At 50.9% G+C, this 71,368-nt stretch overlaps 1 protein-coding gene and 1 pseudogene across 5 annotated transcripts; both read right to left on the reverse strand.

Annotated features, from left to right (window-relative positions):
• Nucleotides 1-6,332: 6,332 nt before the first annotated feature.
• Nucleotides 6,333-46,166, reverse strand: LOC144168744 (cullin-2-like). Of its 5 annotated transcripts, none has more exons than XM_077697700.1 (16): nucleotides 45,982-46,166; nucleotides 40,531-40,663; nucleotides 39,742-39,844; nucleotides 39,583-39,674; nucleotides 39,032-39,122; nucleotides 38,660-38,872; nucleotides 35,829-36,155; nucleotides 29,603-29,659; nucleotides 28,070-28,132; nucleotides 23,207-23,335; nucleotides 22,067-22,153; nucleotides 16,292-16,438; nucleotides 16,147-16,224; nucleotides 10,662-11,078; nucleotides 9,347-9,466; nucleotides 6,333-6,917 (listed from the first exon to the last, which is right to left on the reverse strand). In XM_077697700.1, exons 2-16 carry the CDS (start codon nucleotides 40,647-40,649, stop codon nucleotides 6,786-6,788), a joined length of 2,175 nt encoding a protein of 724 aa, XP_077553826.1. In that variant the 5' UTR covers nucleotides 40,650-40,663; nucleotides 45,982-46,166; the 3' UTR covers nucleotides 6,333-6,785. The 5 variants fall into 5 exon arrangements, with proteins under 5 accessions (XP_077553826.1, XP_077553823.1, XP_077553825.1 ...); XM_077697697.1 differs by adding an exon at nucleotides 42,218-42,303 and having other exon boundaries at nucleotides 38,660-39,122; nucleotides 45,982-46,165; XM_077697699.1 differs by having other exon boundaries at nucleotides 9,347-9,463; nucleotides 38,660-39,122.
• On the reverse strand, nucleotides 30,366-35,047 carry LOC144170875 (uncharacterized; annotated as a pseudogene).
• Nucleotides 46,167-71,368: the final 25,202 nt, after the last annotated feature.

Consider the following 71,368-nt stretch of genomic DNA (forward strand, 5'->3'; position numbering starts at 1 on the left):
AGGAAGTTCAAGAGCATTCTTTCGTGTTTGTTGTGATGGTATACACGGTCACTTTTACCAATACAGTCCACGCTCGTTACAACGCACCCTCTTAATCCGAAAAAAAAAATTCCCCCGCATTTCCCCGAAGGGAAGTATGAGGAAGTGCGAAGCACGGGGTGATGCTATGAGGGGGAGTTTGTTGAAGTTTGGTGGCATTTTTCCCGTTAGTTACATTAACACCCCCTCGTGATCACGTTCGGCTTAACATGCCTCGTTTGTCCCTCTGCGGAAATCTTGGTGAATTAACGTGTATGTTCGAGAGATGTTCGAGAGGGAATGTAATCACGCACACACACACGCACGACGAATACGCGCGCGCGACTACAGGAGCCGAGCGAGGGAGCACGCGCGAGCCGACCCACGGAGGTCTGGCCGTTTATTGCACGGTATGTCCGTCCTCGAGGCCAATATGGCCGGCGACACCGCCGCGTTTAGGTAGTTGCTACCATCGCGACCCACAGCTCTTACATACGCACCCAGCTAACGCCATGGACGATGCAAATGATGCCGAGAAAAGTACGCTGTAAATTCGTTATGAAATACTTGTGACGGGACATGTGCATGCAAGCACAGCACAAGCACCTTGTAACAGCGACAGAACGCGTCACTCACTTATGATCTCACCGCGCGAACTGATCGCATTGCCTGATAAATGAATGACGCGAGAACGGTGATCAGATTGCTTCGCCGCGCATGCTTAAAAGTATTGTTATCGTCTGCAGTTTGGCTTAATCAGTGCCTATTTCCCCTACGATGTTTTTATAGTCATGCCCGGATTTGATTAATGATCACTGCCGTAGCCTGTACTCTGCACGGCTGATGTTTACTTTTCGCGACTTGTCCGCAATGTATGAACGGTATGAACGCGAGTTTTTAACGCCTTCGAGCGGGTTCGGACAAGGCTATATTTAGTTTTAATTAGGTGCTCGGTGTAGTTGCAGCGTGTTTTGCAGCGTGTAATTGCAGCGTGTTTTGTATGTTTACAGTGAGCCGGCCTTTCTCAAGCATCAATTTCGAAACTCACGACTGCTCACAGAAGGCGAGGCTGCGTACGAGGCGAAACACGTCGTTAATTATTTCGGGTAATGGGGATATTTAGAATAGGAGAACCGAGTGGTGGGGGCCCTCACAAAGTTAGTGGAACCCAAACGCAACACCCGCGTGCGCGACGGGAGGGCCTTCGCCAACAGCTCGCAACCGGCTTCGGATGCGCGTAATCGGATGTTGGGAACTTTAGGCTTGGCGTCGCAGTAGATATTTCATCGCCGTTAGAGTTGCGAGTGACAGTCCCTAACAGAACGTTTCACCGCGCTGGGAACTCTGTAAGCGCGGTGATTTCCGTTGAAGCGATCGACGATCAAGATACCTGCGCGGCCCCGGTCGGTTCTTGCGCGTAAGCATAGCCATCCTTCGGCCGATTGCCGCGCCATGCGTGAACGGGCCGGCGCTGCCGGGACCGACCTCAGCGGCCGGTCGGCGTAAATCGCGGCAGATATTTGAGCACAGCTTTGAAAACCGCAGCTGATGACACTACCTATCAGAATTTTTCATCACACTAACATCCACTTTCACCAATCTGGAACTTCTTTTCCACGACTTGTGTGATTTTAAAAAGCGGCGACAAGTTGTTGCTGCCGCGACCTGCGTCGGTTCGAGCCACACCGTCGGCTGTGCGGGCAGGCACGGCGGGTTCGTGTGCTTCTGCGAGCAGTTAACGGTTCACGATTTTCTGCTGTATACATTTCTTGCAAACAAGGGAAATCTAGAAACTTCACTCGGCGATCGTCTAGAACAAGCCGCTGCTTGTATACGCTTCGGTCGCATGCGTAATACACCACCGCGCTCATGGTGTTTGCGGATAATCTACCACAGTTGATACGGTTATACAGTCACCATTAGGTCGAACTGCGCTTTACGCATTCAGAATTAACTTCAAACGAAGGAAATTAACACGAAAATACTTTTAGAACGCGCTTCCTAAGTGAAGTGTCACGCGCTGCAAGCCAACTACGCAGCAAGATAGGAACGGTGATCCTACAAGTGACGTCAAAACGATCGCAGCGCCGGCCTCTCGAGTGGTGGGCCTCGCGGCCAATATTCGCCCCGAGCGCGAACACAGTCGGCCCCTGGCGGCGGCGGGACGAACTGCTCCTAGTGTGGATGGCGCTCTCGCGTCGTCTGCTTTTTCACGTTGCGTGCGGCGCAAGACGCGTGCTGCACACGACAAAACAATCAATATGTGTGCTCGTTTGGCAGTAAGCAACGACAAAATTTATCTGTGCTTGCGCATTTCCTCTAGGAACGCAATAATCAGCGGCCGTTGCGGGTTAATGCGCTGGTTTAATTCCACGAAACATCTTCGCCCTGCATGGTCACCGCTTGAGTGTTCGCTTCCACACATTGCACTTTTATCATTGTTGAGTGCAGTCGTCTGCCGTTTCGGGAACGTCGAAGGGTGCTTTTTGAAGGTGGCGTGGTGATTATTTAAAGGATGAAAGTTTGCGCTATCGCCCATACATTACCGGACACGTATTTTACACCCGCAAGCGCCTGTGTGATCGTGTCCTTCCCGTACCTTTTCTAAAATAAATACCATTTTTGGACAGTCGTTGTTTATACTGAGGAAGAGGAAACATTAATTCAACTGTATCGAGTTGCTAATTTTACGTATTATTTAAAATACGTTTCTATGGATGCGGAAGAGTATTTAGGGGGGATTTTTCGGTAAAATTAAGCAGTTGTGAGTTTGCGTCTGTCATGTGGCATTTTGTGAGTCATTTTCATATATATCATTTTCAAATCCGACATGAATCACCTTGTCCAGAAACGTGTCTCACTCAGCATAACCAAATGCCTAATATTTTCACGTCTTAACCTCTTAAAGTGGACCTAAGTTTAAAGAAAGAGGAGAAAACGCGTTATATAATGGACGTTGTTGCCCACATATGTGAGGGGTGTGCCATGACTCGCTGTTTTTTTTTTTTTTTTTTTTTCCCACAATGCAATCCAATTTCGAAAAAGGCGAGCCACAATTCCTGGACAATCCCGGACCGAAGGGGGTTTAATCAGTTTTGAAAATATGTACTGCTTTTTCACCGCTACAGAACACGGCGCCTAGTGTAGTTTCGATTGTATGTAATACTTATAACCATAGTTTGGCTTTTCGCGTTACATGCGTTCTCTTCTCGCTGCTCTTGCAACGTCAGCAGGACCCCCCCCCTCCCCCCTTTCCCGAAAAAAAAAAAACTAAATGCACAGAATTTCATTTTTTTAACCAATCCTCAAGAATTAAATGCCACGACAAGGCGATATTCAGTTTACAAAACAAAGTAGTTACCGGGAACCCGTTGCGCTGATTCGCAACGAGAAATAAAAAGGAAATGTTTTACTACATCTGCAACAGCGCAACTTCATTTATTGCCATCTTTAGGGTTCGTAAGCGACCTTATACGCAAGAATGCAAACACATCTCGCGGTTGCAGGCACCTGTTAGATTTTAAAAGGAATGCAAATGGTCAACAGAGCAGCCGTAACAGAAAATTTGTGCTCGCTGTGAGGTCCCAGAAGCTTGGTCTGCACACTGTAAGCAGCTGCTTGTCACTTAGCGAAAACCTAGCTAAACATGAGATGTTGATTGTACTGCGTGCGCTGACAATTCAATTCGCAAGTTCACTTGCGACAAAAGCCGTAAATAATTGATCCGACACCGTTATTCATCAAACCTTGCTTCAGAGTCGTTAAAATTTCATTTAAAAGACCCGTAAGAGCGGGTACATTTATGTCTCTGCACTAATCAAAATTCAGTTATTTTATGCTGCCTTTTGAACACACAAAAAATATCGTAAGCTCTTAGAAAGAATTTCGGGGCAGTTAAGTAGTGTTATTATTTTAGGGCATTCTACAAATGCAAGAATGCGTCATGCTACCAGTGAAAGCGGTTAAGATTTGCCGTTGTAAACTGAACTTCAGAGATCGAGGCTTCCTCATTTGTTTCTATTTATGCTCTTATTGAAGGCTCAAAGCCATAGTCTGGAAAGATCGAGCTTGCTACGAGCCACAGCGTACAAGCTCATTGTCACAATTACGGCCATTCTGAGATTCCCGATGAGTCGTTGCTTTTTTTGGCGTAGTAATAAAAATTGACTGCCGCTTCCATGCTATACATTGAACGTTGAGGAACCGAACTACAGCATACCACTCTTGTTTGCACCTTTCGTGAGCACATACGGCGGGAAAAAGGCACGAAGCGCGCCCACGGTGTGCATTCTTACGGGCCGCTCAGCGGAGCATCCACACTAGCAGCGCGACGCTGTCGCCACCTACATGTCGAGCTCGCGGCGAATAGGGGAGTGTGCCGCGCCGAGCCAGGCGACTGAGAGAGAGTAGGCGCGGGGCGAGCGCGACGAGCGAAGGGGAGAGGGCAGCGAACGCGCGCAACGTCACGGCGCGCGGAAGGGGAGGGAGGCGCGAGCGCGTGACGTCACGGCGAGAGCGCGCGCCATCACATGGTGTAGTGACGTCACTGCGCCGTTGCTATGGGCGCCTTCCCTCCGCTACCGCGCCGTTGCTAAGGAGAGGAGGGCGCGATAACACCTGCGGGCGACGGACGGCGGTGGAAGGAGTAGGTCCGACTAAGAAGTGCTTCGCACTTAAAACGTCCGCTGTAGCCGAAGTATGCAGTATCCGACCTGGGGGGGGAGGTTTACGAGCGCAAAAGTGCGAACTTTGACCAGTACTGCACATACATGCTACAGACACTGTTCTTTCAACGTGCACCTAGCTCTGTAGGCGTTCACGCGGGTGAATCGCCTAAAAACCCTGTTTCCGGAGCTTAGCACCGGCACTTCGAAAAGGCCTAGCACATGCGGTCGAGTGCGTAAAGACGCACGCTAAGCTGAGCAAAGAAAGAAAGAATATAACAAGGAGCAGTTACTAACCCGCTATAAAATCAGTCGTGGCCAGCAGAATCAGCTAGGCTTTTAAAACCCTTCGTGACGAAGCACCGTTCGCCAAGCAAATCAGATCAAATCAATCAATCAAATCAATCAAGCAAATCAATCAAATCTTGACGCTCCCTCAATAAAGCTTCCGCATTTCTTATATAATTGTAGTCCGAGCATTAAAACAGCTGCCTCGATATAATCTTATGGACAGCTCTAAATGTCTACAGTTCTACCAGTTGTACTGTGCACAACCACCGGCAGATTGCACACAATGTCTGGGAGCCAACCTCCTACTTAAGGTATTTCTTACCTTACTGAACCCGAGTTCTTTATCACATAAAAAAACCTGTGAAGATGAAAGGCTGACTCGACTCCGAGTGCGTCACTTTCCGTATTCGAAAGCGCTGTTGCTCAATCTCAAGGAGCCGCGTTTAACGGCAGCGGCCTTGTTCTTGAAGGTCGAACGGAGCGTCTGCTTAGATAGGCCTGTACTTTTGGTGATGTTGGTCTGTTTATCGCCGTGTACGACAGCGTTAATCGTACGTAGTTTAACCATCAGTGAAATCAGCTAGCCTGCCGCTCATGCCGCCGGTCGCAAAAAAAAAAAAAAAAGCAACAACAACAAAGGCCAGCCGCACTGGCTTGGCTTGGCTGCGCCAACCATAGAGTTTCTATGGCGCCAACGGCATGGGTGCCGACAGTGTTGACAGACACAAGTTTCTTTGCCAAAATAAACAAAGAAAAGCATATCGGGTGCCGGCACCGCGAAGTCCGTAAGCATTCAGTCAAAACAATTTTCGCCTAAAATTTAGTCTGTTGTACCACGGAAGTCCGTAAGCATTCAGTCAAAACAATTTTCGCCTAAAATTTAGTCTGTTGTAGCCGATAGTCCGCTATAGCCGAGTCCGTTATTAGCAGAGTGGACGCCACTTAAAATTCACGAGGACCAAACAAACCAACAGAAATGGTCCGTTGTTGCCGGATATGCTGTAACGAGCATAGACTGTAAAACCTTCAGTTGATGGCGCTGTGTCTGCATCCCTTCTTGACATTGCTGTTGCTCTGCACTGTGCATAAGGAATCTCCGGTGGTGTGTGTGGACACGCAACGGCAGCCATTGTCCAAAACTGGCTCTCGCAGCAGACTGCCACTTGTTTGCCAGATGCTTTGCACGCAATTTCCGCCCACGAGCTGCGTCTTTTGCCAAGTGTTGGTCGGCCCGACTAAGTGCCTGCATGGGCCTGCAGAGAGCGTCCGTGCAAGGTTGCCTTCCTGCACTGCCTCCGGTACTTGCACATGCACAAACCATGCCTCTGCAAACTGCACCAGCTGACAAAGCTGCTGCCCTGAATGACAAACGACTTTATTGTTGCACAATGACGCATTAAACAATTCACTTTTATGGAGCATTAAAATTAGTTAGCACGCAACAAAAATTCCACATCAAACGGGCCAGCTGGCGAACCTGCTTCACGTGTTGATGGCTGCCATGTCCCATCCAATTTTAGTTCAGTGCGGTTCTCAAGCAAACGTTCCCCAGTTTGCAACGCCAAGGTGGCTGCCCGGGCAGGTATGGCGATGCCCACATGCAATGCTGCCTTGCTGTGGGTCGTGACCGATGCGGTCACTGCACACATCCTCCCTAGCCCAGGTGTGTGGGAGCCGTGCAGCAGAGGAGCAGCCGCACAAGCAAGCCACTGGCCGGCTCTCTCTGTGAGCCCCCAGCACAGCACGCTGCCGCACCGCTTGCACGTGGGGCAGCGTTTATTGGGCCTCTCTGTACAGGTGACGTAGCCCCGTTCAGGCGACGTAGCAGTACTCGTCGGTGGAGTTGGGCGTCCGCTCCAGGTACTGCTTGTCGATGAGCGCCTCGATGCACTTCTTGATCATGGCCACGCTGGGCACAAAGCGGCTCTTGGCCTGGCTGATCACCTGCAAGGGCCGGCCCATCACAATTGGCAACGGCACTTTACTCTGCACAGGGCTGCTGCAAACCTCGGGCAGGAGGAGGAGGAATGCACTTGCCAAGAATAAAAGCTATAAACAAGATGCAAAAGCAGTGTTTCTCATACCCTGTGAATACAGGAGGTATACTCGACTGGCAGAGCTAATTAGAAGGATGGGGTGGAGTGCATTGGGCAGACATTGTCCCTGGAGAAGAAAGTGCATGACAGCTGCATATTACCGGTACTCACCTACAGGGCAGAAAGTTGGAGGACTTGGCGAGCAATGGAACGGAAGATGATAGGTGTAACATTAAGGGACAAGAAGAGAGCGGAGCGGGTCAGGAACACATTTGGTCTCTTTTTTTTTGCCTGCTCAAAGCAGCTTTGAGCAGCTCCAAGCAGCTCCGTATTTTATTTGCCCATAGAACATCTATGGCAGGAGCAGCTTTGGGCTGCTTGGAACTGCTCAGAGCTGCTCGGAGCAGGCAAAAAAAAAGAGACCTATTGGTAGAAATTAAGGAGAAATGGACGTGGGCAGGGCATGTAATGCGAAGGCAAGATAGGGTAACAGTGGATCCCTAGAGAAGGTAAGCGTTGCAGGGGGCGTTTGCAGGAATTAATTGGTCGCAGTTGGCACAGGACCGGGGTAATTGGGGATTAGAGGGACACTGAAGTGATATGTAAACATTGCGGGATTACTAGCGCAAATTGTAGTCCGGAGTCCCCAGGCCATGTTTCGACCACTCTGGGCGCGTTTACGCGATTTTATTTAGTAGAAAAATAAATTCGAAAATGCTGTCCTCCTCTCTTTACGCTCGCCCATTTTTTGTGGCGTTTTCGTGTGACGTCGGGAGGAGCCGAGGTCGCAATTGGCTGCGCTACTGCGCGGCTGGCCGGCCTTCAGGCAGAGTCAGTCGGCCCAGCGTTTCATCCGCCGGCCGCAGACGGGTCGTCGCAATTCGTTCGCTCAGTTGAAACGAAGCCAGGACACGTTTGTGAATGGAAGAATGTGCCTTTCTTTACTTGGTTAGTTTGTACACTGCATCTAGCTCCAAGTCAAGGTCGCTTCACACAAGCGCTGCATAAGCGCACATGCGACGCTTCGCTGACTGGTACGCCAGTAGGAAAATATAAGGCCTCTTGAAGGCAAGAGAAGAGTCAGCGAAGTCAATATAGGTACTAAGGAAATAAAATCAACTGATATTTTTACCGTACAGCGTAAAACTAGGGTGCAGGAAGCACATTTTTGCGCTGGGCGAACAAGCACAGCGGTCAGCAGCACGACTACGCATCTGCGAACGCTTTTCCGTCTAAGAAATGCGATTACTAGACGTGATATACTGTGGAAACTTGGGGGATGCTTACTGCACGAGCGCAACACAACAAATAGTCACCTAAGCTGCTTGAAATGCTAAAACTAAATAAAAGTGTAAACTGGTTATACAATATATACCTTATATTTCCAAGGTCAGCAGAACCCGCCCCGTGGCCGAGTGGTCTAGAGCGCTGGGTGTGTCATTGCAAGTATTTTGCAAGTCGCGAGTTCGAATCTCCGCGGATGCTTGCTTTTTTTTTTTATAAGTTAACTTTTTCGTTTTTTGCCGATGTTTTCTATACTGCGTTCGCCTTTTTTTGGGCCGCAACGTTCATGGCTACACGAACTAGTTCACAGAACGCGCGCAGGCTGGCACTGGCGCACTAGCGAGTTCTCGTTGGCGTGCTGTTGCCATAAGCACCGACTGCTTGTGGGCAGTGGGCACAGGCCAGAATCAACAGACCCTTGGCCTGGTGCGAACACCCTTTTTACGATACAGGCATGGGTGAGGCAAGCTCCAAATATGGGGGAAAAGCGCATGGCATTTGAGCGTCTGCAGGGACGCGGAGGGCGTTCATGCACTGAGTAGGCGTCGGCTAGTGAATGCTATGATTCCAAGCCGTCCTGGGAGGCTTATCTTACGCATTTTACAGCCGACAACATGGCAGAAGCGCGGTACGATGATTACTGAGATATTGAGAATGCCCATCCAACAACACCATCGGTTGTGTTTTACAGAACCGAAACCGAAACTTGTTTGATTGCTAACCTTGGGCATCGTCCAATCACGGTGCTCCGTCCTCCCAACGTCACAGCTTTAGTTGGTGCGGCCGCCGCAAACCGCGCATAGTAGTTTTTCTTCTTTCGCGCTGTGTAAAATAATTACCGATTTGTGAACCGGATAAACGATGAAAAGTGGGCTAATTTGAGCCAGTCTACGCAGTGCAAGCAAAAACGGGAGCTTGACAAATTCACTTCAGTGTCCCTTTAATGGGAGATAGGCTGGTGATGATGATGAGGAGGCCCTCCGATCACTGGCTTGTACCAAGCATGCCAGGACCTCACTGCAAGCACCATTAAGAGGGAGGGACCGCACGTGCCTCCTGGATGAGGGTGTTGTGGCGCAGGAGCTTGCGGGCCTTCATGATGCGCACCACGGCCGCCTGCAGGTACAGCTTGCGGTCCTCGTCCACCGAGCTGTGCGTCTGCTCCAGCTCCTGCTGCGAGAGAAGAAGTGGTGGCCATCAGGGGCCCACTCAAGAGGCTGTACCAACCCTCTTTAATGCACCCAAAAAAGGCCCCGTTAGAATAGCAGCGACACCACTTCAAATGCAAACTTCACTCACACGAGTTGGTGACGTATTATGGGGCCATAAAATACAACTCAAATTAAACACGGATGCCCACACAATGAGCTTAGATTCAGTGCACATTTTCCATAGTCGCAACAATGGTGTGGAAGCAAACACGTGAACAGTGTGTTGCCGAAGCTGCTCAGACTTTGGGCCCACTGGGCTGGTCTGACACTCGGCAAGTGGCCCAAGCGACACTGCCACTCACGTGACCTTTTCTTTTCTGTCAAGCATGCCCACTGTTGCACGAAACCGTTACCACTAATTGTAGCAAAAATGAGGCACATCTGGTCAAACACAAGGCCCTTGAGTGGGCCATGTAGGAAGGCAGACAGCAAGCAATGCAACAACATTCCACCACTTACGGCAGCCTCATTCAGCGTATGAACTTTTCTTTTAGGTGCCTGCCCTAAATACGTCACTGCCGACATCACAGTGCAGTGGGAGAAATGAAATCTCGGCACAACTTCTCAGTGAATAAAGCGTCGTTGGTTGCAGGAAAAGTGCTGGAGGCAGTACAAAATGCCAAGTCTTCCGAATAGCGCAAAGTTGCATTTTGTCTTCCTGGCCCCTTTAACCCTGGCAGGGTCAGTGATGCACATGCTCTATCATTTCCCTCGCTTGGCATGTGCTGCCACATTGCGGAAATACGTGCTTTTCTTCTTGGTCTTCTTTCCTTTTTTTATACTTCACTACAACGGTGCGCCAGCTACCACTTGCACATCCGGTCACGTGCGGGCACACAGCAGATAGTTTCAGTTTTGTGCTCCAGGTGCTTCCCACTTCTTGTGCCCGCAAAAGTGACGCGCTTTTTAATGGCCGCATAATAATGTTTTTATAGAATTTTTCTTCCGTCACTCACGAATAAACCTGTGTACATAACAACGCAAACGTTTTTCTGTCACTTCATGGTCACCCTAAAAAAATTACAATTTTTCCTCGAAATACATTCAGTGAAAGAATTTAAACCCGCAATAACAAAATCAACCCGGGGTGGCATTTGTGGAACAGTTTGACCCTCGCCGTGAACAGCCGGCCGATGGCGGGACCTGCGGGTGGGTACCTGTGCGGCCTCCTTCTGGAGGACGGCGGAGATCTTGAACTTGGTGCGCTTGTTGGAGTAGGCCTTGTTCAGGTGCAGCACCGTGTCGGGGCCGAGGGGCCCGTGCTGGCCCTCCCCCGGGCCCTGCTCCTGGCCCTGCTCCTGGCCCTGGGGCGGCAGCAGGAGGAGGAGGCGGGCATCCAGCAGGCCCTGCAGCTGCCTGTGCAGCTGGTCGGGGGCCAGCCGGGTGGCCTCGGCCAGGTCGCGCACGCACAGGGCGTCGGCCCCCTCGAAGGGCAGCAGCAGCGCCATCTGGTAGGTGCCCAGGCTCACCAGGTACGAGCGCCGCAGGTAGCACAGCCGCACCTCCGCCTGGCACAGGTGCTGCAGCCAGCTCAGCTTGCGCCCGCTGAACTTGCTCTGGTAGAAGTGCTCAAACTGCACGCACGGCGGGCCAATGCTCAGTGACGCTGGCACAGAAGCCCATGCATCTCGCAGTGTTCTTGGAAAGCGTTAACGGAATTCCATGCAAGTCCGGTTGGCATTTCATCTACCCATTTCAGGCTAACAGCGCCCAAGAAGGGCTCAAATGCAGTTTTTTCGGGCTCAAAGCACCTAAATTCCTGCCACAGCGCACGTGCATGGCCGTCACCGTATTTGTTTACACGATAACAGACCGTGCAACAAGCAACCGTGGAGGCAGCTTCGCAGCGACACCACCAGGGGGCAACACGTGGCGACTTACAGCACGTTTTCGATTTGGGCAACACTAGCCAGCTACAACCGATTGCCACACACACAACGAGTGCACGTGGATTCGTTGTGTGTGCGGCACTCAGTAGCCCTGCTCTCAATCAAAAGCGGAAGTTTTTATCGCTACAAGATAAGGCAGCCATCACTGCCCAAGTCAGTGGCCCACGTGGAAGGGAGCATAGCCCTGACCCGCCTGCAGCTTGCTAGACTGCCTTGAAAAACTGCGCACGTGCGCAAAACAAAACCACGACGGCTGTGGCCTTTCTGGACGTAAACAAAGTGGTGTGCACAGCACTGGAACAACAAGCTGCCACTGCCTGGCAAAGTCTGTCAACAGAACAAGCTGGACTTCGCCTCCAGGGAGAAAAACGTGCAGAGAAGGCAAACCTGCAGGATGTTCTTGATGCGTTCGACACGATTCGGCCATTCTTAGGCACGCACAACTAGCAATGGAGCACTTCTTGTAGTGTGAGAGCTGAGCTGTGAAGTTTCTGCAAGGTAAGGCTCGCAAAGTCATGTAACCGGCTTTCGGAAATAAATTTTCGCTTTGCAGGCGAGTTTCTTGGCATTCTCGTGGCAACAAAACTCTCGCAAATGCAAACTTTTTCGCTTTCTCCAGCAGATTCGTCATTGCAGGGTTCAACTGTATTCTACCCTTTTGCAACATGGCGTGTAGCATGGTACCCGCGACTTATAAGAGCCCTTTTGCGAGTTACAATTGTCGCCATCCCCACTCGAGTGGTTAATTCAAGAACACCTGCTGGACACGCCAAAGGCTCGGCGTGTGAAGTAGCTGTTCTCGGTTTCACGTTTTCTACCTAGTTAAAGTGTTTATTAAAGCAAAACTGAAGCGGTTACCTGAATATATAAGGGGTACAGATTCCAATACGTTTTCTGCTGTAGCAATGGTTAGGAAACGGTTTATGACAGCGGGTTTATGATTAGGGCAAGACCTAATCTCATTAGATCGAGTTGCTTATTTTCATTTTCATTTCATTCCATTTATTTAAACAAAGCATGTCTCGGGAGGAGAGGCAAAAGGCAGATTAACTCTGCCTGATGGCGACCATCAACCCCCCCCGGACATGTAACATTGCAACACTGCACAGCAACCGTCTCTTAAGTGAATGGCTTTCAAATGGCTTTAAAGTGAAATTTTGGTTTCAAATTTCGCAAATGGCCTCTAGTGAAGGGTCACACGTGGGACTGTGGGATAAAAATGTTGCTACGCGTCCTGGAGCGGGCATGGCACACGTGCCTGCCCTCCACATGTGGGTGGGCACCAGTACGGGCACGCCACACGCAGGGCCACTGCCGTTTTTGCCAGCACTCATGGAGCACGTCCTCGACTCTTGGTGCTCGAGGGGCATCAACCCGCCTGCTCCGCTGGTAGCCCAGCCGCTATCCCCACTGCCAGCTACGCCACAACAGCTGGAGAGGGAGGCAATAAAACTGGCGAGGACCCGGCACTCAGCTTGCTAGGCCACATGTCTGAGAGAACGAAAAAAACGGTCAAGTTGATGACGATGGTGCACATGCCAGTGCAAACTTGTTCACAGTGCACCTGGCAGGAAAATCAACACAGCATCTGTCGCTGGGGGTGCTATTGAGGAATCGGCCAGGGGGGCACTTACGGTGCTAGGATATGATCCCTGTGCATTTCAGTGCCTGGCATCCAGTTCCTTCCAGAAAGTAGTTGTGACAACACAACAGCGACATCAAGGGCGCTGCATGGGAAAAAAAGCTGCTTCTCCAACCTGGGGCACCCAAATGGCCATTCCACGCACTCGAAGTAGTGTTTGTTGTTCTAGGCTGTGGGACAGGAGAGGAAAAGCCACATTCTGCTTCTTCCCCGCACTCATTCCACCAAGGCGCGGGTTGCCAGAAGCATGCGGACAAGACAGACACCGATTGAACAGTACAAAACCACAAACTCACCACACTCCAAAGACCCATGCTTCTGTGCACATCACATTACTATGCACATTTCCTCTTTTCTTTGATGGATGGTGACAGTGAAGGAGGCCAATTGGGGTGATCATTGCTGCAAGTGCAGTCCAACATTTCAAAGCAGCATTGCCCTGCACGGCTTCCATGCACAAACAGATGGAGGCCCACCAAATGAACAGTGAGGCGGAGAGATGTGCAAGCCCTCTTCACTGGCACCCTTGGAAACAGAACTTGGTTAAAGGAGCCATGAAGAGAAAACACAAGTTTGGTTCATTCAAAAGATTGTCTCGTTAGAATCATACTGACACCACTTTTAACGTAAACTTCGTTCAAATAAGCTACATAATTAGGAAAAACGGGAATGGTCATGCGACCCACCAGCTCATTTCCCGCAACAGAAACTATGATGTCACATGAGCTAAGCTCTGCGATTGGCGGAGGCTGGCAGAAGCAGACGCAAATTAGGTAGAGCTTACAAACTAGACGAACGAGCGATTTGCACTTAAATTTAGGGCACATTCTTTACAAAGCAATAAGAATGATGGGACAAACAGTGGAAGTTACGAAAGCACATGTAAACATAGAAGTACTGATGCGTTCTGCTGTTCGTACTGGGCACAGCATGCGTGGTTTAGCTGCACAGCACTACGGGGCTTGGGGTTGTCTCAGACGACACTGGCCGATTGACGCAAGCAACGGTGTCTTACGTGACCCCATTTGTCGAGCGAGCACTGTTTCAGGGAACGAATATTTTCTCCCAGAACAAAAACAAGCCAGGTTTAAATGCGGGTAAAAACAAACCAAACGCTTGCCACGGTATGGTGGTGCCATCTAGGTTACGGAACGTAAAGAAACGCGGGAACGAACCAACACCGCTGTACAGGGTGGAGACAACCTTTGAACGGTCCCGTGCCGCCGCAATTGGGCCAACGGGCTCAACGCGTTATTCTTTTCGTTTCCCACGAGACCTAGCAACGCGAAACAGACAATATGATTCAAACTTCTTCAGTAAACCGCGTTGCGGCGATAATTTTAGCGCGGTTTTGACACAATGACTTGCTTCGGCGGCGAGCGAGCAACCGAAAATGGCGGTGCCAGCGTATACGTGTCTCTACCCTGTACGGCGGATGCGTGAATGAAGGTACTCTAGGCTGCAGAGCGGTCGGTTCCTGTGATGTCATTTGGGACCACGAAAACGCACGATTGAGCGGGAAAATCAAAATTTTAACCTGAATTGTTTAATTTCTCAGTGAATAAAGCACCGTTTGTATCCGGACAAGCGCTGGGGGCACTATAAAACACGAAATCTTTCGAATAAAACCAACTTGCATTTTCTCTTCATGGCTCCTTTAACTAAGCAAGAATTGTACATAGTAATGTGATGTACACTGAATTCCATTCAGTTCAATTTCCACATTGCCCTAGAGAGATTCCTGTGATTCCTGGGCAAAAAGCTGCTCATGACAGCTTGACTGAGGCCTAGAAGCATGGGTCCAAGTAGGCGTGGCAAGTTCAGGGTTCAATGTTTTGTAATTTCAGTTGATGTCTTGTACAGATTCTCTAGCGTCTCGGAAACATGGTTCAGGTACCCAGCGTTCGTACGGGCTTCAAAAGCGAAAATTCAAGGGTTTTCAAGGACTTTCAAGGACCAGAAAAAACATTTTCAAGGTCCCCATCTTATGTTTTATCTGTGATTATTTAAAACTTTTTCAACAAAATGCAAAATTTTGATATTACCTAATACCTAAGAATATTAATGCACATTTAGATAGGCGCTATGGGTTCATAAATGCACCCCCAGCTTTATTTTTTTTCCTTAGTTTATATTTAGAGGTTTTTCTTTTTTCTTGGTGTTTTGCTGAGGCTGCTTGATTTCAAAACTTCGTTAATGTTGCCTGCATCTCCTGCTTTGTCAGCAAAAGTATCAGCTGAAATTAACTCAGCAAGTGTTGCTGCAAGGCAGGATGAACTATGTACACGTCCACCATTTGCACGCAAAAGCAAATGCAGATGGAGCGTACGAGGCACAGCAAACATGCAATGAAAGGCTGTCCACAGACTAGATGGAACATGCAAGATAGAGAACAGAAGCCGGCTTTCACGAGATTGTATCGTGACATGAATTCTATTCAGGAGTGCTGCTCCGAATGTTGCCTCGTAATAATGAGAATCCAGAACTCGTAATTTCACGCAATACACTGAAACTTGATTGTTACAATGCTTCTTTACATTTGTAACACCTAAAATTCACGACAAACACTTTAAATCCTTGTGAAAAGATAGGGCCATTGGTTCTCTCCAGAAAAATCAAGGGTTTTCAAGGACCCTTTAAAAATTCCAGGATTTTCCAGGCCTTGAAATTTACACTTCTAAATTCAAGGGTTTTCAAGGTTTTCAAGGACCTATGCGAACCTTGGGTACCCTAGTGCCACCAACTTGCCCAACTTCCCGCACTCTGCGGGACACACTCACTGGCCACCCACTCAAAAATGACAAGGAAAAAAGGTCTCAAAACTTGCTCCAGGCAGCAAAGCCTGGCTTTGAATGTGAGAAAGACTTTCATTTTTTCCTTCAGGATGACTGGGTCACGCAGGAATGGTAAGCACCAGCAGGGCCGAGAGCCGAGTCAACTGTTTTTTCTGGGCAGAGGATAGTGGTTGCTGCTGTTGCCTGGTCCAGTTACATTTCCACAGTCACGTGTGCAGGCCTTCCATAGCCACTGCAAGCGGCCAACCCTCGTTGCCTCCGGCTCAGCCTATGGGACCAGCAGTGCACGCTCCCCCGCAGCCCCACAGGGACCCACCTTTTGGACGCTCCGCTCCAGCTCCAGGGGGATGGCAAAGGGCGACACCGCACTCTGACCCAGGGGCCACGCTCCCGCCTGCACCGGAGGGAAGGGGAAGGGGTGGCTCAGGGCGGGGCAGCCGCCACCAGGAGGGCCTCCTCACCTGGAGGACGTATATGGAGAAGTTGATGCCCAGCTCGATGTTCTCCGCCTTGAGGTAGCTGCTGAACTTGTTGTTCAGGTCGGCACTCACACTCATGTCCGTGAACATCCGGTGCAGCTTGCTCGTGAACTCGTAGCCGCACGCTTGCTGCACACACCCCCATCACGCTACGGGAGCAAGTCCTTCCCCGCCACGGCACACGCTACTGGGACGGAGCTCCCAGCTCTGCGTGTCACTCCAGCCACAACTTGAACGAGCAGGCAGCGTGCCTGCCTCGGAACCCCACCCAGCAGGCCTTCCACCGAGGCCTGCTCTCTGTCGACACCCGCCCATTCCTCACACTGACCTGCCTGCTTCCAGGAGTGAGACGACCCCATTTGCAGAATGCCGGAAGGACTATGGGCAGTGCGTTTAATCAACACCGCCTGTATAAACATTGCCTAACAGCCACTCTCCTGCTGCTCTTTCCCGCTCCGTAGCCTTCCTGCGTGCTTTCATGTCCGACAGCCAGCGCCGCTTCTCGGAAACTATGCAAAGTAGTTGACCGTTTGGCTAGCGTTCCCCAGGCGGCGCTCCTACACCTTGTTATTTATCACCATGCCTGTCTGTCTTGGTCTGTCGCTCATAAAACCGCCTGTGCCACAGCAGACGCAAAACCACTTGTGCTGCCGCAGGCTGACGCCAGCTTTGCGCGTTTACCTACTTGGATCACGAGCCCCGAAATTTCCCGAGTGGCGCATTCCCCCCTCTGCCCCCTCCTTATGTCGGCCTTGTTTTGTTCACGCTGTTCGCACTCCGCATCGGTATGCCGTTTTAAAATTGACGACTGTACTGTACAAGCGCCTGGACAGCGTGGCTGGCCCCTCAGCTGCGTATCATTTTGTCTGAAATTTACAAGCACGTGATAGCTTTTTTTAAATTAATGGTATAGAAGTGAGCGCTCGTGCTGGCAGTTTTTTCTTCACTAAATCCTCCAGAGAGAAAAATATCAGCAAAATAATGGCTGCACGATCTGAAAATATAGTTTTTCTGTTTGCTATTTGTCTAGCCGAAAATTAATATGTTCTTCATATTAATTTTCATCAGCCTCCATCAGTCATCTTTTGAAAAATGCAGCACGTATGAAGTGAACGAAATGCTGAACAAGATCCCCAGTTCGCCCCAGAACTAGCGCCTCGTCGCGGCTAAGATGTGAGCGAAACGGCTCTTGAATCCCAACAGGCAGACTGACAGACACACGCCGTAGAAGCGCTGGTGACTCGCGCCACATAGCGGATGAGTGCCTGAACTGCCGTTCTCATTGGAAAGTGGGCAACACGTTAGGCAACATTTGTACAGGCGGCATTGCTTTAATCCTCTCCTATACTTAAAGGAGCCAGGAGAACAAAATGCAAGCTTGTTTTATTTGAAAGATTTCGTGTTTTATAGTGCTCCTAGCGCTTCTCCGGCAGCAAATGATTCCGTATTCACTGACAAATTAACCAATGTAGGTTAAAATTTCGATTCTTCCGCCAAATCGTGTGTTTTCGGGACGTCAGCAATGAAGTCATAAGCGCGCATACACAAACGAGCTTGCACTGCGTGATTCGGCTGCAGCGCTGCTTGCCGTCAGTCTTCCCAGATGGCGCTACTATACGCATGCACGGACCATTGCCTGCCGTTGCTCTGTTTTTTGACCGTATTGGCACCTGGCTTGTTTTTGTTACGGTAGAAAGTAATTGTTATATGAAACATGGAATATCCTCGACAAACAGGGTCACGCAAGACAACGTCACTCACGCCGATTGGCCAGTGCGTGTAAGACAACTTGAAAGCGGCGGACTGCTGTGCAGCTAAAACAAGCATAGTGCGCGCAGTACCAACAAGAGTACGCATGGGTACTTCAATGTTTACGCGTGCTTTCGTAACTTCCACCGTTTATCCCCCATTCTTACTGCTACAGAAAGAACGTGCCCTTTTAGGCGCAAATAGGTCGTTCGGCAAGCTTATAAGCTCTGGCTAATTTGCATTAGCTTTCGCCAGCCTCCGCCAATCGCAGAGCATTCTAGTGTGACATCATAAGTTCTGCTGCAGGAAACGAGCTGGTGGGTCGCGTGGCCGTTCCCTTTTTCCCTAGTTATATAGGTTATTTGAGCGAAGTGTGCGTTAAAAGTGGTGTCAGTATGATTCTAAGGAGGCAATCTTTCGAATAAACCAAACTTGTGAGTTGTCTTCATGGCTCCTTCAAGATCCAAATTAGGAGGACAGTAATTATCACCCGATTCCGCTCCCAATGTCCTCAATAAGTTCTCTCACAAGATCAGCCTCAGCAACAGCAGACGTTCATTTATTTCGAGTGAAGTAACAAAAGCCTCCGTGCAACCTCCAATGCAAGAAGCTACAGAACAAACGAGCAATGACTTCTTTAGGCAAACGAGTCTTGCAAGTTTTGAAAATGGCAAGGAAGTCCTGCATGTTTGATAGAAACTCTTGATACAAACTTTTGTTTTTACTCTACATTAATGATTTTATGAATTGCCTCTCTTCATCCAGTCGTATATTATTTGGTGATGACACTCCGATGGTAGCATTATGTCTTTAAGTGAAAAACTAAATTCTGACCTGTCACAACCGGCTCGGTGGAGCAGTAACAACATGTTACAAATTCACACGTCTAAGACAACACTTGTTGTCTTCCCTTCACTGCAAAAACCTTTACCTTCTATTCTCCCCCTTACAATTGCGCTCGATAACATCCCTGCAGGCGAGCGACTGCTCTAGATTCCTAGGCGTTCAACTCGACAGTAACAGAGTCCTTCAATGCCTTTCTGGTCATGAAACTTCGCCGTCAGGCTATGGGAGAGCTTCGTTCGCTGCCGTGCCGCGGCGCTGGTGTCGATCGGAGGGCAGCCGGGGGCGTGGTCAGAGCGCGTTTGGCAGGGAACGGACCACGGAGTAAGATAAAACAGACCCTCGCCGCCTTATCAGCAGTGAGCTTTCGCTTTACGTGTCGTGGGCCGCTCAAATGTACTTATCATTTTGCGAGTGGCGAAAAAATTTGGTGCGAATGGGCATGCTGCTACTGCGTTCCTGCCTGCCGGTCTGGCTACAGAGCAGCAGCGGCCACCCGATGCCCTCCGATCTGCGGTAGCGCCACTCGCGGCAGCCTTTGTCCCCGTACGAAACTTGGCCGGGAGTTTCATTACCAAAGAAGCATTGAAGGACTGAAATATCACCTTGAAATATCACCGAAATATCACCTTGAAATATCACCGACACATTGTGTACATTAGGAAAAAAACGATGTTAGGCATAAGAATACTGATTACATCTCACCTTTATTTCAATCCCTCAACACTGATGTCACGGTATTTTTCTTTTGTTCATTCACACATTCCTTACTGCATTATTTCATAGAGTAACACATACACCACTCATCTTACTTCAGTTTAAACAATTAAAAGCCAAGCAATAAGAATTGCCACGTGAAGCCCATTTCTCACTAACGCTACGTCACTACTTCACGAAAACAAAATATTAACTGTTACCAAACTTGTTAAATATAACCTTGGTATTTATATGTATACGATAACAAACAATCAACTTTCGCACTTAACTTCGATTCTTTCAAATAGCAATGTCACGAGGTTTGTGCTAAACAATAATTTTCTTTTGCCAAAAGTTCGCACAAATTACGGCACGTAATTCGTTCATTTTTCTGGAATTTCTTTTTAGAATAGTTTACCTTTTCACTTTATAGCGTCCCATTCCCTGAATGTAATTAAAACGAAGTTAAAAAATCAGATGTCAACTCGCTTTTATTGTTTATTGTGAGTTGCTCTGTGAGATCCCTTGTTTTTGTTATGACAGCGTGTTTTTCTTTATTTTCAATTGTTTCTGTGAGATTAATAGCGTACATTCCCACTTAATTTGACTCAATTACAATTTACTGAAGTTGTTTCTCTGCTATATACGTAAAAACTATTCCCTGAGAAAAACTGTGAAAGAGGTCCCCTTTCTGAAAGAGGACCTCTTTCTGTAATCTTGCACATGTTACGTGTATTTTGTACAAATAAACCTTTTATGATTCAGGTTGAGATTTCGAAACTCGAAAATGCTTGGCAAAATTGAAAATTTGGCCAAATCCCAAATTGCTCCCATAACTTGAAGTAGGCAGAGAAAAAATTGCTCATAAAAATGGAGAAATTTGCTAAAATTGGGTATCGTTAAGACCAGGTTGTCAGCACACACCGCGGTGAGGGCATATGAGAGCTCCCCATGCTCAGTGCAAGCAGACAATTTGCGCGTGCTTCACCCGTCCTCCGAGGGGTGGCGCTGCACGCTGGGGGCCATTGTTTGCATGCAGTTCTCTGTGGTAAACCACAAAACCGGAGCCTTTCAGACTTCCTCAGTGGAAACTTCCCCCGCACATTTCGTCTCACTCGACGGCACCGTTGTATGGTGCAGAGAAAACTTTTATACCAAGAAAACAAGAAAAATGTATACACACTTTCTTGCAGCACGAATCGTTCTGTGAAAAAAGTGCTGCCCGACCAGCGACGAGTGGTGTCAGGAGAAGCGCTCGTTTCCTGCTCCCAAAGACGAGCGTCTCAAGCCTCCAGCTCTGGCGACATGCCGTGCCCAGGCGGGGCTGCCTGCCACCAGCAGCCGACAGAGCTGGCTGCGAGAGACATTGCGAGCCTCGCTGGCGCATGACGCCGTGTCCACATCCGGCCTCTCCAGGAAATCGACACGACTCGGAAGCGGCCAGAGTCCTTGTCTGACCGAGCATCGATGGAATGGGCTCTGGGTGACTGTTCCATGCCAGTGTCTCATTTTGCTCAAATTGTCGAGTGCAAGTTCTCTTGCCTACGACTGTGAAGTGGCTCTTTCAACTTTGCTCCAGGAGTTACCTAGAAATTATTGGCAGCTTGAACCACGCTGTGTCGAAAGAGGTGTGCAGCTATTTCGGGATGCGACACACCACATCACGATTGCCCTTTACCATTCTGCTGCACAGTTTACAATCAAGCTGGTCTGCCTCTTTTATGGGAGGTGCTCCTTGCTCCCAGTCGGTGCAATTAGAATCTGGCACGTTACATAAGTACGCCACAAGTTCATTACTAAGCGCCGCTCAAGAATTGATGCACCGTGAGGTAGCACTCCTCGGCAAGAGAAGTGCTTCTAGCAATTTCACACCTACATTGCTTCAATAAGGGCTGGAATGTGGAGGTGACCAATCGCAATTTCAATTAGCGAGCATATGCTCTGGCCTTCCGAAGTCAATCAGTGCCAGAGGAGTTATCTTAATTTTATTTACAGTGAGCAAAGTAAACACCTGCGAGAGGTGCCGTCCACAAGTGTTGGGGTGTCGTTTTATAAGCCACAGGCTCTTGATTTCTCTCTGCAACAGCGTGAGCCCGCTACCTTACCACCAAGACAAACAACAGCCTGTTACAGAGTGACCAGAAAATGCAGGCACCACTCGAAACGGGCCCCGGCCGCTGCAAGCACTGCATCGGCTCCCCAAGTCGCCCAGGCCACTGGAGATGAGCACTGACAATGCTTCGTGGCGAACCGATGGCCCCCATGCGTGTGCGCCGTCTGTGGGAAACTGCTAGAAGCGCACGGTGAACTGGCACGGGCACTGTTGCGCCACCTCTCCCATTCCTCCACCGTGGTACGCACAGGTCTGTTTCAACAATGCCTCCTCTGCGCCCGTCTGAAGCCGGGGCCACGCCAGCCAATCCCTCACAGTGGTGGCTTGGTGGGAACGGCCGGAGGAGGAGGGCTCACCTTGAGCTTGTTGATCATGGCCTCCTCGACGTCCATGGACATGGACTGGCTGTGGATGAGCCGCTTGGCCAGCATCTTGGCGTAGAACTGCAAGGGGCCACGCTCCGTCACCAGGTGGAGGAGGAGCGCACTTTTCCTTGGCCAGTTTATATGAGAACAGTCAAGCCCCAATACGGCAGTTCACTATGCTGGGGGCTGCTTCATGCGCCAAAGCTACGCTTACCATGTACTTGTACAAGAATAACAAAAACACCACCAGTACGAGAATCACCAGGCACAAGATAATAAAGTAAAGTGCCATGCACGAGAACAACAGAGCTGTCTTCGTGGACTTTATCTTATCTGAAAGTAAATTGTGACCTCCCTGCCTGGAACGGCCTCACAGTGCCTGCCTTGCTCTGCCCTCGGCGTCCCTGCCACTGCCTCGGTCCCCTGGCGAGTTCCCAAACGTCCTGCAACACAGAAACGGGCGCCCCCCCCTTCCCCGGTAGTGGCGATGCAAGAGTGAGCCCCTCCTTTTCCTGACAGACCCGATCTCAACAGCCCATCATCATTAGCCACTGCTCACCAGAACGCCCTTGGTGAAAACAAAACTCCGGATGTGCGAAAAAATGTGCTAATGACGGCTAGAATTGCACTGCACGAGCCATCCGCAGGGCCAGTAAAAACAGGCGTCAAGGTTAACCTCGGCCCACTCACCCAGCGGGGCTGACAAGCGCTTTGTCTCCGAGCACTTCAAACACACCATGCCACCCTCCCCCCCCCCCCCCCACACAGCGCAAGCACTACCAAAAACGGAGACAAATGTCAAGGCGCAAGGGCCGCCGGTGGCCCACAGAAACCGATAACGGGCCCTCACATGATACGCAGAAACAACTATTTGGCCCACCTCAACTACCCTTTAGAAAAATAAAAGGCTCGTTAAAAAGTGCTTCCTAACTGCTACTGAACTGGTCATTCCCACCTACCAAGTCATCGTCATTTTTGGCAACGGCTCCTGGGAAAAGTTGCACCTCCATTAAGCGCGTCCTTAAAGCCTCGCAAAAAGCAAACACGACCCACAAACGGCCATGAGCCCGTCTGAACTGCCCCGTTCTCCTGCAGCTGGTGTCAGGAGGGAGAGGGAGCAGGGATGCAGACCTTCTGGAAGACATCCTTGTCGTCGATGTACTTGAAGACGGTGATGGACTGGGTGAGCTTGTCCTCCACCTCCGACTCGGAGATGCCCTTGGCGCTCTTCTTGAGCAGCGCGTCACAGTACTTGGCCAGCTGCGGCCAGGGGCAGAAAAGGGCGAGGCACTCATTCGCACCCGTGCGGCTCGCAAGTGGGCCACACTTGTTGTCAGGCAACACCATGCGCAATCATGCATCACACAAAACAACGTGCCCAACAAAACACTTTACGAGTGCACCAAGAGGAATCTCGTGGAAGCTCAGTGCCTGGTGCCGAATCGCGGACGACACAGGGGGAAAAAAAAAGACACCTGCAGCAAAAAAGCACGCTAATTGTTACATTAACTGTGCTGTTTGAGTAGTGTACGAAATCAAAGTGCCATGCAGCTCAACCTACACACGCCAAACAGGTCGCTGTATCAACAATGATTTCCTAAGAGAACATGCATACTGCTTAACTCTTTCCTAACGGTGCCAGAGGCCATCGGACACTGAGTTCCAATGATTTCAAATGTCCCGTGAAAGCTAAAAACAGCGCCTTGCGGACAGCTAACGCTATCTTGCGTATTTATTAACAGCTCCATTTTCGATTTTGTTATCTTTTGTTGACATTTTGCGTGCGCAGACGGCACCGACAGTGAAATTTGAAACTGCGATAGCAGCGAGTTATGCGAGAATGGCATCCACTTCACGGCGCGCACCAGCAAAAGCGGACAGCTGTGGCAGACACTTGGGCAGCTGTTGCTGCTGATTTTAGTGCACAACACTTTGGCCAAGGGCACGGGCAAGGCAATGGTGCTGTGTGTAACCGAGCGTGTGACGACAGAAAGTGTGGCGAAAAGGTTCGGGGGAGGGCAGTGCGCTGTGTGTGCACGAGACGCTGGTCTGTGCAACGCTTGGAGCAGGCGGGAGGGAGAGGCGTCCCCTGCCTAAGCCTCAGTTCGCGGTCCCTTCCCAAGACACACTATGCACCGCCCACGCAGAGGCTCACCATCGCTGCCGTCGAGAGAACCCAGAAGCAATAATGCGCGTTTGATTCCTCAAACTCAGTTTAGCTGTGCCTAAATTTTGCATTACAGAGTATTGTAATCGCCAGACACATTTTTTGTTACCCCAGCAGCAGTGATGACTTCAGCAACAATGTGGATTCATCAGATTTTAGCTGTAATGAAGGCGCTCCCATTCAAAGGCCTGAGACTTCGACAGGTGCTGCCAGGTTAGGTTTGTTTTTGATCACGAGGATGGTTTTTGACTTCGCGCAGTATTTATAAACGAAACGTGCTTCCTATCTGACGACATCGGTTTTATTTTGATGTGTAGGGTCTGGACAACGTGCGGTGAGAATATTTAGCCAAACACAGCGCGCCATATCGCATTATCACCTTCAAGATAGCCTAGCATTTGTGTCAGATTACTGCTGCGGAGCGACGCGCGAGCTCACCAGGAGCGCTGAATTTTTTTTCGTGTTATTTTAGAGTCGCCGACTTACTCCCAAGTGGCTTCGAGGAGTGGCACAGCCGTTGGGCCGCTAGATTGACAGGCCCGCAAAGATCCAGAACTCGGTGTACAGAGTTGATGTATAACGTAGCATGTCAAGGGAGCCACAAAGATCCCTCCTATAAACCCAACCAAATCGCAACCTACCTCTCAAGTCACCCTATGCTTATCATCACTCAAAAACAGTGTCTTTATTTAGTATTTTTTTCACATCAGTCGCTGCCGCAGGGTCTATTGCAAGTGCGGTCTTACAAACGGCCAGCACGGCTTGAACCTCCGTTGAGTTTGTGTTTCAGAGGACCATGGCGGCGTCTTCAGCGTCTACGAACAGATGCCACAAGACGGTGTGATAAGAACGCCAGCGGGTTTTTTTTTTTACCCCACCTTGTGTTCCCGATGCCGAAGGCATCTTGCTTATCAGTGCAACGTACTGGTCGGCTTCACACAGCTTGCTTGTGGAGAAGAGGGAAGAGCGGTGGCTTATCTGCACAATGTTCTAGAGCATGAACCGCATGGTCGATTTCTTTTTGCGAAAACGTGCAGTGCATGCCGCAGGCGTGGCGACACCGGCACTGTGCAGCACTGGCTGTGAAGTGGTGCAGGCCGCTCCAGCGACTGCTTTTAACCGCTCGCTAAATAGCTGCACAAGGCGCAAGCGAAGATGCTCACGCAAGAAAAGGGCTGATAATCTGGGCGAAAAATGAAACATAAACTGCCACCCACTTTGCTTGTGAAAGCGCCCATCAAAAAATACCGCGGTGGTAAGCTTGAACATTTCTGGCGGGGCCATCCGGCTGCTTGGAGCACTTCGAATCTCCCGCCAATAGGTGCGCGTCTCCCCATTGGTGCAAGTCGTCAGGCTCCTCCCACTGCCACGCGAAGAAGCCACTGCTAACGCGGAATCGTCGACATGAGCGTGAAAAAAAACGCGCGTGCAACACCGACATGCACAAATCGTTCGCGAAAACGGGCCATGCGGTTCACGCTTAATAGAAACAACTTGCCACACGCGGATGGGAAGGGGGTCGCTATCTTCCGAGGTGCATCAAGCAAGGACAGTTGTGTTTATCACATATGCATGAACCACAGGGTGCCTATTTTTTGTGTGTTTGTCGAAGTTAGAGGAGAGCAAGGGGTGGGCGCTGCGGCAAATGGCCAATTTTATCCTTTCTTGTTTCTCTTGCTACCCTAAAATGATGCCCGCACTGCGCTGGTCGATGAGCAGACCGGCCGAAAAACTGCACTATGAACAGTATAGTGCTTTGGCCTTTAGGGCATTTTAGGCGGTATGCTTATGCATCGAGTTCTATGGAAGGCAAACCGGTAGTCACAAAAACCCGCATTATATTCGGCCCAGCACTGTAAGTGGTTACGTTATAAATGGTCTACACTGTATTGAATCATAGCTTAAGAACTAGGAAATGTCTTAGAATTCCTAAAATAATATTTAGGCTCAGTACAATCGCCTATATACATGTGTGCGTACTTTTTTGTGCATTTTTTTTTTTTTGTTTCTTTCACCAGTACAGTTGAACCCGGATATACCGAACACGGACATATCGAATTATTGCCTGTATCGAACATTCCCTCGAAAATCTAGAGCCTACTCGAGACGGGTGCGTTACGTGAGAGAAGAGAATATGAGATGGACGTGATTGCCAGACCAGGCGAGATGAAGGCTCGCGCTTGAGCGAAGCATAGCCGGGCAGCCGCACTTGCGCGATATTTTAACTAATCACAGTGTGAAAGACGGGACAGACAGAAGAAGAAGGACAGGCGCTGACTCTCAGTTGAGAGTCAGCACCTGTCCTGTGGTTATTCTTCTGTCGTCTGTCCCGTCTTTCGCGCAGTGATTAGTTATGAACACCTACCAACTCGCCCAACTTGCAACTGTCCTACGACATTTCCAGCAGCACCTGTTGCTGCTTCAGTTGCGGCCGACATGACGGGCTCTTGGTGTCCAGGTGAAAAGCACTGCTTGTCACGTTCCCCTGGCACAGCCATGGCTGGGCGACGCCGTGGCCAGCCTGAGAGCCAGCTGCTCACGCTCGGAGTCTAGACCGAACCGGTGCCTCACTCCTACTTGGTGAGGCGGTGTCTCAATGCACGAGAGAGCTTTCTTTACAGATTTCTCAGGAAGTAACACATCGTTCCTCGCTGAACAAAAGCCGAGAGAGCTACAAAATGCGATCTTTCAGTTGAAACAACATTTCATTCAGCCTTTACCATCTGGGGCCTCGCTGTGACCTGCTTAACCCTTTCCGGCTCATGGACATACATGTACGTCCTCTGCAAACACCTTCAAAATGGTCAATAACGTATACGAACGTCATCGCTTGTACGTTTAAAAAGCACGCCTTTTTCGCCAACTTCTCTTGCTTGGCATGTGCTACCACACTGCGGAAATACGTCACATTATTTTCTTGCACCGATGGCTCTTCTTTTTATTTTTTTATGATTTACTTCAGCGGTGCACCGGCTGTCGTTTGCGCATCCGGTAACAAGGGCGCGCACTGGGTATCGCCCACCAGGCGCCTCTCGCTTCTTGCGCCAGACCAAGGGCGCCTGCGAAACTGATGAGGCTCTTTTGTCTCTTTTTTTTTGTATTTTTTAGGAGCGGTGCGCCGTCTATTACTCAAGCATCTGGCCGCGCGCGCGGGCGCAGCGCCTGGTTTTGGTATCGTCCTCCGGGCGCTTCCCGCTTTTTGCGCCTGCAAAACTGATGTCTATCTGATTTCGATTCACTCAAAAGGTACAGGCTTGTTAATCTCTCATTTTATTTAGAATTTTTCTTGTGTTACTCATGAATAAACCACATATATGTAACAACACAAATGATTTTTTGTCACTTTATGGTCACCCTAAAATAATTGCGATATTTTTTTCTCGAAATAGATTCATCCGAAGAATTTAAATCAGCAATAACAAAAATCGACCCTGGGGGGGTCGCATTCGGCAAAAAAATTCGGCCCTCAAAGGGTTAAAAAGCAGCAGTTTAGTCATCATTTTAAGGCAATACCAGGATCAATGCCCATAAGGAATATTTCAAACGTTAGCCATCCACCAAAAAGGTGACGAATACTTGGATTTACTGGAAAAGGAGCTCACGTCTCTCCATACACTAAAGCTTGCTCTGTTCTTATGCGTCACCTGGCAGGCGTGTCTGAAACCCTCGCGTTGGTAACAAAGCTTCCAGGCGGAAGTGAGCACTGCATACAGTCCCGCCCCTTCCACCCGAGCAAAAACGCGTCCGCAGTCCATCGTGGCAGAGCGCAGCTGCTCCCAGAGCCTGCCCCATTTGCGCTGCCTGCTTGTGGCCGGCTGCTTCCTTACCAGCTCGGGAGACCTGCAGGGCTGCTTGGCGGTTCCCCGGTTGTTGATGATGGTGGCACACGCCTGCAACAGGGACAGGCCTCCTGCTCACAAGCTGCCCACCTGCGGGCCTCGCCCAAGCAGCTCCCGTGCAGCACACTTCAGGGCAACAAAAATCCCCTCCCGCCAGGACAATTCCAGGCTATTCACGCACCTCAGATGACTCCATGCGAGGGTTTTCAGGCTGTCAGCGGAGGCTTGCATTCACCGAACACTGCCAGAGCCCACGTTTCCACAAGTCTCCTCTTTGACCATTTGTCACAACTGTTTGATAGCCTCACAGGAATAAGCACTACAAAACACAAAAGTTTGCCCCCCTGAAGAAAGCCAGCCGAACCACAGACACACACCCTGCCCACACGTGGCCTCATGCTACTTTTGTGATAATTAACAATGAGAATTCCACAAGTTCAGGCACTTTCAAGGGACTGTAAATACTCCAGAACTTTCAAGGCCTTGAGAACAAGCTTTCCTAACCCTGATGCCCATTAAATACCCGGGTAGCTGCATCCAGCGTGAACAAAACAAAACAAAAAAATTCTTTTTATTTCAATGCCTGTGGCAGTAAACAGTAGCCCACTATTAATGGATACATTGGGAACAGTTTGTTATACCTTTCTCTGCTATACATTTGGACATTGAAAAAGCAACAAAACAATGCTATCTCCAAAATCAGTGCAGGGAACTTGGATGAAAAAAAGACGAAAGGCTTGACTTAACTTGGGCTCTTTAAAAACTTGGAGTTGAGTACCGTACTTACCCGATTCTAACGCGCACTTTTTTACAAAAAAATAGGCCGAAAAATCGCATGCGTACTAGAATCGGATACGAAACCGAAACTGCCGAAACAGCGGAAATTTCGTCCCACCCATCGCCATTGCCATCTCAAGATGGCGCCAAGGCTTATAGCAATGATTCTTCGGATGCTGGAAGCCTAGGCGCGCACCTAGGCTTTTCTGTTGGCGTTCACACAAATCGTCAAATCGTTCCACTTGCGCGCTTGGTAACAGCAGTGGCAGCAGCGGCAACAAAGATGCGCCGCTTCTATGAGTGGCTTACGAGCGGCTCTCACGCGCTCAAAATGAGCGGTCGGCTGAAGTGTGCACCTCTGGAGATGCTCGCGCGATGGGCGTGATCCCATCGACCATGTTCGATCATCAGAGGTGTGGCATCGCGAATGCGCTTGACGTTACTGAGGACGAGATGTTGTAGTCAGTGGAGAGCGACGCGGAGTGAGATGAGCCAGATCACTTCGGGAAATAAATCGCCCGTTTCTCTGGCATTCGTTTTTCTGGGTCACAAAGTTCCGTGCGCGTTAGAATTTGAGGTGCAACTTTTTTAGTTTTTTTTTTTTTTTTTTTTGCTTGGAAAATCGGGTGCGCCTTAGAATCGGGTAAGTGCGGTATGTGGCTGCATCCAGCCAGCCCGGCCATCCACGGCACTCGGACTGTGGGAGGCTGAGCTGCCCGAGCAGGAGTGAAGTTGGGCCCTCACCTTGTCGAGAGCCCCCACGAACTGCTGGTCGCCCTGGAAGACCTCCCGGACCATGTCCTGGGCAGAGAAACGTGGCCAAGTGGGAGCGCTGCCCAAGGAGGCCACAGGAGCGCCATACGAGCGCCACACGAGCGCAAAGCAAGCAGCGCACGTGCAAACACCCAGAGCAAATACTGGCCTTTGAATAACCCGGGGGCAAATTAGTTCTCACAGCTGCAAAAAAGAAAAGGGCACGAGTGCGCAGTCGGCCATTTATTTTTACTGCAACCCGTCCAATGCACAGCCATTCTATCGAGGCCCCAGCGAGGGTCTTCTGACTAATCATCTGATGAACTGGGCAATGTCCCCTGGCCGGATTCCTTAGCGCGACCTCAAATGGGTTCCCAGACGCTGCTGCCACTGTCGACACCGATAATTCATTGGCAACAGGGTGGCACCAAGCTTGGGGCGCCAGAGAAGGCTGCCTGCCTTCCGCGAACAGGACAGCTCCATAGCTGACACACTGAAACAGCAGTGTCGTGTAGCCGGCACGTAAAAGTAAACACACTGCACCCCTGTACGATCCGTGACGACAACCCCCTTCAATCAGCAAGTATCGGCCATATACACACGAGCGCAGTGGCGCCATCCATTGTGAGTCGATTGCCTCAGAAGGCCATCTGGTGTAAACGCACAGCACTACATCTACCCCCTCCCTTGACAATAGAACACAGGTTACGTGCATACAACAGAAACAGTCACTAAAGTCTCCACTGCAAACAAGTCACCGCACATAGTCCCTGAGCCTCTCTGGTGGTCTTCGCTCCCATGCAGAGCGACGGACGGGCACAGGCTGCTCCTCTGGCTCATGGAAGACCTCTGGTTCGTCGACAACGTCAGCACCCAGTCCCGAGGTCGTGGACGCTGTGGTGGGCTTGGCGTGGGAGGAGGAGGCAGTGCTGACCCCCCCGGCTTTGGAGACTATGCAGGTTCCTGTATTGGGGGACGTGTTGCTCTTTGCGTTCGAGGACGGTGTCCGTGCTGTGGTGTTTCTTGCCGACCCGTCTGTCTTCATGTTCTCTTGCCCCTGTTTCTTTGGGAGGCATTCCAGGTACAGCCGTCCTCCAGGTGGAATGACCCTCGCCCTACCCGCTTCAGTATTTTGAGTCCAGCACCAAAACTAGGGGGGCCTTTAATTGCAGGTACCGGGTGTTGCACCCGCACGTAGGCCCCCACTTTAAATCTGGGCTCCCTGGCTGCTCTTCGCTTTACTGCGTACACCTTATTTCTCTGTTGGTATTCGCAGACACGACGCCGAAGTCTACGCAGTTCACGGGCGGGATGGGTGCCGAAATCCGCTGATGGCTGGCCAACCACATCTAATGATGTCCTCATGTGGCGGCCATGAAGCAACACTGCTGGGGAGATGCCAGTGGCGCTGTGGGGTGTGGCTCGGTAAATGCCCAGGTACTCTATAACAGTGGTCTTGATTGGTCGCTGCTCTAGGAGAGCTAGTTGTATATACGATTTCAAGACCCTGTTGAATCTTTCCACTAAGCCATTGGCTTGAGGGTGGTAAACTGCCGAGAAGAAATGCTTGATGCCCCTGTCCGCAAGGAAGCACTCGAATTCACTCGACGTAAACTGTCGGCCATGATCCGAGACCAGTTCAGTAGGGTAACCCTCTCGCGCAAAGACAGCAAGCAGGAAGTTGATCATCGCGCAAGAAGTGATGTCACTGCAGAACGCAATCTCTGACCATCTGGAGTAGTAGTCCACTACCACGATGACAAATCAACAGTCAGCCGGTGCACGCTCAAAGGGGCCCATTATGTCTATTGATATTTTTTCCCAGGGCCTGTCAGGAAGCGGGACAGGCTGGAGTGGTGCTTGCCAGTTCTTGACACTCTTGTCCGAGGCTTGGCAGACACTGCAGCTCCGGACGGCGGCCTCCACATGCTTGTCGAGGCAAGGCCACCAGTACTTTTCCCTGATGCACTGCTTAGTCTTCACAATTCCCGGGTGCGACTCATGAGCTAACTGGATGAATGTATCCCTTAGCTTGGCAGGCACTACAACGCGTTCTGTGTGCAGAACCAACCCATCTACTACTGAGAGCTCGTCCCGTATTTTGTAGTACGGCGTCAGTTCTGCGGCAAGTCTTTTCCTTGTTGGCCATGATGACTGGACAAAGTGCATGACCTGCCGTAGTATGTCATCCTCAGTGGTAACGACCTGAAGATTGCCCCAATGTACAGACAATGTAACCAAGGACACAACCTCTTCACCAACCCGGAAGCCACCTTCTGTGTCTGGCACGGGCAGTCTGGACAAGGCATCTGCTACCTGGTTGTGAGCTCCGCTGCGGTACTGTATTTTGAAGTTGTAGCGCAGCAGTCGTGCGGTCCACCTTGCGATACGAAGTGGCCGCTGTCCTGTGCTACGGGACGAGAGCAATGCCACCAAAGCCTGGTGATCCGTCAGTAGCGTAAATGATCGGCCCCAGAGGTAAACGTGCCACTTCTCGCAGGCCCAGAGACAGGCAAGGGCCTCACGCTCTCCGGCCGAGTATGCCACAGTCCGCACATGGGACCTCTCCATCTCCACTTGCTGCAGTACGGCACCGAGACTGTACGCAGAGGCATCTGTTGCGACAATGGCAGGTAGCATCGGGTCAAACATTCGGAGGACCCTGTGGGATGCTAGAAGCCTTTTTACTCCTGCGAAGCTCTCTTTCCCGGCGTCATCCCAGTCGAAGTGCACATCTTTGCGAAGTAGACAGAGCATTGGCTTTACTTCCTCTGCCAGTCACGGCACGAATTTAGACAGTATTCAACTAGCCCCAAAAAGTAGCGTAGCGTGGCTGCATCTTTAGGCGCAGGAGCATTAATGATTGCATCAACCCTGGCCTGGAGCGGCGCTATATCCTCTGCGCTGACGCGATGTCCTAAGAACGACAACTCCGACGTGTTCAAGACGCATTTTTAGATGCAACGCACCTCTAACTCGCCTTGTCCCGCGTTGTCGCGGCGTAGTCCGCATCACTCCCCCATTCTCCTCGCCGCGGCAGCTGCGCGCTCTGCCGCTCTCACCCGTCGCCGTGCCAGCTGTGCGTTAGCGCGCAGCTTGCACTCGGTTAAAAATTTACACCATCTTCCTGCGAGGGGAACCATGGGGTAGATGTGACGCATCGGGGGTGAACATGCTGCGTAAATAGGATACACAACAACAGCACGCTGACATCGCTAACATAACGAAAACGCAACGGCAACCCCCGATGTGTTGCATCTACCCCATGGTTCCCCTCGCGGGAAGATGGTGTAAACTTTTTCGTTGAGCTTGAGCCCAGCTCCTGCTATTCGTTCCAGCACTTGCTCCAGGTTTTGCCTGTGTTCGCTCTCCGTCTTGCCAAAAATGATCATGTCATCCAAGTAGCACAAGACCCCTGTGCAACCTCCAAGAATTTTCGTCATGATCTGCTGGAACGCAGCTGGTGCCGATGCCAACCCGAAGCAGACCCTCTTGAATCTCAAGAGGCCATCGTGCGTTATAAATGAAGCTAGGCCTCTGCTGCCTGGGTGGAGCACAAGCTGGCAGTAGGCTCATGCCAGGTCCACCTTGGAAAAGCAGCGTGCTCCGTTGAGGGCATGAAGGCAAAGGGAAGCTAGCTGTCTGCTACTATAGCTTGGTTGGGTTCCCGGAGATCGACACACAGTCGAATGCTACGATCTGCTTTGCGGGCTGCTACAATAGGAGATAGGTACCCACTCGGAAGCACTGACTCCCTCAATGACATCAGCAGCAAGTAGCTTCTCAATCTCGTCAGAGGCAGGCTGGCGGACTGAAAATGGTAGGGGCCTCAGCTTCTGTGCGACTGGTGCGATGGAGGTTTTCATCTTAACTTTGTGTTGCACACCTCTTACAAGTCTCAGGCCAAGCAAAAACAAGCGGCCAAGCTTGGTCAGCAGTGTTGGCGGCATACCAAACTCGGGAGGGCCAAGGGTTTTTGTATGCGTGGTGCTTTGGGGAAGGCCTGAACTCGTAGCTGGAAGCTCTCGGCATTCCTGCGTGGACATTTTCAGGCAGCACAATTCCTCTCCCATGATGCCAAGGCCAAGGGCTTGAACAGCATCCAGGTCACATGGCGTAACATGAAAAGTTACAATGGCTTCTTTCCCCTTGTACGTGACTATGGCGTGAAATGACCCGATCCTGCGCGAAAAATCCAGCAATGTAAGATGGGAACTTGTCAGTTGTATTGCGTTTGCGAACAAGCCTTTGAACTGGTGCTCACCCATAATAGACACGGCCGAGCCTGTGTCATGGTCGTCGTGGTAACTGGCGCGACCTTGACATCCACGTAGACACCTGTACTCTTATCAGTACGGACCGCCAAGATGCTAATGACACTGGCAGCACCCTCTTCCAGAACGATTTCATGGACCTCTGCAGAATACCCTTCTCGGTGACGTGCCGGGAGGGGTCATCTCGTCGGTCCTGCCTGGCTGAGCCGTCTTGCAACTGCTGCTGAATTCGCTGAACAGGATTGGCAAAGGCTTCGGATTCACGCTGGGTTTGCTCACGAAGCCACACTACCTCGACAGCATGATCGAACGTAAGGTTATCACCTTCCAGCAGCAATCGCTCTCGTAGCCGCGGGCACGTGACGCCTGCTACAAACTGTTCACACAGGTTTTCGTCCGCTTGGGTGGAGAAATTGCAAAGAGCTGCTAACTCCCGAAGCGCTACGGCGAAATCAGTGATGGGCTCACCCTGCAGTTGACAACTCTCCCGGAATCGATGGCGTTGACGGCGGACGTTGCAAGGGGCGGCGAAATGCTTCGAAAGCATCTCAACGGCTACGTCGTACTTGTCGGGTGGGTGCGGGGCTCCAGTGGTCCCGTCTTGCGCTCCAGTAGCTGCAGTGGTTTCGATGATTCCAGCGGTGGCATCTGGCGTGGGCGTGACACCGGGTGCAGCACTCGTGAGCTCTGTCTTGGTTTGCGTCGTACTAGGCGGAAGTGCGTCGAAAATGCGCTGTCCTCCCGTACCAAGACAGTACAGCAGGAGGGCTCGGCGACGGGGCACGGGCAGCGCGGTCGCTCCGGACGCCAGCAGAAACCTCTCGAAGAGGCGTAGCCATCGGGCTCATGGCACCTCGGGCGTGCCGGGGGTGGCAAGAAAAGGAGGCGGTGGCAAAATGGCCGTGGAAGACATCCTCGTCGCCAGAATGTCGTGTAGCCGGCACGGCGACACGTAAAAGTAAACACACTGCACATCTGTACGATCCATGAGAATAGCCCCGTTTAATCAGCCAGTATCGTTTATATACACACGAGCGCAGTGGCGCCATCAATTGTGTGTCCCATGATTCGGAAGGCCATCTGGTGTAAACGAACAACACTACAAGCAGCCAAGGTGCTCGCACTTGGCCAGCCATGTCCACTTCCTCCCGGCTTGATTTTGAGCATGTGCAAGTGTGCACAGGTTGGATCTCAGGACATGTGCCCGCATGCGAACGCCGCGTGAAAATGTGGCGCACATACACAGCTGGTGTACTGTTTCTGTTTCTGTCGGAGCTTAATCCTTTCCGAAGGCATAAGCATGAAATCACATGGAGTGTTTTCTGAACACAAAAACGCGTCTCGTGAACCACAAACATGCTGACGCAGCGGCGGAGGAGTTCACCCGCACTATGCGGTAGCTCCAGTGACCGCTTCTAACTGCTTGCCGAAACGCTACACGAGTGGCAAACGAAGTTGTTCATGCGGGCAAGAAGCTGATAATGCAGGCGAAATCTGCACTGTACAACAGCATCCGCGCCGCTTAGGCAAGCACCCATCCGCGGTGGTAAGCCCAATTGCCTCTGGCAGGGCCAGCCGGCATCCCTGAGCACTTCGAAGCTCCTGCCATAGGGTGCGCGCATCCCCATTGGCGCAGGCTTCTTCCATCAGGCTTCTCCCACTGCCGCGCGCGGTGCGAGTCACTTTCTGACCAATGCAAAAGCCGCCAAATGTGCGGAATCGCGGATGCGGGTGTGAAAAAAACGTGCGCACAAGACTCATAAAGACCCATAAATGCTTTGCTGCACATGAAAATACATGGCGTGCATACACCTGAAGTTCTAAAAAATGACATGGTTCGTTACATTGGGGGTTTCGTTACATTGAGGTGTGACTGTATTTGCAAACATGGGACATTTGCATGTGGCTGCACAAAGACCCCCCGCAGGCCCTGACAGACCCACCTGGTAGGTGGCGTGCACCTGCAGCACGGCCTCCACAAAGTGCTGGGGCGAGACGGGACAGGGGCCCCCCTCCGGGGGCGGGGGGGAGGCGGAGGAGGAGGGCTGGTCGGCCGAGGGCTGCTGCTGGAGGCGGCTGAGGCCCACGCCCTCCACGTGCCTCTGCAGCTGCGAGACGAGCCCCTCGAGGGCCCGGGGCCCCAGGGGCCGCAGCAGCGTGTACATGCGCGCCAGGTCCGTGCGGCGCTCCGCCTCCATCATGGGCCCGCACTCCTGCTGCAGGAACCCCAGGTGGGCGCCCACCATCTGCTGCTCGCACTCGCGCGTCACCTGCGGGCATCCCCCACTGGCACTTGCAACTGGCCCACCGTGGTGCTCACACCCGCACACAGCGAGTGGCTCTCGTTATTTGCTGGCATGCACGGAGGGGACGGGGCACACACCTGCTCCTCTCCACTGCCCCGCTCCCCCTCCTCCCCCGATAAACACCCAAGTGCCATCTATTGGGACCTTCCCTTGCTGTCGGACTGAGAAGGCCACCACAAGGCCTACCGTATTTATTCGAATATAGGTCGACCTTTTTTTTCCGAAAATGTGCTTAAAAATTGAGGGTCGACCTATAATCGTGACCGAAGAACCTCGACCTATAGTCGTGATCAAAAATGGCGGGCGCAACGAGCGATCCGCTTCTCCGTCGCGCCCGGCGCTCCTCAATTTGAGGCGGCAGCGCGGAGCATCTAGAACAAAGACAGGCAAGAAAATAAAGTAAAAAATAACAAAACAATCAGCGTAAGAAAACCACCCACAGTCACTGCCGGCTATCGCGCATTACTGCGGCCGAACCGGACACGAGCGAGCTTACGTACTGGCTAGAGAGCCAGATTGGCTTGGCTTGGTGTCTTTGGCTTGGCTAGGTGACTTTCGTCACCTAGCGTAGCCACCTCGTGAACGGAACGGCGTTGCCTGCTTCGCTCGCTGTCTCTACTATCTCCCGTTCTCCGTTTCATGCGCTTTCTTTGTGTTTGCTTCGTTGTGATTTCCGCACACAACGTTTTTCTCGTGCGCATTTCGCGATGTCACGTCGGACTTTAAGCGGCGGGTGATCCTGTTTGCTGAGAACTTGAACAACTGCGCCGCTCAGCGAGAGTTAGTCGTTAATGAAAAGCTGATCAGGGGATGGCGGAAACAGCGGGACGAACTTTTTGCTTGTAGGGGACTGCGTCGTGCGTTTCGTGGTGGGAGGCACGATGCTCTCGAGAAAAAACTCCGGCTGCACGTGGAAGACAAGCGTGCGAAAGGACACCGAGTGTCCTGCGAATATATTCAGACCAAAGCTCAACAGTTAGCGCTGCGAGGCGGGATTGGCCGTTCAGCCTTCAAAGCCAGTCGGGGGCGGGGGTGGGTAATGAACTGCGGCGCATGCGGCGCAAGTTCCGACGACGACGCATTGTGTGGCTCCAACCAGTGAGGTGACCGCGTTGTAAATAAATGGGAGTTTTAAAAAGTTTCCTCAAGTTTTTTTCTTAAAAGTATGGGTCGACCTATAATCGAATATATTTTTTTTTTTTTCGGCGACTTCAATTTTTAGGGGGTCGACCTATATTCGTGCTCGACCTATTTTCGAATAAATACGGTAAGTGCAAGCTTCTTTCCCATTTCGGGGGTCAAAATATTGTTCTCAACGTGTTCATTTATTTGGTACTGCAAATATCAACGGCCCACCTATTTTGAACGAAAAGAACACTATCCAGCTGCATGGGAATGTGCACACCTGTATCGAGCCGGTGATGTAAAAATGTGCCCTCAATGACATTTCAATCCATCAATTCCTGCCATGCCCAAGAAACAAACAACACTGTCCAGCCAAAATTGCTGAATATGGGGCTTGAATGTGCACAACGAGTGGCTTTCCAGTCAAGCGAACAGCAGCAGTGTTACACAGAGTGCCGTGCACGCCCCCGTATCGCAAAAGGGAAGTCGCCCTTGCATGCCAGCAACGCCCCTAGAGAACAAACCATGCTCAACGTTGTTGTGCAAGCAGCAAAAGCTTCTTTTCAAACGTGAAACTGCGCATGCAGGAGTTTGAGAACAGAGTTCCGTGATCGTTTTTTTTATCATGCTGCGACGAAAAATGAGCTTTGCAACAACCACACATATAGTTTTCTTCTCTCTCCCTAGCATGACACAGTTTTTCATGATCAGAAATTGGGACGCATACCTAGACAACCCAACTGCCCTATTCCAATCATGAAGGGCATTACATGAGGTTCTTCAGTTGCAGCACTGTTAAGGTCATTTCATTTGCGTTCACAGCACTACTTTACGCTTTTGCCTGTAGCGTATGTTCTGTCTTTACAGACAAGTTTAATCGGATTTTTTGACAGTCATGCACAGCAAAACAGCTGTTACTCCAAATCACCACGGCACTCTCTGTTACAGTCGAAGTGGTATGAGCTCCCCAAATGCGCTTGCTGGGATGCGGCATCACTACTTAAAAATTTTACACATTCCTTCCAAACGGGCCTGCTGCACTCGCCCCTTTCGGCCGAAAAAATTCGGAGGAGTGCGAAAGGAGGCCACCCTGCTCCCCCGACCAAGGCCCCTTTTCTCCCCAGTCCGGGTGTCATAGTGGAGATGGAACTTATTGTTCGCCTCCACAGCTGGTCAGTCAGTGTTCTTGTTTTGTATTCTTCAGCTAACTGATACACAAGTTTGGCCGCAGTCCCGATTTCCTTTTCCGCTCGCGCCTGCTGTGGCTTGTAATCGCACTTTTGGCATTTTTCACGGTGCCAACTTTTGAGCTGTTGTTGTGCTGCTTGGTTGATTGGCCTCACCTTGGGGTAGGAGCTGGGGTGGAGGAAGCGGTGGGCGCGCAGGCTCTCCTGGGCGAGGCAGTGGAGGACGCGCTCCATGTAGGCGGAGCAGTCGCAGCGCTCGAGCAGCCGGTGGGCCTCGCGCTGCAGGGCGCGGCCCGTCTCGGCCAGGAAGGGCCCCTCGAAGAGCTCCTGGTACAGGGCCAGGGGCGCCTTGCGCCGGTACGCGTCCACCTGCACCAGCGACAGGATGGCGCCCTGCACCGTGCGCTGGTGCGGGCACTGGCCCTCCTGGCGGTCCCGCGCCAGCGCCTGCAGCAGCAGCGACACCAGCGTCGGCCGCAGCGGCTGCACCATGTTGCGCCGCCACAGCTCCAGGCCCAGCTCGCCCACCTCCAGCAGCTGCTCCGAGGGCTCCGCCGAGCCGTAGCTCAGGTCCGCCTCGCTCAGCTTGTGCTTCTTGATGTGCTGCGTGTTCAGGTACCTGCGTTGTCAAGAGACCCGATTTCAATTCACTCAAAAGGTGCCTGCTTGTTACTCTCTCGTTTTTGTTTACAATTTCTCTTGCGTTACTCATGAATAAAGCACGCAAACGATTTTTTTGTCACTTTATGGTTACCCTAAAAAAATTAGGATAATGTTTTTCTCGAAATGAATTCGTCCGAAGAATTTAAATCAGCAATAAAAAAATCGACCCTGGCAAGAAAATTCGACCCTCAAAGGGTTAACAAAACATGCACAAATCCAGCCTACCGTTTGATCATCCCTCAAAGGTAACCGCCGTCTCCAGAACACGCTGCTGGCTGCATTCAACTGAGCTTGCACCATGCACGAGAAAGCGGGCTGTCTCTACCAAAAGAGCACGATTCCCTCTTCTCCCCGTGATTGCGGCGAGGGTTCGAATGATCTGGCGTGGCAAGCCACAGGTAAGCCCCAGCACTCACATGTAGAGCTTGTTGAGGTAGTCGATGCCCTGGCTGTACTGGAGCCAGTGCTGGTAGTAGCCCCCCAGCAGGTCATCGCCCGACACCACCAACTGCACACACGGGGGAGGACTCCCTTCAAGCACTGGGTGGCACAGGGGGACGGAGGAGGAGCCTCACCTCGTACAGGTGCTGGACGTGCGCGTTGAGGAACTTCTTGGTCTCCAGGTAGAGCCGGTCCCCCAGGGGCTCCGGGAAGGCCACGCACAGCGCATAGACGTCCGTGCGGCACCCGTCAAGGAGCAGGACACAGAGCTCCTCATGCATCCCCCACTATTGTTAACTAAATTTTAGAGTCGCTCTTTCTTGGAGTGTTGCGTCCATCTATAAAAACTTTTAAAATTCTAACAACCATTCTGTCAACCAGACGACGGCGCATGTCTACAAAAGGCCCCATGCAACCGTGCCTTGTATCCTGTTTTTCAAACTGATCGCAAACAGTCAAGTTGCACACGCTTGTGCATTGCGCATTCTAAGAGCACACGAGTGCCTGGGTAACAACATAATTCCCTACAAGAGAGCAATGCAACAAGAAATGCTCAAGCAAAATGCTCAAGCAAAAAGAAATGCTCAAGTGTACAAAAATGCAGAGCCCCTGCTTATTTTTAGAAACAGTTCACAGCATTGTTAAGGCAATGTAAAGCAACTTTCTTTTAAACACGCAAACTCTTGCAGAATCAGTACCGTCCCGGGAAGCGGTCACAACAGCACACATGGGAATGGCAGATCCCCATTTGACAGCTAAGGCGACTTGGTACCTGCACCGAGTGCTACGTTACTCACGACCACTACAGATCACTTCCGACCAGAGTTAAATTGCGTGATCGGACATTGGATGCAGCTGCAAGAGCAGCCATCACAGCGCAAATTCCCCAACACAAAAGCGGCGAAGAGTGGGGGGCAGGATATGAGAAGCGGTCGTTCCAGATGGGCCGGGGCACCTTGGCCAGGGTGATGACGCCCGCCACGGTGTCCCGCAGCTGCTCCCAGGTGCCCTCGAAGTCGATGCGCTTGGGCTTCAGGGACATGCTGCTCGAGCCACCTGCCAGCAGCAAGCACTGCGCTTCGTCACTAGCATGCGGGAAATGTCACCACTGTCAATGGTCTTTGAAGCCAAGGAATATTTACATGCTCTTGCATCATAAGTAGCGCTTGAAACGGGATGACACACACTGTCGTCCCGTTTCAAGCGCTACTTACGACGCATCAGCACCAACTAGCCCAACTGTCAATTTTACTGAATTGCACGTTCTTGCTCTTAGGTCTCTCACCCAGTACCAATATGCAACAGCAGGGATGGCCAGGTTTCCATAGGACAGCAGCCCTCTTTTGGAATACAGGACCTCCCCTTCCCCTGTTGCATCCCCAGCCTACGCGCAAAACATGGGTAGAAGAAAGTGGCCACGCATTGTTCCTGCAAAATTTGCCCCTGCACTGCGCATGTGACCACGCAGTGCCACTGGGTTGGTGTAACGCACACAGTGTGTGTGCCAGTGGCCCGCTCTCCAGTCCACTACAGTGGTCTCTGAACAGCTCGTGCTACCCGAACTTGTCCACAAAATGCCCCCTTTCTTTCACCCTTGAGCCATTAAGGGCCGTTCCAGAAACTAACGTGCACGCAGTGCACTCACTGTGTGGGCCCTCAGCAGAGCTGCGCAGCGCCAGTAGAGAGCAGTGCCAAGTAGCAAGCGGACAAAGCGGCCGCACGCTTACAAGCTGGCCAGAAGAAATGGCGGGCCAGCAATGTCTCGGCACAGCGCAGGCACAGAGGATGCGAGGCTTTCAGAAGAACAAGTGGACCAAACTTAAGAGCAGGGAAAAGCGACCCCACAACAGATGACGTGGGAAAATACAGCCCCATGGATCCATGCAGCTGCTCCATGTTTCTGTGAAATCAAGCTTAGTCCGTAGTGGTGCTCAGTCTGCTAGGGACAAAATGTTTGTCTCAAGCAATGCGTCCGCTTCAGTCGGTTTCTTTTTATACAAAAAGAAATCTCCACACTTCTAACTAAGGGGTGTTTTTGTGTGCTTATACAGCGTAAAGTGTCGAGACTCACTTTACTGGTGTCAGAAATTGCAAAGAAATCATCAATGTAACAAAAGATTTTGGCTACTTATGAGACTTGCAATAGGTCATGTAGGTGGTCAAGGTATGCTGGGAAAACATCATCCAAAATTGATGCTTTACAAGATCCCATGCAAATTCCACTGGTCTGAATGTAAAGCTTATCCCAAGTTGCGAGTGTGGAGTTCAGGTACACCATTAAAAGCTGTAAAAGAACCTTGTACTGACAAATCAGTCCCATTTTGAAATGCAACAGAACTCTACTTGTCAATGCAACTTTCAACACAATGCGGCAGTGACCAGTACAAGACCTTTGTGTCAAATGAAATGCCCATGCCTAGTAGCTTCCGTTATTGTAGTCGTCAAAAATCGCCAGGAGCAGCTCATGTACTTTTATAAAGCGCTAACCACATGGAGCGATTTTGCAAGCGATTTGGGGAGCGATGCAACTAGCGACAAACTTCTTTTCCGCCGCAGACAAAATTGCTCAAGCATCGCTCGGTTCTGGGTCGCCAGAAAAAAATGGCTCACCTCTCGGAAGTCACCTTCCGGCTTAGGGAGAGAACGAGGGGTAGGGGCGGCACAGTGCATCCTAGAAAAGTACAATCCTCTTCTTGCTGAAATACGTGCAGTTTCCTGTTTTCATGACAAACGCGCACACACAAAGAAACCTTGTGGCCGTGCGTACTTCGATGTTCGTACTGGGCGCAGTGCAGCAATATTGGGATCGTGCTTCACCGACGCTCGCGCAATCACTCCCATGTGGTTGCCTCAGCGAGTGATTGCGCATCCCCATCCCATTGTTTGTTGCTTCACTTGCAAAAGTCGCTCCATGTGGTTACTGCTTTAGGTTTCGCGCAACTTTCAGAATCAATGACCCTTAGCAGAATGTCTACTTTCTGGGCTTTTTTCATTGAGGCCATGGAAATAGAGCACCGAAAGGAAGATTGTGTTAGCATGTCCTCCCAGAAAGAGATGCACTTTCTAGTCCACAGTCACTTCTGCGTGCGTTTGTGGCACACAGCAACACTTTTCCGGCACGTTAGCCCCATTTTTCTTTGTGTGTTTGAGTGTCAACGTACAGTCAAGCCCGCTTATAACGAACCTGAGCGTCATGCGGCCTCCGTTTGTTATATCCCGAAGTTCAGAGTAAATAGACCACAGTAAAAAAAAATTTTCAAAACACAATTTATTTTTCCACAAACAAAGTTCGTGATGGCTGTTTGTTTGTGCAGTGCGACTTGATTAGGGCGATCTCCAGTTTATTTAGAGCAGCTGCGTGATCTTCGCCGAGGCCCTTGGCCTAAACAAGTTGCTTAAGGTCATAGGCGCAGGCTCAGAAGCTTCGTCGTCGTTCGCGTCTGATTCCTCCACATCGCTCTTGCCCTGCATTTCCTTAACGATGCCCTCATCCGTGCACGGTTCCGCAGTGTCGGCATCTTCATCGACACAAACGAAATCGCCCCCGCCGAGGTGCTGGCCCCCATGTCGGAGTCGACGGCTCGCTGCCACCAATCGCAAGCACCAGGCCCGGCTCCAGGTCGTGTGTGGACGAAGCTGGCCTTGCGGAAGCGATTGCGCACGCCTCCGACCAGGCAGCCTTCACTGCCTCTACAGGCGAATAAAGCGAACCTCGAAGCGGCAAGTTGGCTGCCGGGCAGTCAACAGCTACGACCAAGCGCTCCACAACGCGCCACCTATACGATGCCTTAAAGGCCCGTATTCTTCCCAAATCAAGCGGCTCCACTTTCGAAGTGGTACTGGGTGGCAGGAAAAGCAGGGTCACTGCGGTCAAGGAAGTTTGCGCGTGGTGCGCAGAGCTGTTATCCATCCCGAGCAGCACGCGCCTGCCTTGGCTCTGCATGTCACGATCGAACTCGCTGAGCCAATCTGCAAATAAATCGCGCATCATCCAAGCCTTACCGTTGTGCCTGTAGAGCACACGGGCACGTAGCTCCTAAAGCAATGCGGCTTTTTCGATGTTCCGATGACGAAGGGCACGCAGCGGTCGCTGCCATTCATGTTAGTGCACAGAAGAGCTGTGAAGCGCACTTTGCTATGCTTCCCACCAGTGCATGTGTCGCGTTTCATAGCGTGTGTTTTATCCAGAAACTTCTGGTAAAATAACGCAGTTGCATCCGCGTTATAGACGCCGCGCTCCGCATAGATTGAAATAACTTCTCCATTTTCTTCAAGCAACGCTGCAACATCTTGGTCACTTCCGGACGCCGCCTCGCGGACAATCAACTTAAAGACAATGCTGTGCCACACCTTGAAGCGATGGAGCCAGCCACTGCCTGGGCAGAAGTCGGGAAAATCCCGCCTGCGAGGAGGTTTGGTAAAGCGACCTGCGCCGGCAGAGCTGGGCAGAGGCCGTCATTTCAACCCCCCGCAGCGGTGCCGGCCGTTCGCTGTAACTGATCGGCAGAGCTCAAAGATGTTCGTTGTACGTGGGATTTTATGCCACTGAAATAACGTATATTTTGACGGTCACGCGAGTTTTGTTCGTGATAAACGAAAGTTTGTTTTAAATGAGGCCATTATATGTGGGCTCGACTGTATACATGTCACACGCTGAAAAATAAGCAGCCACTGCAGGCCAGCACTAGAAGCTGTCTTTGGTTCTTCACCTTGTGTATCATCCATTTTGCACGGTTCCCTTCCCTTCCCAGAAGAAAATGAACAGCATACCGCACATCACTGTCTTACGTGCACCCCCCCAAACAGGACACCTGAGGATGACAAGACCCTGGGTTATGACGCAAGCCCCAGTTTAAATGGCTATTTTTCCCTGATTGGAAATTTCCGAGCAATTCCAAACACAAGCAAGTGTCGCAGATTTTCAGTTTTCGAAGCCACCAGACCGGACATTTTTGCAACTAATCCAAGTTTCCAGCAGATGCCAAATGAGTTAGGTGGGAAGTACCTGTTGACGGTGGTGATAGCGACAGATGGCTGTGGCCAGGCTGCCAATGAAAAATGAGGAAAGCAGCATCAAATCAAATCACCGTGCTTGTTCGGTTCTGGGTTTTACTGACTCTCATTTCATGCCGCTCATGTGCAGCACAGTACGGGATGAAATTAGCAATTACATCCGTGTGCACCTTCCAAGGAAAGCAGTGCATTCAGCAGAAGTCGCACGAGACGCTTTCACTAAACAAACACACACTCTTCTGGCGGCAGCAAGTTTTCAAAATGGGACCGTCCTAGCCTTTGATGGTTTACCAGTTGCCAATAAAAGCAAATGGCTGCAGCAGACCTTGCTTCTCCCAGCGCGAGCCCAGCTATCCTGGACACAAAGGTGCGTGCACTCGTGCCCCTGCAAGGATCTTGCAATACAACCACAGAGGCGCATGAGTCATGCATTGTCCACTGCTCAGCACCCTGTCTTCTGTAGACACGCTCGAGCTCACGACTCGAAGATGACGCCTCTGTCCCCCTCTAGGGTGTATGCATGCAGGGTGTCAGCCTGCATGGAAACGAGTTGCACAGCTTTTCCAAAATCCCATGGGATTCATCTGAAAGACAGCATTTCCCATTCTTGGGGAAGAATGGAAGTGCGAGTGCTTTGCCGTATCCTCCCGTACGATTGAGGAAAGCCCCTAGTCCAGGATGGGTGTTCGGGCCCCCCTTCCCGTTTGCCCAATCCCAGCGCCTGTGCAGAGGCCACCGAGCGCTCGATTCAGCTCGGCTGTCACGTGTTCCAAAGGAGGGGGTCAGGAAACTTGCGGTCTGCATTCGATCCCCGTGTCTTTAAAAGGTCGGTCCTTCGAATCCGGGCCGTCGTCACGATCGCACCAAGTCGTTCGCCGCACGGCGCCTACACAGGCCTCCGTGGTGTTCAACGCCGCACCATTTCGCGTGGTCACTGCCCCGTGCGGCCAAACACCGGCCACTCGAGGTCGGCTGGCTCTCTGCATGGACTGGCAGTGAGCCGCGATTACTCCCAGACACCGCGCTGCGCGTTTACTCGACGCCAGCCTGCACTCGCTACGGACCGCTGGAAATTTCCAACTTGACCGAGTCATGCGAGTCTCTCGGAAAGATGCAGTGCATCAGCGCACTGCACAGTCACACTGCATCCCCCGTGGCCGAACAGGCGAAGCGAGAGGTGTGCGCAGTTAGCGGCCAGTGAACAGCGAAGCTCTGCTCGGCCGGCCCGCACAGAAGGAGCACGCCGCTGACGAGCAGCAGCCCGTCGAGGGGCCCGTCGAGGGTCCGTGCTCGTTCTGTGCCTGCACTCTGCCCTCTCCGGGAGAAGAGCGACGGCGACGCGAAGGGACGAGGCGACTCACCTGTCGGAGAGCACCAAACGCCAGGGCCTCACGAAGAACGCGATCCGTAGACGGCACTTCTTAAAATATATGTCTCTGCAAAGTCGGAACACCAGTCGCTCCCTTCATTTTGGAACGGCAGAACGATACCACTGGTCATACAGTCCATACAGCAACGGGCTACACAGGACTGACTGAGGGAACGAAAAAGGAACCTTTTGCAGGTGTCGCTGGTGTCGGCAACCGCGGCAACTTGGGTGTCCCTATTCGCACGCCCCGTGGGAACAATTTTTATTTTTAGTTCGCACGCCGCGTGGGAACAATTTTTATTTTTAGTTCGCACGCCGCGTGCCAACAATTTTTATTTCTAGTTCGCACGCAACTGAACGGGAGAGGAGGAATACACGTCCAGCGCATCCAGCGGTCCAGCCAGTTCACTGTTCAGCCAGCCGTTTGTGTGGAAATGTGGGAGGCCTCGTGTTTGTGCTGCTACAGGTGCTACAGAGAGGAAAATAAGAATTATTAGTAGTTGGCCCTCAACGTGTATTAGTTCATTGTATCGTCGCCTTTGTGACTATTGCAACGCTACTTGATACATTCTAGCAGACTGCCACTGCTCAGAGATCTGTGTCAGTTAGGCGGGGGAATTTGTGACGGCGGCGAACGGTACCGATGTTTGTTGTCCCGCGAAGGTTTGCGTCGTCTCAAGTGTGCGTTCGTGTTACGTGCCCAGGGAGTGTCGTTTTCTCCGCGCATGTGCCAGCTTGACGCGGTGGGAAAATCGGCTGCCTACGCAAGTTATGTGCGCCATTGGTATTGCAGGCAAGTGAGACAGTAAAAAAAAAAAGAAAGTAAAAAAAACAAAACTTAAAATGGCCACTGTCGAGCGTTGCGAGCATACTGATGGCTGGCCCGGTCTGGCCTTCATCATCCTCGTTGCACTTTCAAAAGTGCCTTTTCGGCGCCAAGTAGCGTTCCTTCACTCCCTGTAGGTGTGAATAAGCTCTATTGGCTGCGGCGTTCCCGGATACTACAGACGGGTACTACTACTCTCTCTTGCAAAGCATCTCGTTTCGCCTCAAGAGCGTTCTGCTATTCCCCGCGAGGCAGCGTCTTTTCGCTCCGCCTGCTACTAGACCCCCCTTTCAAGCCCACGCAGCAGATCCGGATCCTAGGACTCCTGCTTAGGGACGACGGAAAGGCGTACGCAGCTGTCAACAAGATCAAGACAACGTCCGAACAAATCTTAAGCATGATCCGCAGGGTCACCAACAAGAACCGAGGCATAAAAGAAGACGACGCCCTGCGCCTGGTCCAGGCGTTCGTCGTGTCGCACATCACGTATTCCGCCCCGTACCTCCAGCTAACAAAGGCGGACCGAGAAACGCTGAACACGACGATCAGGAAAGCGGTAAAGCTCGCCATGGGCTTGCCCGTCCACTCGTCTACGCAGAAGTTGCTGGGCATGGGCAAGCATAACACGGTGGAAGAACTGGTGGAAGCCCACCTTTCCAACCAAAGAAGACGGCTCAGCCGAACCGAGCACGGCCGGGCCGTTATGCGCAAGGTGGGATGGAATATCCAACCGCAACCGACGACGGAAACGCTACCCCAGGAATGGAGGGATGCAATAAAGACTAAACCGCTCCCCAGGAACATGCAGCCGGGGAGAAACGACGAGAGACGCTCCGCGAGGGCCAGAACACTGGCCCGGCAGCTGGAAGAGGACCCGGAGATTTTATACGCGGACGCCTCGCTACCCAAACATGGAACCAGAGCGACGGCGGTCGTCACCACCATCGACAGACTGGTCACCAGCGCGTCAATCAGAACGACGAACCCGTCCGAAGCCGAAGAACTGGCCGTGGCCCTCGCCCTCGCACAGCCGGGAGCGATGTCAGTGGTCACGGATTCCAAAATGGCCTACGCAAGCTATCGCAAGGGAAGGGTCTCTCCTGCCGCACTAGCGCTTCTGTCCAGACGCAGGCCACCGGGACGAGCCATAGAGCTCGTGTGGGTGCCGGCTCACTCGCAGGTGGAAGGCAACGAACTCGCCGACCACTACGCCCGCGAACTGACCAACCGGGCCGAGGACGAGCCGGTACTACCACGCCCCGTCACGAGCTACAGAGACATTACCGAGCTATACAGGGAAGGCAGGTGTAGGTTCCCCGGACCTCACCGGCACCTCAACAGGAACCAACAGACGATCGTACGCAGACTACAGGCGGGGTCGCTGGCGCATCCCGTCCTCTTATACAAAATGTACCCGGAGGAACACGATATCAAGTGCCCGTTCTGCAAGAGCAAGGAAGGCACCCTGGCACACGTCATAGCCGAGTGCACTCACCTCAAGAACCCCCCACCACCCCTTCCCCCCAACTTCCCCAACCCCAATCCCCGAGAGCGATGGGAGACCTTGTTGTCCAGCCCCGACCTGACGACCCAACTCGCGCTGGCAGTCAGGGGCCAGGAGCTGCTGGATGCATATGGGACCCGCGAAGAAGGTTCCACCCCATCTGGTGCCTGCGTGCACTAACCACTTAATGGGCTCTATTAAAGTTGATTCTCTCTCTCTCCCACGATGGTATTACAAGCAAACAAAACAGGACAAGCTATTTTGAAACATAGAAAAGAAGAAAAAACAAGCTCAGACTTTATTTTTCAAAAAAATACCACAACAGTCGGTTCATTCTGCAATTTCACACAAAAAGCAATTTATTTGGAATAAAAAAATCACAGCATAAATACGGTTCCCACTCCACATGCATAAAGGAGATGCAGAGTCTATTTAGGATACATCCAAGAAAAATTCACAAATAAAAATGCCGCAAAGCAATTGAAAACACTGAACTACAAACAATAAATTAAGGCAATAAAAATGACAATAACATCTGCAAATAAAAAGGTACTGGCATTAGCACGAAAAGCGTCAGTAGAAATACAGCAGTGGAAGAATAGTTAACAGTATTAACATTAAACAAAATGGCCTTAGTACATCAGCGAGTGCTTCACATGGACTGGAAAGCCAGCTCTTATTTAGGACACATTAAAAACATTTACAAATAAATTTTGCGAAACAAAAATCTGGGACTAAAACAATTCAGCGTGGATTACTATTAACGCATTACAAGGTGCAATCAACACAAAGATACAAAGCCATTGACACGGGAACTTTGCAACAGATATATGTTGGTGGGACAATAGGAAACCGTGGAAAACGAGTCCCACTGGGTTTTTTTAGGCGGGTGGTTCTTAAATGAGGATGCGCTAGTAAGATTTAAAAAAGGCATAACTTGGTATTAAAAACAAACACGTTCGAGCTCAATGCTTCATAATGTTGGTGGCGGTTTTCAGAACAGTAGCGACAAGAGCACCGTGCTGGAGCCGAAGTAACGTCTACACAAGCAAGAAGGTGCGCTTCGCCTTTGAAGCGTATTACACACTGAACAGCCAAAACACAGACAGCAGCAATTGGAACCCATCCCCGATGTCCAAGGATGTCAGGAGAAGTGCCGTGAATGCGATGGCCCTGCTGCTTACGCCTCGGGGATCTCTCTCTCTCTCAAAAAAAAAAATCTTCGGACAAGTAGCGTCTTCCCGTGGTTCCTACATAGGCAGAAAGAGGGGGACAGCAAAGATAAGTTCTACAATAAAAAAAAAATTAACGAGTTTGACAACGTTAAATGTAGTTTATTGGGTGATAGATTAGTTTTTGCGCCGACAGCACGCACTGAACCCGTATTGGAATGCAATACTGCTTGGCGCAGTCACCAGTCTAGATGCGAATTTGCGGTGACCTTGGATGCAGCCACGCCATTGTTCCACTTGGCCAATGTCATGTCAGACAGCGCGCCCTACAGCTGTCTCCATACGCACTGCGCCCCAAACCCATTTGTGCTTACGTGTCCGTAGCTTCCATTGTTTACCCCGCCATCGTTCCCGGTATTAAAAAACATTGCACAAAATATAAGGAAAAATAACTCTCTTTGTAAGGTTACCATCCCTGATTAATTTGCATTGGATTTTGTCCTCAGCCGACTGCAACGTACGGCCCATTATACGTTCACAAGTCCAGCGCGGAAAAGTTGCTAATGGGTCATATAGCTACTGTTTCCTTCATTCTCGAGTACGCTTCGTTGCATGCACGCTGCAGATCGCAACATTTGATGAGAACCAATAGGCTCGTTATGGAACGATCAGAACGCTCGAACATTAAACCACATGCAGCGACGGCGACAACCGACGCGAAAAAAGTAATGTAATGGGTACAACAAACAGTGTGGGCGACAGCGACAAACGAAAAAAAAAGTAATGCATTGCTGCCATTGCCCTTAGTCTTCGTTGCTGCCGCTCGCTTGTGGGCTGCTTCTGTCCGGGAATAAGCCGGGCGACGGCCCGTCGCCTGCCGCAGTCGCCGCCGTCAGCGGCCTGTGTACAAAAGTTTCGCTTGTCTGTGTCGCCCACAATACCGGTTCGCCGTACACACTGAGTGGGGTTTCTCGCGTCGCTCATCGCCTTAAACGCATGTAGTTACAGTGCGGGGCGTACGCCCCGAAAAGTCCCATTTCCGGCCATCCTGCCCTCAATCAAAACGCAAAAAACCTGTCTGAACAGCATTTCAGTCTGCTGCTGTACGCGCGGCGGTCACTAAAATTATTGTAATTTTAGTGATTGCCATGCGCTAGACGCGGTCCTATCACTCAGTCTATAGGGACCGGGCAGCTGGACGGGTGGCGCCACCACTCGGCGCTCCCCTCGTCAGTGGAATGAGCCGGTGCATTGGACTACACAGCCTCCCGTTGTTTTTGTCGTGTTTGCTTCGGTGCTTTGTATGTTTCGGGGGCGTTGTGAGCAGACGTGTGAGATGAAACGAAGTCTTAACAGATGTGTTGGGTTCTTAGATGCAGTAATGACTACGTAAACTTGTCGGACGCGTCTAAAGTTGGGTATCGGCTGCAATGCATGAGCGCTTTTTGGAGCGATCTGCGCTTGGCTCCACCCGTTCTGAGTACGAATAAAACTACTATTATTAGTATTATTTTCCTCTTAAATGCACTCATGGCTACGCAAACTTATTGGATGCTTGTAAGGTTGGGGAAGGGCTACATTGACAAGAGCGCTTTTTGCAGCGCTCTGCGCCTGGCTGCGCGCGATCTGAGTAGGAATAAAAGTATTAGCAATATTAGAATTCTTTTCTACCACTTTAAATTATCTTCACTGGTTTTAATGACTACGGTTTCCACGCCAGCCTTAGCGCTGGGATACCTCCATACGTGCGCTTTAAATAGAAAGGCACCTGCATACGAGATGGATTACCGTGTAGCCGTAGAAATGTTGCGGTAGTTTACACTTTCTGTAACCGTGATCTTTGTACCTCCGGTTTTGGTGAGCGACAGCTGTGACAGCATGGGTGCCTGAAAGTCGAAGTGGAAATCCCACGTTTGTGGTGGTCATTTTATCAAGAGCCAAAGTTATTCACCAACTCAACAGCCCAAGCTACAAACCATCCCTCCTCCCCTTCCCGTTTTACCCCCTGCGTAGAATAAAGGCTGGCACCGATAGTTAAAAAATGTGCCAGTGTTAACGTCAGCCGGTGTTTTTTAATGCTTAAGTATTCTTTACAGAGTACCTATAAAAATCGTGTAATGCCTGGTGAAGACACCAAAACCGCGCGATTAGTTGCCTGAGCATGAGCATGAGCCTGAGCCCGAGTCCTCCACCACAGACACATTTCCGACACGCTGGAAAAAGTTTAGATTTGGAGAGGGGGCATGGAAGTCCAAAATTAAACAGCAAAATCATCTAGCCCTCGGTCTAATGATTATGGTGGTTGAACACAAAGCTTTCTTCGTGCGAAATCGAATGGGAAATGGCCAAAGTCAAAGACGCTGTGATCAAAAGACCAAACTGCGTGCTGGTCAAATTCGACGCTTAACTAGTCAAAGTTTAAATCCAGAAGGCAACCAAGGAAACCCATACGATAGAGCTTTGCGATAACCATCATCGTCGTTAGACGGAGGTGTGCATGATTTTTCAAGCGTAGGTAGCAGCTTGTAAACTGACCGCAGCATTCAGTTGTGAAGCTGAGTACAGGTATCGGGCACCCTCCTGTCTTGCGTCCTTCAGCCACGAACGAATTGATTTTTGAAAAACCATTTACCAACTAGCCAGCAACCGTTGCGATTCTTGTAAAGCAATGCTTCTCCACGACAAGCAATAAGATTCTACTATCACGCGGTATTTGTTCTATCAATGGTTCCCGATGACTGTACTAAGAGCATTTCTGTGAAATTAAACACGTTTCAGCCGTAGGTAATGAAGATACAGAAGCGTCGTCCGTCACAATTTCTGTTTTGAGGTAAATCTTCGAAGACACCCTCCAACTTTGTCTTTCGCTTGTGCACGACGTCGGCGCCGTTTCGTCATCAACTGCCAAAGGCCAGTGCCGCAGCATTCCTAGATCGGTTGCACACACCGGCTTTGTGGGAGCACTTAGCGGCAATATACTCCTCGATTCGCGAAACTGCATGCAGGCATGAGAAAATTGCATGAAGCATCGAACTTTCACTTCCACCTTGACTTCCAGCTTGGCGCATTGAGCGTCGTCTGCTATTTGTAAATACTGAGTATGGGCGTAAATAACACACGTGGCATGGCTCGTAAACATCACATCCACACTCAAGATTTGCCGATCTGAAAAATGCACGTGGGGTTACGTTCGCTTTGCAAGCCGCACCGCAAAAAAACGAAAGAAAGCCATGCGCAACTACGCTGCGCTGACCGCCACCGGCATTCCACTGACGAGCGGTTCGCCACGGGAGGCGCTGTTCGCTGAAACGACGGTGGTGCCATACAACGGCCGCCCGGTCCCTATTGTACGCAATTCTTTGGAGCTGCGCAGGTAGCCAAAGCTATACTGCACGGCAGCCACTCTAACCCTAGCCGCCGAGCTATAGGGTAGCGCTGCGACTACTCGCGCGACCGTGCTTCTTACCTCCGAAAACATTCGGCAAGGATACCAACACTTCACGAATCAAAGGGATTAAAACGGTGCAAGAATCGACGCTGTTTGCACCGTGACGGGTACAAAAGCCGCCCTTCTTATCTAAGCAACGGCCAAAATCAGTCACGAAAACTTTAGGACTAACCGCTTCCGGGGACCGAAGTTAGAGAGCAACTCTGCTTCGTTAAATACACAAGACAAGAATACGAGGTTAACTAATGGCTTACCTTTACTTCCCGCCAGCGTTTCTCCGTCCGGTAGGTAAATCCAACGTCGTCATAGCTGCGAAAGATCCCAAGTCAAGGCGCGAGAGAGAGAGATAAAGACATTTATTCGGTGAAATCCGGCACCGGGGGGTGCGTCACGCAGGACTCCGCCCCGTCCGTGGAGTCCCCGAAAGGACCGGGCTGGATGACTAATGTGCCTGGGGAGACCGGGCGTGAGGGGCATTACAACCACCACCATGGTGACTGCCCGATCCACCTCGTTTCTGTCTAGCCAGGGCTAGCTCCAGCTGCTGGATCACCGTCCGTTGCGCACTGAGGTCCGTAGAGTTGAGCGCGCACTGCACATTCGGGGGGAGCACCCGCGGGTACCCCTGAGTTTCGTGTTCTACACGTCCCCACATTACGTGTGGTAAGTCTGCTAGCACCAGTTCACACACACAGCGCGTGTCACTTGCGTAGTATCCTGGACACACATAACGCGCCAACGCCGGCGTAATCACTGTGTTTGTCTGTAGTTGACGATAAAGCACTCCCTCGGTACGGGTGAGGAGTGGGTGTGGCTGCACTGTCTTCCTCCGTTGCTCCCGATGCCAGGCGAGTACGTCTCCATAGTTCAGGATTGGGTGCATTTCATTGGAGCTGTCGCAGTCAGTCTCATTTCCCTCCGCCCGCGACGTAAGAGGTTCGGCAGTCGCTGCACGGTGTGCGAGCTCTCGTGCAATTTTGTCCGCCTCCTCATTGCGGTTGGGGGTCCCCTTCGATAAGTTTCCCATGTGCGCCGGGAACCATCTGAGGTATGCTCGAGCCATTCTGTTTGTGGGTGCCAGTTTCCACGCGACGCTGCTTATCGCATCTCTGCTGTATCTGTGGACAGCAGAGAGGGAGTCGCTCAGTATCGTGATGGTTTGACCGGGTTGACAGGTCAACGCAAGCGCTATGGCAGCTTCTTCAGCTTGCACGGCCGTACGGGTCCGGACACTGCCGGCCGTTACACACTGACCATCGCGTGCTCGTATTACCGAGAGTGCAAAGACCCCGGTCTTGTGCTGATGTTCGGCTGCGTCGACGTAATATGCCGAGCCATCGTTTTCATACATGTGCGCTAACGCATTTGCTCGTGCTCTACGACGTCCCTCGTCCAGCCCCGGCTGCACGTTGCGGGGAAGTGGAGGCACGACTAGTTGCTGCGCAAGTAGATGCTTCTTGCCCGCGTGTATCCTTTGGTCTCCCTCTTCAGGCAGGGGATCCACCGGCGACGTCAGACCCGCCCTGTGGAGTATCTCCCTGCCCGCTTGCGTGGTGCCAAGGCGGACTATTTGCGATATGCGTTGCGCCTCCCCTATTTCTTCAAGGGTGTTGTGCATTCCCAAGCCAGCCAGTGCCACGTTACTGGTGCTAGGTAGGAGGCCTAGGATGGCTTTGTAGGCCTTGCGAATGGCCGCATCGATCTTGTCCTTCTCATGTCGGAGCCATTTGTGAAAAGCTCCAATGTAGGCTACATGGCTGACCACAAAGGATTGCGCCAGTCGCAGGAGGCTCGCCTCCCGCATTCCCTGTTTCCTCGTGGCCACCTGCTTGACTAGGCGCGTGGCCACTCCTATCTTTGTGATGAGTCGGTCTACTGCCGTCGCGTTTCCACTGCCCCGGTTGATGTGCATGCCCAGAACGCGGATGCTGGCCACGTGAGGGATGGCGCCGTTATCACCGGTGTGCAGGACGATTTCGGCGGCCTCTCCCTCAGCGCTCTTCCTCCAGTGCCCGGCGGGGGGTAAGACCAGTAATTCGGATTTTTGCGGGGAACATTGCAGTCCTGCCCCTTACAGTTGCGTTTCTATTCGATCTATGGCTTCTTGCAGCTGTTCCTGTATGTGCCCCGTGTCTCCTCCTTTTACCCAGAGGGTCACGTCGTCTGCATAGATGGTATGATGCACGGAGGGGAGATCGGCCAGGCTGTTGGCAACCGGGATCATGACCAGGTTAAACAGGAAAGGGGAGATGAACGCACCCTGTGGTGTTCCCTAGCCTCCCATCACTCGTTCCTCGAACTGGATCTGGCCCGCTTGGAGCTGCGCCGTTCTGCCCGTGAGAAAGGCTCGTATGTATTCGTACGAGCGCTTCCCGAGGCCGACGCGCTGAGCTTGTGCCAATATGGCCGCGTGCCGGACGTTATCGAAAGCGCTCTTGACATCTAATCCTAAAATCGCTCGGCAATCAGTGACGCTGGGCTGGTCCAGCAGGTCACTTTGTATGAGAAGCATGGCATCTTGGGTGCTTAGCTTATTACGGAAGCCGATCATGGTTGGAGGATAGATGCCGTTCTCTTCCATGTAGCGTTGCCATCTGTTGTTTAGGATGTGCTCTATGACCTTGCCCACACACGATGTAAGGGATATGGGTCGCAGATTTTCGATGTTAGGTGGTTTTTCCGGTTTGGGGATCAGGACCGTACGGGCCGTCTTCCACTGCTTCGGTACGTGACCAGTGCTACAACATTTGTTGAAGAAGTACGTGAGTGCCGTAATGTCTCCGTTGTCCAGGTTGCGAAGCGCCTTGTTGTGCACTCGATCCGGGCCTGCGGCGGATTTGCAGTTGAGTTCACTAACGGCTCTCCTAACCTCGCCTTCGCTGATATCGGCGTCCAATTCGGGGTTTGCCTTCCCTGCATATTCCGGATGGGCGACGCTAGGCGTGGAAGGTAGGTACTTGTTATTGAGATAGTCTCGTACTCCGTCCTCCCCGTGCTGTTTAATCGCTGTGTGCAATATCTGCTCGAGCCGGTGTCTCTGGAAGGACTTGTTTTGTGTTTCGTCTCGGAGAGACCGTAGCAGCTTCCAGGTACGGCTAGCATGAAGCTGCCCATCCGCTTCCTTGCAGACTGCATGTCATTGCTGTCTGGCTAGCTGTTGGCTGTACGCCTCTATTGGCCTCGAGGACATACCGTGGCGCCACCTACGAGTGACGTCACTCGTAGGACGCCGAATCGTGTTGTCGTCTGCTACAACACATTTCCCGTGCGTATGCGGAAGCGTGTTTTTTTTGTTGTAGCCACCGTATCGCCCGCTCCTTGTGGATTTGATGCAAATTACCAAAAAAGTTGTTTGTAAACCAAATAATTCGGGCAAGCAATCAGCGACTCGCTTGTTCCCGGCGACACCGCCGCGTTTAGGTAGTTGCTACCATCGCGACCCACAGCTCGTACGTACGCAGCCAGCTCACGCCAAGGACGATGCAACTGACGCCGAGAAAAGTACGCTGTAAATTCAGTATGAAATACTTTTGACGGGACATGTGTGCGCAAGCAAACACCTTGTAACAGCGATTAAAACGCGTCGCTCACTTATGATCTCACCGCGCGAACAGCTCGTATTGCCTGGTAAATGAATGACGCGAGAACGGTGATCAGATTGCTTCGCCGCACATGCTTAAAAGTATTGTTATGGTCTGCAGTTTGGCTTAATCAGTGCCTATTTCCCCTACGATGTTTTTATAGTCATGCCCGGATTTGATTAACGATCACTGCCGTAGCCTGTACTCTGCACGGCTGATGTTTACTTTTCGCGACTTGTCCGCAATGCATGAACGGTATGAACGCGAGTTTTTAACGCCCTCGAGCGGGTTCGGACAAGGCTATATTTAGTTTTCATTATGTGCTCGGCGTGGTAATTTATAATTGCAGCGTGTTTTGTATGTTTACAGTAAGCCGGCATTTCTCAAGCATCAATTTCGAAACTCACGACTGCTCACAGAAGGCGAGGCTGCGTACGAGGCGAAACACGGCGCACGTCGTTAATGATTTCAGGTAATGGGGATATTTAGAATAGGAGAACCGAGCGTTGGGGGCCCCCAAGAAGTTAGAGGAACCCAAACGCAACACGCGCGTGCGCGACGGGAGGGCCTTCGCCAACAGCTCGCCGCCGGCTTCAGATGCACGTAATCGGATGTAGGGAACTTTACGCTTGGAGTCGCAGCATATATTTCATCGCCGTTAGAGTTGCGAGTGACAGTCCCTAAGAGAACGTTTCACCGCGCTGGGAACTCTGCAAGCGCAATGATTTTCGTTGAAGCGATCGACGATCAAGCATGGCCATCCTTCGGCTGCTCGCCGCACCGTGCGTGAACGGGCCGGCGCTGCCGGGACCGACCTACGCGGCCGGTCGGCATAAATCGCGGCAGATATTTGAGCATCGCTTTGAAAACCACAGCTGATGACACTACGATATCGGAATTTTTCATCAAACTAACATCCACTTTCACCAATCTGGAACTTCTTTTCCACGACTTGTGTGATTTTAAAAAGCGGCGACAAGTTGTTGCTGCCGTGACCTGCGTCGGTTTGAGCTGCACCGTCGGCTGTGCGGGCAGTCAGGGCGGGTGCGTGTGCTTCTGCGAGCAGTTAACGCTTCACGATTTCCTGCTTTATACATTTCTTGCAAACAAGGGAAATCTAGAAACTTCACTCGGCGATCGTCGTACTCCACATTCTTGATCGGGGTAACAAGCCGCTGCTTACGCTTCGGTCGCATGCGTAATACACCACCACGCTCGTGGTGTTTGCGGATAATCTACCACAGTTGATACGGTTATACAGACACCATTAGATCGAACTGCGCTTGACGCACTGAGAATTAACTTCAAACGAAGGAAATTAACACGAAAATACTTTTAGAACGCGCTTTCTAAGCGAAGTGTCACGCGCTGCAAGCCAACTACGCAGCAAGATAGGAACGGTGATCCTACAAGTGACGTCAAAACGATCGCAGCGCCGGCCTCTCCAGTGGTGGGCCTCGCGGCCAATATCCCGACCGAGTTGCGCAACACGTTTTCGTAAATTCCTACTTGTTCTATTCCTCCTCCATCGACGCTGAAGGGACCTTCGCGCTTCGATCATGTGGGCCAAATGAGGGTCCATTGCAGGAACGGTGTCCTCAGTTCTGACCTCAAGGCGCGAAGCCGAGGCCTTTTGCAGGGTGTCTCTATTCGTACGCCCCGTAAGAACAATTTTTATTTTTAGTTCGCACGCCGCGTGGGAACAATTTTTATTTTTAGTTCGCACGCTGCGTGCCAACAATTTTTATTTCTAGTTCGCACGCAACTGAACGGGAGAGGAGGAATACACGTCCAGCGGTCCAGCCAGTTCACTTCACTCACAGAGCAGGGAGGATGTTCACTGTTCAGCCAGCCGTCTGTGTGGAAATGTGGGAGGCCTCGTGTTTGTGCTGCTACAGGTGCTACAGGGAGGAAAATAACAATTATTTGTAGTTGGCCCACAACGCGTATGTATTAGTTAATTGTATCGGCGCCTTTGTGACTGTATTGCAACGCTACTTGTGATACATTCAAGCTGTGCTCACAGATCTGTGTCAGTTTGGCGGGTGGATTTGTGATGACGGTGAACGGTACCGATGTTTTTTGTCCCGCGAAGGTTTGCGTCGTCTCAAGTGTGCGTTCGTGTTACGTGCCCAGGGAGTGTCGTTTTCTCCGCGCATGTGCCAGCTTGACGCGGTGGGCAAATCGTCTGCCTACGCAAGTTATGTCAACGCCTCCTAAAAATGCGTCATTTGCATTGAAGGCAAGTGAGACACTGAAAAAAAAAAGTAAAAAATAACAACTTAAAATGGCCACTTTCGAGCGTTTCGAGCATACTGATGTCTGGCCTTCATCATCCTCGTTGCACTTTCAAAAGTGCCTTTTCGGCGTCAAGAAGTAACCTAATGGTCCTGTTGCCTGGCCTGTTTCTTAAATAATCTGAAAAGTGATCGTTTCGTGGTTGTTGTGATCTGAAATGTTAGTTTTTGTGTCGTGTTTTTTCAGGCGATATGCACCGTCTAGCCCAACAGCATATATTACTGAAATGTGACATCAGTGCAAAATTTGTAAGATAATGGGGGTGGTTTTGCTTAAAACAAAACTTTTTTTTTCATGTGTGGTCCTTTTCATGTATGTTGCAGGGTGTTGCAACATATAAACTGTATACTGCAACACCCTGTATATTTCTCATTAGAGGGCAGTATTATAACTGTAGATCGTTGCGTAAAAACAGACTTTTTGATAGCTCTGCAGGATGGGACCCTAGACAAGCGCCCTTCCCCTCTCCTCTCAAAACTGTACCTGCGGGTTGATCCACAAATATGCGCATGAGTACAACACTGAATGCTGTTTGTACTGATTAGCGTCCTCTATTATCACTCCTTTTAATTTTTGCTGTATCTAAAGGTACTCGGACGTACCCGCGAAATTTCTTAACGATACGGCGGACGTATCGGCAGAATTTTTTTAATTTGTGTTGTGTTACGAATCGGCCAGCGCCGCAGTACTTCCCCGCATCACTCCTCGGCTGTGCGGCGAAGCCACTCGTACTCCTTCGAAAACAGGCGCAATCATGTCGGCAACAAGTTGCGACAAAGCCTCGTCAGACGCGCTTCGCTCTCTGCGCATTCGGCGGCTGCCTGCACGGCTCGTCTCCACGCTCTTCAAGGACACAGAGGCAGGCCGCCACCGCCCCGGTGGTCGCAACATCCTCCCTGTTCTGTGTCGCAACGGAGTCCTCTCTCCCCTCTCTCGGACTCAACGTGCCCGAGGCTATGAACAGCTTACGAACTCTGGAAAGAGTGTAGTGCGTGTTCCCACGTGTTGCGTTTGACCGTTACCGCTTTCGGGTATAAATAGAGCTCCCAAGCGTTGTAAACCATTCCTGTTAGAGCAGCGAATCGATGTTGTCGCTCTGCTCGAGTCCTGTATTGTAACCTCGCCCGTCGGGGCATTGTTCTTTGGCTTCGGCTCACCTCTCGCAATGAAGTAAACAGTTACGTTAGCCTACGGCTTCTGGACTTCTTCACGGCTGCAACAGCGGCTGGCCGCTCGCATCATACACGCTACCACTCGTATGTCGGAGGCCACGGAGCTCGGATCGGGTGCCCCCGCCCGGTCGCAACAACTGGTGGCAGCGGTGGGATAGCAACTTCGTAACACCTGAAGCCAGCGGTGCGAGATCCAACACCACGGACGTCAAGGCGGCTTCGGACTTCGCAGAATTCACGGCGGTCAAGGGTGAGTGCGGGGCTTTTCTTCACTGAGTTTTACCAGGCTTCTGAGGATAGCTGATAGGGCGTGTGTTTTTGTCGCGTGGGTTATTCGCGCAAAACATTTTTTAGCAGTGGGAAAGCAGTACTCTGGACCGGCCATGAATTTGAAAGCGTTGAAAAAACCGCAGTTGTTGGAGCTTGCAAAAGAGTTGCGCTTGGATGTTACGGACGCACTGAGAAAGCCAGAGCTGATACAGGCTATACTCGCTGTTGGGGCTGACGATGACGAGCTGTCTGAGTGCATTGAGCTGATCAATGGCAGGGAGACCGCGAAACGTCAGGCCGCCGAGGCAGAGGCTGAGGCTGAGCGTCAGCGTGAGGAGCTCGAAAGGCAGGAACGCGAGGAAAGAAAGCGAGTACAGGAGCTCGAGTGGCAGAAACAAGAGCAGGAACGCAAACTCAAGCACGAGGAAAAGATGCGATGGTACGACCTCGATATCGAGCGAATCCGAAGGGAAAGAAAGAAGCTCGAAAGAGAGAGACTCCAACGGGAGAACAAGTACCTAGAGCATGAAATTCAACTCGAACAAGAAGTGAAGCCCGAGTTAGAATCGTTGCTCGAAAAAGACCTCGTTGTCGTGGATAGAGAAACTGACCACGGTAACGAAAAGAAAGTAGCAGACGCTCGGGAGCGCGAGTCGGAAGCGACCGTTGCTGCCCCGCAGCGCGTCAAGGTTGCTGAGAGAGATAACGACGGCGCATTAGCTCAGACTGTCGGCAGAGGCGGCAGAGGGCAGAGCGTGTCCACTGAGTGAGTAGTATTAACTCTATGACTGAGTGCGATAATGCGCCGGCGTTTGTTTTGGAGATCTCGGCAGAGTGTTCGGACGGTTCAAATTTGCGGCAGGCCTTGGGAACGGCTGCCGACGTGAACGTGAACATTTCGCGAGATAGCGACGTTTCGCAGGAATGCGTAAACGATGAGGCTACCGAAAGGCAACACGAGTCCGCCGAAACGGAGGTTGTTCCTTCGGACGGTAGCACAGAAACGAGTGATGTGGTGGCAAAGCCTGCAGTCGAGGCAGCGAACGGTTTGCACGGTTCAGTTGGGAGTCGTGACGATATCGCCACTGAGCAAGCCGATGCCGTCCTGCCACCAGCTCAGGTAACTGACCTCGAGCAACAGCCAGCCGAGCTCGTAGAGATTCCGGTGACGCGCGCAACTGAGCCGTCTTTTGAAACAGGGCAGCTTGGTTGTAGTGTAGTTCTGGCAGTGAGGAAGGAGAACGGGAACACGCCTCGGTCTTCGCGTGCCGAGGCTGTCGCTGAAAGCGCGAGGGACGACGAGGTAGTGACTGTTGGGAACTACAAGGTGTCTAGTGAGCACTTCGTGCCCTTTTCACTCCCTGCTGATGCTCCCGATGATAGGCCAACATCGGCTGAGCTAGTTGAGATTCCAGTTTCTCTTGTGACTGAGCCGAAGTCGGGAACCGACCAGCCAAGGAGAAGGAACGCAAACGCGTTGCGGCGTTTGCTTTCCGAACGCGTTCGCGAAAAGGCGAGCAAGAAGGATCAGCGTTGCCAGATCGGAAAGGGGCTTCGGCACCAAATCAAATCCTGACCGAAATTTCACCCGATTTCACCAGCACTAAAATATGGCTCCTATGACGTATTTCCGGCTTTTTTACCTTTTTACAGCGAAAAATGGAAGCAGTATACCTCTCGTTGGTCGGAAAATTTCGTGGCGTAGCTATACAAGGGACCTTAGGCATAAACACTCTGGGGCGACATTTTTTATAGTTCATACCACAAGCTAGCTGCAGCACTGCGGAGGCTACATTGTTGCCCCCCTCAGGGCGCCTAATTCACCGCGAAGGAAACGACTAAAGGCGCCGGGGCCTTGCGGTGCCGCTTGCCGAGAGGGGAGAAGGGAATGTCCTTTCAGGACCCCCTTCACGGCGAGTTAGGCGCCCTCAGTGGGCGCACTGTTGATAACAATGTAGCCTCCACAGTGCTGCAGCTAGCTTGTGGTATGAACTATAGTTTCGTTTTCTAATGTGGTGATCCTAGCGGCCCGGAGCCGCTGCGTGGCGTGGGTTTCATTTTCCCTCATTCCTTCTCTCTCCACCTCGCGGGTCCGGCGCATATGGGCCGGTGTTTACATATGGGCCGGCGGGCCAGCGCGAAAACCTTTTTGAATATATTTCCCGAGAGACCCAAGGTGTCTCTCCGCTGCGGAGATGACTGTTTTTCTATCATAAAAAAAATAAAAAAACAAGACAGCGGACAACTTCCTGTTGCACCTCAATTCGATTGAATCAGCAATTCAGTTCACCATGGAAAGAGAGACAAACACAATTCCTCCTTGTTTTGATGAAGAGACAGGCAAATCAATTCAGCCTTCATACTTATACCGAAGCTACCTACAATTTGATTCTTACCACCTAAATTCACACGTCATCTGTATTTTCGGCTCTCGACGAACGTACAAAGGAAGAAAAAGCCGTCATCGCGGACCCGAAGAGAAACGGCTACACCAGCAACTTTATTCGCCGCGTCAAACGCCGTTTTCACCGATCGAGAAAGTGATTCATGACAAGAGGATGGGAGAGGTGCACTGAGGGCGGCCACCAACCAAGAAATTTCCTCTCCTTCAACGCCGCCATTCAACAACCCCACACAACCCTCCCCCTGCACCTCCTCCGCCGACGACAAATCCGTGCAACAACAAAGACCAAGAAGCGCTACCCCCTTTCCTCTATGGCCACCCCACAAGTGCCGCAAGCATGGAGGAAACAATACTACAGTGCCTAGAATAACAATACTTTTCTCTTCTTTCGTCCATGGCCACAAGCCTCAATGTCGAGAAAGTGGCGCCATTTATGAACTGCAGATGAAAGATCAACAAAACGGTGTAAATTTGATTAATGCAAGAGAAGCCATTTCTCAACATTTTTCACCAGTTTTCACCAGATAATGTCTGGTGTAGCCGTTCCGGTACATCAACACCAGTAGCCCCCAAATTTCACCAGATTTTTCCAATCTGGTGCCGAATTTCACCATCTGGCAACGCTGAGAAGGATAGAGGGAAAACTTCCGCGCGTACTTGTGGCGCATGTTTCAATGCGAGCACGCCGAGGGGCAAGGCCATGAGCTCGCATCGCGCCAAGGGAACGCCGCCTCCTAGAAGGAGTGCGCGCCTAACGTATGAACGGTGGAAAATCCCACTCGCTCCTCCGCGCGCTCGACCTTTGTCGAACAAGACGACCGGTGTCCTTTCACGCGGTCGCAGCAGTCTCTCTCAGAGAACGGGCGCACCTAAAGTGCGATACAAATTGGGAAAAGCTCGGAGCAATGATGAGAGCTCGAATCGCAGCACTCAGCGCGAGAAGTGGCTTGTAGACGCCTGACTTTCTCAATTTCATTGTTTTTCCTGGAACAGGTTTCGCCCTTTACGATTGCAATTTTTTTGTGTTGGACATTTCCAATCAAGCGAAATGTCACCTTTCAGGTTTGTCACTTGTCTAAAGTACTGCTGGGCAAAAATATAACTAGAGTAGTTAGTTTTTCGCGTACTTTTCGCAACTAAAAGCCTGGTAGAGCTTCAGTGTGGATTTGTCTTCGCACATGCCGGCGATGCGGTTGTGTCTTCCTGTGTTGTTCTGTTGCTTGCCTGACCAAGCCAGAGACGTTCTTGGGGAGCCACTACTCGTCCAGTGACCCGCCCGGTGAAGCTCCAGCACAGTGTCGTACAGCCCAGGCCTGGAGTCGAGCGTCTGCCGAACACTTCACTTCGACAGTATCCCTCCGGACAACGGTTGTAGACCCTTATCCATCGGGATCTCGGACCCCCGGCGGAGAAGCTGTTACGAATCGGCCAGCGCCGCAGTACTTCCCCGCATCACTCCTCGGCTGTGCGGCGAAGCCACTCGTACTCCTTCGAAAACAGGCGCAATCATGTCGGCAACAAGTTGCGACAAAGCCTCGTCAGACGCTTCGCTCTCTGCGCATTCGGCGGCTGCCTGCACGGCTCGTCTCCACGCTCTTCAAGGACACAGAGGCAGGCCCCGGTGATCGCAACGGAGTCCTCCTCTCTCCCCTCTCTCGGACTCAACGTGCCCGAGGCTATGAACAGCTTACGAACTCTGGAAAGAGTGTAGTGCGTGTTCCCACGTGTTGCGTTTGACCGTTACCGCTTTCGGGTATAAATAGAGCTCCCAAGCGTTGTAAACCATTCCTGTTAGAGCAGCGAATCCATGTTGTCGCTCTGCTCGAGTCCTGTATTGTAACCTCGCCCGTCGGGGCATTGTTCTTTGGCTTCGGCTCACCTCTCGCTATGAAGTAAACAGTTACGTTAGCCTACGGCTTCTGGACTTCTTCACGGCTGCAACAGCGGCTGGCCGCTCGCATCATACACGCTACCACTCGTATGTCGGAGGCCACGGAGCTCGGATCGGGTGCCCCCGCCCGGTCGCAACAGTTGGCGCGCTGGACTGCTCTCGACCTCTTCGATTATCAACCACTAATTGTTTGCCACCTTAGCGAGCTGATCCAGGAGCCTTAAGCCACTTGAGACACCGGCCTGGTCATAATTGTTCTAATGCCACGTGATCATCTTGTACAGTTCGATGCTTTCCATACAGATCTGTCCAGACAGAACGCCAGCTGTCAGTAAAGTTCTGTCTAGGGGAAACGCAACTCATGGTGGGAGCAGTCTTTCTTGCTTTTACTCAACCGACCAAGCCCTTTCGGCACATTGACAAGCCATAGTCACTGCTAATTATTATTCAATACTAATAATTACAGTTGAACCTCATTATAACAAAGTAGTTTCATGGCAGTAAATTAGTTTATTGTACCCGATAGGCGTTGTAATGGTAGAAATAAAACTTGGCTCTAATGAATCGGTAATCTGGCTAGTGCAAAAATCCCAGCTACAAAAACGCATTGTTCTAGCCTTTGAACTTAGTGTAAATGAGTTAATTCTTAGCTGTCTCCTTGTGGCATTTCAAACTAAATAGGCCCAAACATGAGAACTTGAAATTACAACAGGGCAAAGATCATTTGACAGAACATGCCTGCATTATTATTTATTTGAAGAAGGATGTGATCTTTGTACGGTGGCTTTTCATAGCACCGAACAGGATAAAGGTTTCCGCAGTGACCACGCACAAAAAGGCCTTTTATACTTCTGCAGTTTTGGGCGTCGGGAGGTTTTACTTCATTACAGCCGATATCGCGTGCAGCTCTTGCAGTTCCACTTTCCAGCACTAAAATGATGCGTGACCAACCGAAGTTTGTATTTAGTTCGTTATAGCCGATAATTTGCTATTTAAGTGTTCATTATAATGAGGTTCAACTGTAAAAATGATTGGACTAACTCTAGCTCAGTTCAAATGGAACTCCAAACCGCTACCCCATGCCCACTTCACAACATGCAGCAACAGCAGTTTTTCTTGATATTCACTCAAACTGCCAAAATGCATCTCCACCTTAGGCCAGAATCCCTGTTAATTATTAATCATTGTTATTACTGATGATTGGACTAACTCTGGCTTAATCCGGGTGGAACCCCAAGCTGCTACCCTAAGCCCATTTCACAATGCAAAGCAAGAGATGTCTGCCATGATTTTACCCAACTGGCCAAACCGCTTCCATTCACTGACTAGCCTGAGCCACTGTTATTAATAAAAACAAATGATTGGGCGTAACTCTTGCGATAGCTACGTCAGCCTTAGCTTCAGTGAGCAATAGCGGTTCGGCCAGTTGTGTAAAAATCAAGACCGACTGCTCTCCCTACGTGAATTGTAAAGCGGGCATTAAGTATAGCTATTACAAAACGCTATCCCCGGGCATGCACACACTAAAGGAAAACTTGTGAAGATTCGAATCCATCCGAGTTCAACCTAGTGCTCCAAACTACCTTTAAAAAATTTTGCGTGCAGCTTTGCCGCTCATGGCAGTCCTTTCAACAGTGATTACTCTGTAATTATTTAGCAAAATGTTAATTTCTTTTGCGCAGCTAATATATATTGGGGTGGGCGGGGGGAGGGGGGGACTTGCTTTGTGCACAGTTTCAAGTCTCGCACGTTGCGCGACTAGGTTCCTGAGCCATGGAAGCTATCCCATAGAAATGCATGCGGAGTGAGATTTGACAGCGAATTACACAAAAAATATTCAGAATCCTGGAAAATTATTTTACTGTTTTCATGTTCACGTTGACTTTTTCCTTTATGCCAAATATCACTTTCTTGAAGTGGTGTCGCTAGGTTCCTGAGAGGTCGGAATTTTGAGTGAGAAAGCTGGGTATGTCCGACATCACCTGGAGAAATTTTGCGGGCACGTCTGCTGTACCTTTAAAAAGTGTTTAATTTTCTGCCCCTCTCACCTCCCGACACAAAGATCAACTTGCCAGAGCTTTTCCACTAATTTACGTGCTCATTTTCTTCCATTAAATACCCTTATTGTTGCCCTGCATGCATGCACATTTTAGGTGAAAGATCGGTGTTTCTGACCCTGTTGCTTGGACAGCTAAAGCGGTTTAGCTGAACATTTTGCGTGTGGGTGCTCATATTTTTTTCCCTTTACATAGTTTAGTTTTCTTGTGTAAGGCATATATATATATATATAAATTCATTAGGCGCGCGCTCACCAACCGCGCGGCGGCTCGCCCGGTGGCCCCCTCCACCACCACCGGGATCCCCCCCGGCTCAGCGGCCCCGAGGGACGGAGAACCGCAAGGCGATGACGGCTGCCAGGACATCGAACAGCAGGAGCCCCTCGTCGAGTATGCCGAGGTCCTGCGCTGGTATCGGCTCAAACGTCGGACTATGCCGCAACCCCACCCGGGACTGACGAGGGCGCAGGCAGTGCTCTGCCGGCAGTTTTTTTTTTTTGCGACAGTATGCCCGTTGGCATAAATACTATGCTACAAGTGTAGGTTAACTCCCGTTTCGCGAACAAACGCAAGGAGGGAGCGGTGGTGGGGTCCCCATATCCACCGATGGAGGTCAGGTGGTCTGCCAGGGTGGAGGCCTGTGCCTCGAAGGTGTCGTGTTCTGGCCGCTTGCAATGAAGGGCACGTCCACAGCAAATGTTCTGTGTCGGCATCTTCGGCAGGAGCCGTGCAAAAGGGGCAGCTCTGGTCGAACGGGGCATGGTAGCGTGGTGGCCACTCCCGGGTAACAGCGGGAGAGAGGGCTACACCAACACGAAGTCTTCGCAGCAAGACCTCCTCCCAGCGAGCGAGTCGGCTAGGGAGGTCCGTTCCACACGGTGGAATTAGAGCTCGTGTGGCGCGACGAAGATCTTCTTTCCTTTGTAAAACCTGTCCTGGGGTATCTAATGTCAGTAAAGGCAATGGTCGTGGAACAAATGCAGTGTGGCAGGCACCATCCGCCGCAATGTGAGCGGGAAGCGTATTTCGCCGGACCCACGAGAGCCGCAGAGGGCAGGGGTACGTATCCAGTATGTCATGTATGCCCCTCGAGATAGCCGAGTTGTTATTCACTCGACGTAAATCACGTATGGCCACCGTGGAGTCTGTATAAATTTGTAAAGTAGTACCTCCAGGAGCTTGATGAAGAGCAGGAGTTAGTGCTTGCAAGCCTTCCCGGATGGCCGTAAGCTCAGCCAGCATAGACGGCAGGGTGCGGGGTGTTTCGTAGAAGCACGTTTGACAGGCCTCTGGCAGTTGCAGACCAGATCGGTAATCACGCCGGCGCTCGCGCGCCACGTGTGCCCAGACATTTATGAAAGTGACGTGTGCAGTGTGTGCGCGAGTGCCAGAGCAACTCTGACCCACATCCTATGGGACTGTTCTCGCTACCCAACGGAAGCGGCCGCGCCACAGGGGCGGCTGCCGGATCCTATCGTACGAGCGGACAGTGGCATTCTACTTGTTCGTAACTGTCACATAAGAAGCTGCACCACTTCACGACTTTCTTACATTAGTGAGGCCCACATCTTCTTGTAAGCACAGTCGTGACCCCGCCCATTGTTCCCCACCCTCTCCTTAGCGGGGTGCGGCTCCTCCCCCGAGTCAGTGGCGGCTTTGCCGGTATGTAGTGATGCAAGTAGTACGGATAAATTTTAGCCCAAGCTTGGTAGGTGCCCCACCTTATCGAATCGCATCTGCAATTTTGTCAAACTGTGAAGTCAATGGGCATGGAACAAAAAAGTGACGTGCAAGACAGAAAAAAAGAGTAACAATGTTAGACCACACAGAAAACACAGTGCAGTAGAAACAAAGGACAAGGTAAGGCGGGGGCAAGAGCTAACTTTCGACAAATGCTTTATTGCAGGACGTGCGCTTATAAAAACATCTGGCTCATAATAGGAGAGAAAGAAAGGAAAACATCAAAACGAACAACGAAAGTTGAGACAAAAACAACCACGCGCCGCCTACACCAAGAAATAAATCTCTAGCTTTGGTAAAGCCATAGATGGTCTACTGATGCGTTGATCACTGGAACATGCCATCTCAGCTGCTTCCACAAGTTCTTTCGTCAGTCCAGACTGGTGGTAATGCAAAGCAATCATCTCGTCGTGCAGAGGATAACACGGGTATCCCGATACGTACTTTTTACAATGGGAAGCCCGCTGGCCGTCAGTGGCAACGCTGCTTACTTTATTCTCGTACTCTTAAATGGACATTCAAAGATCTGCTGGTTTGACCAGTATATAGTACCTGCCACATGAGAGTGAAATTTTGTAGACAGCACGATGCCTACAGCGTACCAGCTTAGAGCGGACCGGTTTCTACGCACGCAGTAGGCAGGTTAGCCTGCACAAGCCCAAAAGCCTGTTGGGGGCTGTGAACAAGACATTGATCCCACTAACAGCCACCTGGCTGCCCAATGTAAAATGTGTGTATCGAGAAACCTTTGTTATCCCATGTATGACCAGACAATTGTTTTGCATTACCACTGCTCTGGGCTGACGAGAAACTTATGGAAGCAAGTGAGATAGCATGTTCTGGTGATCAGTGTGTCCGTACACTGTCTGTGGCTTTATCAAAGCCAGAGCTTGATTTCCTGGTGTAGGCGGCATGTGGCGGGTTTCATCTCATCTTTTGTTGTTTATTTTTTTTTCTCCTCTTACGAGCCAGATGTCCTTATATGTGCTGGCCCTGCAATAAAGCATTTGTTGAAACCTTGCACTTGTCCCGTCCTCAACTTATTCTGTTTTTACTGCGCTATGTTTCTCATGAGAGTATGAACCAACACGCCCAAAAATTTTCCCTTCTGTTAGACCGCATCCAGGGCATAACAAAAGTTCACAGAGCGAAAGAATGTTAAGTGTCTGTGAGCAAACGAGCTTTTCTAGGCAATGCCCAGGGGCGTCGGGTATGCTAGGCACAGCAGTTGCTGCAAGAACCAATGGAGAGTGCAGTAACTGCACAGAGACGGCAGTAAGAGGAGGAGGCTAGGGTATATATAGTCAGGATCCGGCTTGCATGGCCTTATCGTCTGGTGGTAGGGCAGCTTATCGCCTTTATTACCTTCCAATAGTTTCAGGGAGAGAGGCCATGTAATTAAGCTGATATTAGTGCTCATTATCACGCTTTTAGAACTTCGCAGAGTAAACAATGCCAAGGTCATCATGCAGTGTTGAACCCAGAATAGTGGCTCAACTAGTTGCACAAAACAAGATAAGTAACAGTCAATAAGTAGTACTTAGCATGCTACACATGCCCTAAGCAGTGCTTAGTGACTGTTCGAGCGCTACCACATCGACTCACATTAGGTAAACAAATTTTTCTCATCCGGCATGCATTGCATTCTGTAAGCATATATGCTGGTGCATGTATATATGTGTGCCCGCATATGTTGTATATATATGCACTAGTCGCATAGGCAAGATGCATAAACTTGTGTGTAGCTTCCTAGCCAATGCATTTTGGCCTGGCCACTACAACACCACCCGAAGGTAAGACTAGCCAGATGAAATTGTGGTGGAGGAACTCCTGACGTTTGTACTGTGGATCCAGGAAAATTTTGGTATAGCCAGGTACACATCACATTTTCTGATAAAATGTGGCACTCCCCAGCATTCAGCTGAGCGACAGTGGGGTACTGGCACTGGATGGCATGGACACTGGAACGTAACGAAACCCTGCAGTGTATGAGTATAGCATTCCAGGTTACTCCATGTGAAGTAATACGTGATAGCTTAAGCAAAGAGCACCATATTCGTTTGGTCGTGGAAGTCAACCAATGTGTAAGCAAGGTGCTCACTGCATGTTCCAAAACATGCAAACGTCTATTGCAATCTCGTCCTGTCTATTATGTTCGGCTATTACGCACGCTTTCAGGGTTTAATGAACTCCTTATTTTCGCTACACATGCCCACTGAACCAGGCGGGTAAAGCTGGCTCAAAAATGTGTCTAAACATGAATGCCGCCATGATGCCACGCTGTAGTTGCCAGATCAGTAGTTGAAGATATGGCTAACAATTTTTCTTGAAAATGAGGCACAAATTTAGGGCCCAATGCTAAAATTAGGCAACTTTTATGGCAATAACTGAGTTTCTTTACGAGTTTGTATGCTCTTTATTAGTTTTCTTGAAGTATTCATGCTTGACGAACAAAAATAAATGAAATTATAAGCAAAAAGAAGACGTCGGGCTGAGGCGCCAAATTTAGTTTCGGTATATTGTGAGGAGCGTCAGTCGTGTGGGGCTAATTTACAAAGGTTCACTCTAACACGCCTTAGTGTCTGCTGTGTCACTTCGTTGCTTGCGAAGACTGCCGACGATACGGAATAAAGCCGCCGCCGCCTATCTTCAAGGACACCTTCTCTACATGTCCGTAGTGGCTGCTGCCGATTTGAACTCGCCGTCAGCCGGTCATATCATGTTACGCGAAACATGTCTGGGCAGATCGGCTCCTTTTAATCGTATATGATTCGTAAATTAAAACAAACAAATGTACGAACCATTTTACCATGCCTACCGTATAACTAGGCTCTTGTTTACGGGTGCTGTTATACTTTCACTGAACGGTGTTTTACTTGAGTCAGAGATAAAACAACCGCCAACTAATAATAATAATGGTAACTTTATTTGCACGATAAGGTGGTTTTCTAGAGGAGGACAAGGCGAAGCCGAAAGGTAATCCCGAATGTAGGTGCAGAAATCTCCTGTAAGGGTG

This window comes from Haemaphysalis longicornis, unplaced genomic scaffold (assembly GCF_048455015.1).
Source record: "Haemaphysalis longicornis isolate Haplotype H1 unplaced genomic scaffold, Haemaphysalis longicornis Haplotype H1 scaffold_2, whole genome shotgun sequence".
Taxonomy (NCBI): domain Eukaryota; kingdom Metazoa; phylum Arthropoda; class Arachnida; order Ixodida; family Ixodidae; genus Haemaphysalis; species Haemaphysalis longicornis.

Coding starts and splice junctions, on each gene's coding strand:
- LOC144168744 (XM_077697696.1), bottom strand. CDS start 40,649: ATGTCCCTGAAGCCCAAGCGCATCGACTTCGAGGGCACCTGGGAGCAG. Junction 39,845..40,530: donor ATCTGGAACGACCGCTTCTC/ATATCCTGCCCC, acceptor CGGGTGCCGCAC/GGACGTCTATGCGCTGTGCG. Junction 22,154..23,206: donor ACAAGGATGTCTTCCAGAAG/GTCTGCATCCCT, acceptor GGCCCCTTGCAG/TTCTACGCCAAGATGCTGGC.